The sequence below is a fragment of the Phyllostomus hastatus genome, unplaced genomic scaffold (assembly GCF_019186645.2).
Source record: "Phyllostomus hastatus isolate PE091 unplaced genomic scaffold, TTU_PhHast_1.1 phas_contig_524, whole genome shotgun sequence".
NCBI classification, from domain to species: domain Eukaryota; kingdom Metazoa; phylum Chordata; class Mammalia; order Chiroptera; family Phyllostomidae; genus Phyllostomus; species Phyllostomus hastatus.
The window spans coordinates 261,496-317,226 of record NW_025333900.1 but is presented as its reverse complement, the minus strand read 5'-3'; the positions used below and the strand labels follow the sequence as shown (position 1 = coordinate 317,226).

Below are 55,731 nucleotides of genomic sequence, written 5' to 3'. Positions count from 1 at the left end.
CAGTTGGGGCCATATGAAAGGCAACCACACATTGATGTTTCTCTCCCTCTCCTCCCTCCTTTCCCTTCTCTCTAAAAGTAAATAAATAAAATATTAAAAAAAATAAAATGTGGTCATATATCCAGAGGTTAAGAACACAAGCTTTGAATTTACTCAGACTTGGCTTTTGTCTGTTTTAAACTTGTATTGAAATATGTTGCATTTTACACATGTGTGCAAGAAAGTAAAAAAATAAAATTTAAATATACCAATGTATAAGTTTTAATAAAATGAAGACACTTATATTACCAGCCCCACTCTCAAGAAAAATTATTAGAACCACAGAAGTTTCCATTGTGATTACTACCCTGCACTAAGAGAAACCATTATTCTCTTGGAGGAAGGTAGTAGAACAATTTTATATGAGTGAAATGATACCATAAATTTATTTTGCTTTCTAATGAACTTCATATGAGCGAAATCATAATATATACAACTTTCTTTGCCAGGCTTCTTTTTTTCTGTATTACTTTGTGAGTTTTTCTATATCGTTAAACTTAGTTGTAATTAGTTCTTTTTCATGTTGTATTCTATTATTCCATTGTATAATTACAACAAATTTTACCCATTCTACTGTTGATGGCATATGAATAGCTTAAATTCAGGACTATTACAAATAGTGCAATTAACACTGTATAAACCTTGTATCTAACATATACGTGCCTTTCATTTGTGTCTGTATACCCTGGAATGGGTGCAATGTTTATGTTCATCTTTAGTATATAAATATATATCTGCTTTTGGGGGGGGGGGGCCTGTGTCTAAATGTATACCTTGGAATGGCATTACTTGTATACCTATTTTCAACCCTAGTAAATGCTATCAGTTAAATAATGAAAATTTAAAAAAAGAAAATTCTATATCCAGCTCATCTAAGAAGGACTGACAAGGGAAAAACATGTCCAAAGACTGAAAGTGCACGCCATGCAAACCTTCACCAAAAGAACTTCTAAAGGAGGTACTTGGTGAAAAGGAAACTGAAGCCAGAAGAACTGAATCTCAAGAAACAATAGATCCCTGGCTGGTGTGGCTAAGTGGATTGAGCGCTGGCCTGTAAACAGAAGGGTCACGGGTTCAATTCCCAGTCAAGGCATATACCTGGATTTCCAGTCAGGTCTCCAGTAGGCGGTGTGTGAGAGGCAACCACACATTGATGTTTCTCTCCCTCTCTTTCTTCCTCCCACTCTCTAAGCAATAAATAAATAAAGTCATTTTTAAAACGAAGAAACAATAGAGAGCCAAGAAATCAGTAAATATGTTGATATAAACTGGAGAAGCATAAACTCCAAATACTGTCTGTCATAATTATAATGAATAATTAATGACTTAGTTAAAATTAAGGTGAAAAAAAAATCCTCAACTCTAATTAGATGAAAAATGGATAGGATGGAACAGTTACTACCTCATAAGTTCCTGGCATCGAGGACAGCACACTATTGTCTGTCTTTGGTTTTGTTGAACCAGCATCTTTATTTAAAAAGAAAAAATGTCCATCCGTGACAGTCAGACCTTCTAGTTGCTGGCAACAGAAACTAACTGTGGTGATTTAAGCAGGAGTTTTATTAAAATATCAGTAGATTGGGGGGGGCCTCAGGAAAGGCTAGCCCTGAGCTTCAGGGCTGTGCAGGCAGGACCTCACAACAGTCAGGCTGCTCAGCTGGCTTAGTGGACACCACTGCCCTTGCAGCCTGCTCCACCTGCATGTGCTGTGGAATCCAACACACCACCCTAGAACCCGCGCTAGAACTGCCTGGGTCATCAGACCGCTGCAGCCGCCACTGCTGAGCCACAGCCAGCGCTTCCTGGGGCCCCTCCTAGAGCCAGAAGCCATCACCCAGGTAACTTGCTAGCACAGGACAGCTGCACAGCAAGCAGTGAGATTTTTCACTTTTAAAGAAAGAGGCAGGCTCAGCTTCCCAAAGATACAAGAGGAAGGGAACACCCAGAACAGATCATCCACTGGACCACTAAAAAAAAATGTACATGTGTGCACTATAACACTAAAATACTTGGAATAGGAAGTATAACTTCCTGTCGAGGGAAAGGGAAAATAAAGATAACCTAAGACAATAGAAGGCAGGAAAAGGGCAGCAGGGGTGGGGTGGGGTGGGGGGGGATGTTGCTAGTTTGCTAGGGTTGCAGTGAAATGTATCACAAACTGGGAGGCTTAAAAGGACAGATGTATTCTCTTACAGCTCTGGAGGCTACAAGTCCAAGATAAAGGTTTGGGAAGCTTGATTCCTTTTGGGAAGCTGAGGGAGAATTTGTTCCAGGCCCCTCCCCCTGCTACCACTGGCTGCCCACAGTCCGTGGCAGCATTCTTTGTCTTGTGGATGTATCCTTCTATTTTCTGCCTCCACCTTCACGTGGTGTTGCCTCTGTGTCTGGGTGTGTCTGAACTTTCCTCTTCTTACAAGGACACCAGTCACTGGATCAGGGCCCAGTGTAATCCAGCATGACCTCATTCTAATGTGATTATATCTGCAAAGACCCTGTTTCCAAATATCTCATTTACAGGTTCAGAGTAAACATGAATTTCAGGAGGACACTATTTGACCCAGCACAGGAGGTTTTAAAAAAAGGGTAGTAATCACCTGGAAGAAAACATATTAAAAATAGTGATATTTATTTTGACCCCCTGAAATTCTGATTCAGTCGACTGAAATAAGGAGAAAAATCTGCATTTAGCAAGCATCCAGGTGATTCTGCATGCTGAGAACGCCATTAACAAGACAGATAAATGGGAAGTGCTCTGTCAGTGGTGCTAGCACAAGGCTGCAGGAGGGGTACAGGGAAGGTGAGGGGAAATTAAAAGTGAGAAAGGTCAAGGTGATGGGCATTTGCAGCAGCAGAGCACAGCGCTCAACTCTAAAGGACCCAAGGTGTGAAATGGGGAGGAAGGTGACAAAGGCCAGGACCTTCAGTCTCTTTCTGTTTTTCTCTTCGGTCTGGGAAGAGCACTAAGAGCTTGTTTTTACATGTAATCATTAATGAGTACAAATTAACAACACTCAGTGAAAGATGCAGGTATTTTGTTTTGTGTCTAAATCAAGTTAACTGTGACACTGAATCTATTTACCGGGGTTGGGGAGACATTCAATATTATGGTCATTATTGGCAAAACCACCTCCCTTCCTAAGAGTCCAAAGGGTCATACACAATCCAGAGAACTTAGCAAAAGTCCACCAGGGCTGCCTTTGAGATGCCTGTCATTCCAGTCCCCTGAGGTCCACTCATAGCATCACTTGCTGGGCCTAATGTGGTCACAGAAAACCCAGCTGCAGTCTCCAAAGCTGGACCTTGGGGTTCATATCCAAGTATCAGCAAGGTACCCCATCAGAGACCTGCCATCTCCCAGGGCTATGTGTGAGCAGGGTCCAAGTTTCTGCTTTCAATCCTTAGGAATCCAACAGCATTCTCCACAAGCCACTGAGTCACTGTCCCCAAATGTCCCTTTCCTCCCAAGCCTTTGCAAGCCCTTTTCCCTGTTGGAAAATCAAACTTAGAACCCCAGTGAGCCCAAACCAGCTGAGCCTGTCCTGAAGGGAGGGAGAGCCAGTGCTACAGAACACACCAGCCAGCTGCTCTATTAGGGAAGTGAGGAAGAAACCAGAGAAAATAAACACTATGACTTTCACAATTAGTTTATCCTGACATGTACACTCATATAGGCTAGGGCTGCATCTGTGTTTGTATTTGAACATGTACTTATTTTCCCTTGTGCTGAATGACATAAGGGGACTTGGATTTTCCACCTCTAAGCAACATACAGAGTCCCAGGGTTTGGCCCTTAATCACATCCTCAGCCAAGTACTGTACCTCTTTGAACCTCAATGTCTCTACCTGTAAAGTAAGGATAACATTTTCCGTGCCTTCCTACACCTCACAAAGCTGTGGGGTTCAAGGAACACAATATATGAAAAAGGATTTTGCAAGTTGAAGGCATTATTCTTATTTCCATGATGTCCCACCAGAGGCAGAGATTCCTGACTCCCACAAGTGAATGTATGGATCTTTGCAGCAATCATCCTTTCATCACTCATTTTCTAAAATTATCTGTTTTCTGGAGTCACATACTCTGGGGGGGTGAAGTTCAAATGCTATTTGAACACTCCTTGTCCTGACTTTAAGGCCTCCCCAGCAGGAATCAGAGGGACTACATATATTCTCACGTGGCTCATCTCGGCTTCAGAAGGAGGGAAGCAACGTCCCTGTGTGGCCGGAACAGCCTGGTCTGTATCTGTCCTCCAGGCCCCGTGAGGAACGGTCCGGCCCCTCCCCTTCCCTGTCAAAGTGTTCCAGTGCGATCAACGATTCCTGTGCTCGCCCTAGCTGCTTTAAAGAGAGGATTAGGTAAAACACCTATCGTGCAAAATAGGGTGCTATTTAATTACCAAACCCTACAGCACTCTTTTAAAGGAACCCACTCCTGACCAGAATAGAAACATGACCTGCTAACTCTAGAAATCTGTCGCCATCTTGTGGTCAAGAGCTGTTGTTCTGCCGGGATCTGCGGGGATCTGCGGGGATCTGCGGGGATCTGCGGGATCTGCCGGAAGGTGTCTGACAGGATCTTTTGACCTTTCCAGACGGGAGGAAGGGTTAATGGACACAGAATACACAGGAGGACTTAGGGGCTTGCAGAGTAAGTACTTGATTAACATGCACTTTGCGTTTGTTGATGAAAGAAAAACGATGACCTTTTTCAAGAAATGCAGATAAGGCAAGAATTAGGCCTCTGATTCTAGACTCAGATTCTAACTAAAAGATTGAATAATGTAGTTTGTGGGTTAGAATATTATTTGATAGAAGTTCTACCTTACAGTGAAATATTAATTCAATATAATGGGTACGATGGTGTTTAATCAAATAAATCCATCCATAAATGTTTAATTCTTGTCTGGGATCTCAGCACTGAACGAAGACTGTCTTTTGCATGGAAAAGGGGGTGGGGGATGGTTTAGGAAAGTTCCCCTGAGAATGTAACTTGTGAGCTGAAATCTGATGAATGACTGGGAGATAAGGGCAGGAGAGGCAGCTTTCAGGGCGGGGGAAGAGGCGGAGATGGGGAGTGTGGGTGGGCACTGCACATCTGTGTGACTGGGGGTGGCTCACGGTGCTGGAAGTGTAGGCAGGTGTGCCACCAGTGATGCCAAGAGGCTGGGAAGTGCAATCTTGTGGCACATCCCTGAGTGTGTTAAGGATTTTATTTACCTTTTTCTAGTAGCAATGGAAAATCATTCATATGTTATAAGCAAAGAGATGATAGGGTCCTATTTGAGTTTCAAAAAGATCATTCTGGCCCTGGCTGGGTAACTGATTTGGTTAGAGCATCATCCAGATATGCCAAGGTTGTCGGTTTGAACCTTGGTCAGGGCACATACAAGAATCAACCAATGAATGCATAAATAAGTGGTACAACAAATCAGTGTCTGTCTATCTGTCTCACTCTTTCTCTCTCTCAAATAAAAAAAAATCTGGCAACAATGAGGAGAAAAGACTGAAGAGGGGCTGCAACAGATGTGAGATAGTCACTACTAGAATAGTCCAGGTGAATAGAATGGTAAGGAATGCTCAGTATCCTGGGCATTGTTCTGAATGTTGTGTGTGTGTTTATCCATTTAATTCTTACACAAATCCTGTGAGACAGGTTCTGTTCTTACACCCATTTTACAAATGAAAATTGAAGCACCCCAAAGTCTAATTCCAGAGGGCACCCTCTTGACCACTCTATGACGTTGCCTGCAGGTGGTAATAAAAAAATGGAGACAAGTAGATGGGTTCAAAAGCTTTTGGGAAGTAAAATTAATAAGACAAAGTGTTCCAGCAACCATACAAGGTCATTGGAAGAACATCAGGTTCAGAAGGGGTTATAAATTTGCCTTTGTAGATGTTGAGTTTGATGGGTATATAAGAAAATCAAGAGGAGGTACTGAGAAAATCACTATCTTAAGAGACAGAAATGGGGCCCCACTGGTGAAGAGAGGGTATTGAAATCACAAATAGGATTGCCTCCCCGGAAATTCTGATATTTAATTGAAGGATCAGCCTGCAAGTGAGATGAAGGTGTGGCCAGACGGACAGGATTAAAACCAGTAAAGCCAGAAGTCAGTATCATTACATCCAAAGGAAAAGAATGGGAGGGATTCCTTTTAGGGAAGGGATGAGCAACCACGAGGGAAGGTAAAGTTGAGAACTGGAAAATGTCCTTCAAATGTTATATCAGGGGTTATAGAGATAACTACTTAGAGAAGTCTGGTGTGAAGTGAAGAGAGGAGTTGCTGGCAGCTGAGAGGGTAGAAAAGGAAGTCCTTTCTTTCTCTCTTTCTTTCAAGACAGAATATATTTAATGAAAAATTTTTAATGTTTTTGAGAATGATCCAATTGATAGTGACCGAATATATAAAAGAAATAATTGACAGTGTTAATTCACTGAAAAGATAGGAAAATAGGACCCAATGCACAGGAAGAGCTCTGTCCTCTAATGTATTGGCTGGGCAAGTTCTGTACAAAAGTGAGTGGATTCCAGGCTGAGGATTCCACTTGCTCTGGGAAATAAGATGCACAGTAGCTGCCTGGCTGGGGAGCATAACCAAGGGTACAGGACTACTACCTCTATGCTCACATATTTTCTGTTCTCATCAGACTTGTTTAATCAAAATGGTCCCCAAATTGGCTTATCTCAGTTGTCTTGGATATTGTAAATACATAATTAAATATTACAATGAAGTATGAGTGTGAAAAAAGGACTGCTGTTTCTATGAAAACTTAGTTGAAGGTTTTGGGAAAATTTGATAAAGGCAAGATGCTAAAAATTCCTGCACATCTAGGAATGAGTGAGGCAATTGTAAAAGATGGAAAAATACAAAAAAAAAAAATCTTGGCTCTGCAAGATTCTATTCTTGTTCCAATTTTAAAATAGGAGATCACAGAATTATGTTTGACTTTTACAAAGAAAGTAAGATTGAACTCTAATGGGTCTATATTCAGTTTTTGGGTTTTTTTGTTTTTTTTTTTTAAAAAAAAGCTTTGGCCTTACCTCAGTGCAGAATGAACATATACCTTTCCATGGCTTCCCTGTTCAACTGACCTTTTCAATGGACTGAGCAACTTCTGGACTAAGCTGTCATTAAGAAGGGTTTTATGGTGACAAAGGTGAATAAAAAGTAAGGAAAGAAGAGAGGGAGATTAAGTTATGTACTGCCTACTATATAGTAAGGAATTTGCTACTTGACAGGAATATTAAAAAATTTACTCCTTATAGCAAACCTAGATATTATCATTTCCATTTAGCAGAGCAAGAAACAGTGAGGTTAAATAAATTGCCAACTACCAAGTGACAGAACTTGGATAGGAATTCAGTTTTCCTGGCCTTTCTCCTCAGATCTAGATTGGCCCTTTCCACAAGTTTTACATGCACCTGGACTTATTCTCAAACATGTCCCAACGTCATGTCCATCAGCCATCCATCAATGATTCATCCTTGTCCTTTACCTCCCATATCTAATCAATCACCAAACCCTGACAAATTGACTTCCATCAATATCTATTCAATTTGTCCTCATTGCCACCAGTCTTGCACAGATTCACATCTTTTGTATGGACAACTACAAATTTCCTGTTGCCACATTTCTTAAACTCAGATCTGAGCAATGTCATCCTTCAACATGAGGTCTGTCCAGAAGGTATCCAGCCACATAATATGAAAAATAGAGACATTACTGAAGAAGATATGAGATACAAGAAACATTGTACACAGGACAATGATGCCTTAGTCCCCTTCAAAGTAGGCACCTTGGGACCTCACACCGTTCTCCCAATTGCCATCAGCTGCCCTGTTATATATTCCTGAATCTCATGCATGGTCTGAAATCTCTTCACTGTTAATGGTGATTTTAGTTTTGTGAAAAGTCAGAAGTCACAGGGTGTGAAATCTGGGCTGTAGCGGGGCTGAGTCACCTGGGTGATTTGATGTTTCGCAAAAACACTCTGCTCGAGCATGAGCAGGCGTGTTGTCATGATGAAGCTGCCAATCACCAGTTGCCCATAGCTGTGGCCTTCTGAATCACCCAAATAATTTCTGTGGAGGAATGTTCAAGCTTAATGCAGATTTGTTGCTTTATTTGCTCAGTTATTTTCAATGTGATGACCACAAAGTACACGTGCTCACTCAACAGCATCTATTGCCCCCCCTGACTAGTACAGTGAAATCATCATTGTTCATGCACGTGAATTCCAGTTCACTCTCCTTGGCTACCAGGTTATATACATGTCGCACAAACTGTTCTCATTATATTAATAATGGCTGGACTTTTTCCAGAACACTTGGCTCTTTAAGTTCATTCTTCATTTCACTTCTAGCACCTTACCTCCATTTATGTCCCTGGTTCTCTTTCAAGTCCTCAATGTCTTTAATGGCCTGTTTTTCTTTTATCACCCTCCTAAATTTTGATGCCTCTCAAGGGCCACTCCTTGAGTCTTTAATTCTAGCCTCTCCCAGCAAATCCTTTTTTTTTTTTTTGGCCAATAGTTTCAACTATATTCACATACAGATGCTCACCAAATCTATTTTTACCTATGCCCCTCATGGCATACCCAAAACTGGACTCTCATCTTCAATCTCCCTGTAACCAACCTCAAACTTACTTCTTCTACATTCATTCCTCAGTGTTATCAATCTCAAATTTCAATGTTAAAATCATCCTTTACCTATACTTCTCCTTCACTTGCCTCCACAATCCAATCTCAAATCTTGTGGATTTTTCATGTCTTCAAATTTCCCATGGTTGTCACTCATTTCCAGCCCGCCACTAGCTATTTTCTTGTTTGGACTACAGTGAAAGACACTCTATTTCCACTGAGCCTGCAAGTCAATCCTCCTTGCTGCAGTTACCATGAGCTTGCTAAGCCATCTACAACTAGTCCAGATGCCTGCAAGGATAACCACTCAATATGTTAAACAAGTGAATCAATGTTCTCACTCAATTTTAAATATTTCAATGCTCTCCATCACAAATGGCATGCACTTCAAAGCCTTTGCTATTGCTTGTCTTTTGTGACCTAGATCTCTACTTTTCCAGCCTCAAACCATTGTTCCCCATAACCACTATTCCAGGAATAACCAAATATCTGATAACCAACCAACCACTTCTCCAGACGAGTCACTTTCCAATGACTCTGACTTTGTACATGCTCTTTCTTCTGTCTGGAATCCTCTTCTCATTCTCTACCAGGAAGACTCCTACTTATTCCTTTAAGATTTTTAGAGCTCTTGCTGTTCTTCCGTTTTCTCTGTCCACCCACCCCCAAAGTTCTCCATAAATATCATTTTTAAGATTGAGTATTTATGTTTACCTAACAATCACTGGCCTATAACTAACTAACACTGGCCTATAGAGCTGTGGAGGTGGGGGTTGGGTAGGCAGGTTTTAAAGAAAACATTCTCAGAGCTCCCCAACAACATTTCTTTCATTTTCAGGAAACTCCTCCCTCAAGGGTCACACTTGATATCCCAGGCCTTGAGATCAGTTCTCCAAGTCCCTGACCTGGTCCCAGGGTCATTGTCATTTTCTCCAACCCCAAGCAGCTTATATTAGTGGCCATGCCAACAGCCCACACAATACCCTAGAATGAGTCACAGTTCTGATTCCCCTGCTCTATGGCTGCAGTCACTGCTCAGAATTGTTTCACCTCTAGAACCCTAGACTCCACTCCAAACTTCCTTCTGTTCATTATACACAAACATCACACTCATTTTTATCTTAATCTCTACCCCTTCCCATTCACCCAATTTATCAGTGCCTTAATGATCAGACTTCTCTTACAATCCAGCCCAAATCCCAGTGCAATCTCTAATGACTTTGCCCTAATTTAGACACTCCTACCATTACAAAGCCTGATGCTGACACAATCCACTGATTCCCATCCTATGTTCTTGGCAGCTTGAGCACTGCTGGAGAAAAAGCAAAAGTTGGCCCCCAGCCACTGCAACTAATGGTTTCCTATCTCAAACTCGTTTTCAAAGACATTCCTTAACCATTTTTCTTGACTTTGGTTGCTGTTCTCATACAGTCCTCCTGGTGGTTAATACTAACAAAAATAGAAGACATGATCTGTTATACAGAGTATCAAAATACTGGATAAAGTATAAAAAGAAACAAAAAGGCCAAACATGGTAAATGTAATTTAGTTCTAATACTATATGTCTTTCAGGTTCTAAGTCAATTACTTTCATGGCACTCAGAATACTATTACTATCTTGTCTTTATTCCTAGAGATTTTTGGAGTCTGAAAAAAGGCAGAAAACTATACTTGAACAATAAAAAAAAGAAAAAAGTGAGGTGAAAGATGGATTGTTGGGAAAAAATGACTGCTTTTAGATCTCTCCCTTCATATTTATATTCTATCAATGAAATATACAGAACTTTGTATGTTTTCATGTTAATTTATTCTGTGCAGTTTAAAGTAAAAGTTAAAACATCATATAAACAAACCACAGAAAGTTTAGATATAGTATTGACCAGATTTAAAACAAAAACAATGAATGATCACTTACACACATTCCTCATCTCTAATTTTACATCTTATTATACAAAGATACTATTAACATACACAATTTTAATTCCTTATAAACCTATTTATCAAGCAGCAAGATGACAATGCATCATAGCACAGCACAGAATGTTTCCTTTAGAAACCACAGCAGCAGTATTTGGTGAGTGGTTATGCATAGAACTAACTTGGAGGGTCATGTTAAACATTGGTCATAAAACAGGCAGCACACATTAACAAATGGAAAATGTAACTTCTATTAAAATGTTACTCTTTATGCTTTAAGTTAAAAGCTATAAGATACTTCAGATGCAGATAATACAAGGTGCTTTAATTCTAGACACCATAACAAAATACTATTCCATTAGCTGCTTCAGTCTGTAACCTTTGAGTACTATTCATGGCTTTTTAAAGTCAACTTCAAATATAAAATTTTATTAGTTAAAATCTAAAGTTACATTGGTTACACATCACATTAAAACAAAACTTTTCAGAAAAACTGACTTCAAAAAATACTGTATTGTTGACTTAAAATAATTTTAAAAAATGTTGCTTAAAAGTAAAAAAACACTACTTTCAAATCACTTAACACATTTCCATTTAAAATGTCATATTTTTGAAACCATTATTTAATATTTTCCAACTTGCAACAAAATAACAGTTTGAAGCTATTATTTCACCTAATAATATCTAAAGAAATGGGTCAGCACACCTGTGAATTGGCTATTCACCAAATAGCATACTTGTTTCCACCATGAAAACAATGCTACAAAATCCACTGGATGAATTCTATTTTTAACTTGATGTAAATATTAAAAACCTCATATAACAGTGCTACACAAATATTTAGTGTTGTGTTTTTTTGGCATTTAAATCAGAGTAATGCTACCAACACATTTGATAATGGCAATTTTCACAAGAGTTTCAGAGGCAAAGAGAAAGACTTAGGAATGGTTAGTCACGAAGGAAATGAAACAACCTACCAGTCCTCAATTTTAGAATTATTCCTCAAAAATGGCACACTTGAACATCATTGTTAATGAGCATTTGGACACGACTCATACTTACATGTGTTTTTAATGCTCAGAGCCTTATAAAGTTTTAAATTAACCACAGGCTAGTCCATCTTCTACTGAGAAACTTAAAATGCCTTTAATGATGTTAAGTTCAGTTACAAAAGCTCTAAAACAAAACAAAAACAAAAGACATCGAAACACTATATCACACAAATAATTCTGTGTTAACAACTATTTCTCTTGCCTTTGAAATATGTACTATGGTGTGCATCTTGGGAGGAGTACAGAGTAAGAAAAAAGTTTTAAACAAAGGAATTAGTTTATAGAATTTTCATATTGGCATCAGTGATTTCTTTTAACTCTCCTGAGTTAAAAGATGGTAGGGTATGAGCTATTAATATGCTTTTGAGTATGTTACCCAAATAAGTAAAGCAGAACATCTTTAAAATTCCATTTGAAAAGACATCCTCGAAGCATAAATATTAATAAATAATATGAGCACATGCACCTTTACATGGATTAATGTAATTTGTGGATGGCGCTTATAGGTTTTTGGGGGGTTACATCGCCCATCATTCTTTAATACTGATACAATATGGAAGCTCTCCAGCTACCAAAATTTGTCAGCAACTATTGTTATCTAAACCTAAGATATCCATTATAAATAGAATCCACAGTTCAAAATACTAGACAATGAAAGATCTAATTTAATCCTCCCAGTACCAAGAAGCTTTTTAGGCTCTTTTCCCCCCCTAAATGATGATCATTTTAATGTGATATTTAGCTAGTAGGAAGCACTAAAATTAATGCTTGAAATTTGTGTCATTGTTTTTTTAATCCCTACAAGTCACACAAGAATAGAAAATTACATCCAATAAGGAAATGAAGACAGAAAGATTATGCCCCATTCTCAGCTGCTGGGGATCTTCTGTAGCAAATATTGAAAAGTAAAGTTATGCTCTATAAAGTCCCCTTTTGTACACACAAAAGGCTACAATAACAGTAGAAGCGTGCATCACAAGTACCACTTGGGGCAGAGCAAGTGAACTGCTAATGAGTAACAAACAAAACTATCACCATGAAGTTTGAGGTACCAAACACAATTACACACCATAGTAAAGGTGATACTCTGTGATGACTAGTTCTTTAGAAACAAAGTTTAAAAACATAAAAAGAACTTGAATGAATAAAATAAGCTGGCTTTGCAATTCGCTCTTGTACAAAGCAGGTAACACTAAACAGGAAGGGTCTTTAATCCATATCTCTTCTCCAGTAAATACTCAGTCCAAAGTTCAGTGAAGACAAACATGGGAACCTGGCAAGAGTCATTTTACAGTGAAGCAGGCATTTTCACCCACTCTATTTTTCTCAACACCCGGTTTCCCTGAGATCTTGTCACTGAATTGCTGTTTGTGAGGAAGTATTTTCTCCACACCTGCCTTGAGTATGAAGTCCTCCCATACAAAAGGAGTAACTAATCCTACTCTTCCTAATATAGAAGTTCTTAGATTCCTAAGTTATTAAAGTCTTAAGTAGGCTGCCAAAAAAAAAAAGTGTCTCATGAAGAGTAACTATTTTAACAACATTATAAGAATCAGAATTAAGTTAGCAATAATTGCTATTCTAGGAAAAAATAAATTTATAAACTACTTTTTAATCAATCTGAGATACATATGTATCACTAAGAAAAAACACAGGCAATTAAACTATGACATAATGCTTTCATATCATGTATAATAGAATGTTTGTATTTATTGAAAGAGCTTTTCAGAGTTAAACAGACTTTTTATCACGTCAGTCTTGTGCATACATAAAGTGTTGTGAAATCAACTGCTGAAGTTATAACTCTAACTTCCCATTACGAGACCCAGCTCTGCTGAATCCCTTCATGAATCAGTCATCAATACCTGCATTCCTCCCCACAACCCCACCCTGGATGCCAAGAGCACTGGTGATACACCATTTCTCGAAAGAGTGTTCTACCATTGCTTAATGTCAGAAGGAACCTTTGGATGAAACAGTGTTTGACACCTTGACGACAGTCCTCAACACACGAATTGATTGCACTCATTGCTTTGAATTGTGTTTCATCTATTCCAAGGGTCTTGGCAATTTCTCCCAACTTCAACTGCTTCACTCGGCGTGTGATAGGCAATTCTTTTGCTTATGTCTCAGTGACAAAATGTAGTACAGCTTTATCTACTTGTGGGTATCTTCCCTTCTTAGGGCCTAGAAAGAGCACTCTGTTGCTGCTTTACAATAAAATACGAAATTGGGGTCATTCCTTCAGCAACAGATATTTGCTTCACTGCTCTGTTTCCATGCTTTTCTGCATACACAATAACTTTTCATTTCGGTGTTGAATCAAAGTGTAGTCTTTTAGAAGACATTTTAAAATGCCAATTAAATCTGACACATTTGATATCAACAACACAGTGATGATGCTATGACAAGCTGTAAGTCCACACACACACACAAGCTAAGATAATTACATCGACTATCACCTGGGTGACAATAATGGTGAGTTACATCCCAATTTCAATGTGTGTGGGGGAGAAAGTACATTATAGAACTAAAAAATATACTTTTCAAGCCTGTAATGTTTAACAGATTCACACAAGTGCAAAAAGAAAAATAAACCCAAGAGCCATTGTATATAAGTAAAAGCTAGTAAAGCAAAAGATAATCTTTAAGATGAAATTTGTAACATCCGATTTGGTTTTAATTCCCTTTATTTTCATATGGCTTACATGTAAATCTTTTTTTTCTCAATTGGACTTGAAATCCAATAACAAATGTTCTTCAATATTTTAGCAATTGCAAAACCAAGTCATTAAAGACAGAGGCTCCAGACTGCCCTTCATCTTTCACTAACACAGGATGACAGTTGGGGTCAGTGGCCTTCATCAGCAGGTGCCCTCCTTTGGCGAGCAGATCTGATCCTGTGTGGAGACAATGAAGTATCCTCTTCTGCTTCAGACCCTGAAGGCTCATGATCTCCTTCCTGGGATCCTGTGTCTCCCACCAGTTCCCGCAGAAACTTGAATTTTGATAAAAAAAGGTGCCATACAAAATACCAACCTAAAGAAAGATAAAAACATTAAGAATAATTATTACAGTTATCAGTTGACAATATTCCAGTTAACTTCTGGGAGTATATTATAACACAGTATGTATAATATAAATAAATATATATGTGATTTGAAATATGTATATATTTATATAACAAACATTTACTAAGCATTTACTATGGACTATGAACAAGGCATAAGGATAAATCTAGATTTATAAAGGCATGGAAAAAAGAGTTCTGTCTTTACAGAATTTAGAATCCAAGCTTGGTGCATCTACATTAAAATTACAATGAGTTTATGATACCTAAGTAAAATTATTTATTATACATATTAAAATCAATTTTTCTAAGAGGGAAAGGGAGGGAGAAAGAAGGAAACACTGATGGGTTGCTTCTCGTATACATCTCTACCAGTGACTGAACCTAAAACCTAGGCATGTGCCTTGACCAGAAATTGAACCAGCTATCTTTCACTTTGCAGGACAATGACCAACCAACTAAGCCACACTGATCAGGGCTAAAATCAAAATTTTGAGAGCATTTTTCTTGAGAAGAAAGAATCCCTTTACTATTTACTTGGAAATTCATACTTTAATACTAATATTTACTAAAAGCAAGTTTTCTCTTCAGTAAGAACAAAGAACATTAAATAGCAAGAATCAACTGCTCTATGGTGAAAACTTCTCATTAGGATCAAGCTACTCATAAGTTCCTAGAAAAAACAAATTCTCACAGAAAATTAATATATTTTCTTTAATTACATGATGAAAGAATAAAGCCAGAGCACTGGTACCTTAAGTTCAAGATTTTAAAAATATAGTATTTTCATGTCAACATTATAAAAAAGTTTGAATAACTATCCTTAAAAAAATTACTAATCAAATTTTGCTTATTTTTGCAGAAGTTTACAAAATTTTAGAAGGCTTTAATAAGAGAAAACAATAAAGGAGCACACTGACCAAAACCTGAACTGGTTGCTCTAATGTTAAGAGCATAAATTAAATAAAATCAACCACTGTAACAAATTTTTGAACGTTAGCATGCTTTCTTTAAACTCTCTAATTTCATAGAAAAGCAAAAGACCACGGCATATTCTGATAACTGGCATTTTATTAAAATAAAATCCAAACAACTTTTCTAACTCCAGCATTATAATAGGCTAGGATGAATGACCAACTTTAAGGAAGTTTCTAACTTTACTTGTTTTTTCTTACAGTCTCTGAAAAAACTAAAGTATTAATAAACTCCTTGGTACTAAAAGGCTAACTTCAGACTAATTTAACTCATTTCTCAAGTTTTTGCATTCCTTTAAGCTTTCATACTAACTGAACCATACCACAAATATACATATCTTGGTCAACTAACTACGTGCTTGGGTAAGGCACCTAATTTTGTAAAATAGTAAGTATTTTAATGACATTCCAAACTAGCACACTCTCTCTTCACCCAAAATTCTTTGTAAAAATAGGCACAGCGTTAATGGAAAGAACACTGGAGAAGGAGTCAGGAGTCTCAGTTCTGACAGTAGATTTAAACAACTATTGTGAGGAAAAACTGAGATGGTATGGAAAAGGGCTAAGGGGTCTGGCATTTGTAAATGCTCAGCGGACATGAGCTTTGGTTGTCCCCTGGGCAGTGGGATCTACTTTGTTGTTAACTAACTTAAAAAAAATATTAATTGAGATACAACTCAAAACCATAAAATATGCCCTTTTAAAGTGTATAATACAGTGGGTTTTACTATATTCACAAGGTTGTACAACCATCACCGTTTTCTAACTCCATTAGCAGTTATTCCGTATTTCCTCCTTCCCCCAGCTCCTGGCAACCACTAGTCAACTTTTCTATCTCTATGGATTTGCCTACAGTGAGCGACCCACATGCAAGCATACTTTACTTTATTGGGCTTTGCAGATGTTACATTTTTTACAAATTTAAAGCTGTGTGGCAACCCTGCACCAAGCAAGTTTATTGGTACCATTTTCTAACACCATTTGCTTACTTCATGTCTCCATGTCATATTTTGATAATTCTCACAATATTTTAGGCTAACACTTATGGTGATCTGTGATGTTACTGTGGTAATTGTTTTGGGGAGTCACAAACTATGCCTATATAAGATGGCAAATCTAATCGATAAATTTGTGTGTGTTTCTCACTGCTCCACCAATCAGCTGTTTCCCCACCTCTCTTTTCTCAGGCTTCCCTATTTGCTGAGACACAACAATACTTAAATTAGGCCAATTAATAATCGTACAATAGCCTGTAAGTATTCAAGTGAAAGAAAGAGCAGCACATCTCTCTATTATTTTTATTTATTGATTTTAATAAGAGAGGAGAGAAAGAAAAACATCAATTTGTTGTTCCTCTTATTATGCAGTCATTGGTTGATTCTTGTATGTGCCCTGACTGGGGATCAAACCCACAACCTGGGTGTATCAAGACAACACTCTATAACCAACTCAGCTAACCCAGCCAGTGCCACACCCCTCACTTTATATCAGAAGCTAAAAGTGATTAAGCTTAATGAGGAAGACTTGTCAAAAGCCAACACAGGCCAAAAGCTATGCCTATAGTGCCAGCTAGCCAAGCTGTAAATGCAAAGAAAGAGTTCTTTTTTTTTAAATTTTATTTTAATCATTCTTCAAGTACAGTTTTCTCCCACTTATTCCCATTCCAGCCCACCCACCCAACCCTTCCCTCTCCCCAGCCCCATTACCCCCCACCCCTAGTTTTTGTCCATGTGTCCTCCAAATTTGTTCCTGTAAACCCTACCCATTCCCCCCTGAAATTCCCTCTTCTCTCCCCTCTGGTCACTGTCAGTCTGTCCCCTATTTCAGTGTCTTTGGTTATATTTTGCTTGTTTCTTTGTTTTGTTGTTTAGGTTCCTGCTAAAGGTGATATCATGTGGTATTTGTCTTTCACTGCCTGGCTTGTTTCGCTTAGCATAATGCTTTCCAGGCAAAGAAAGAGTTCTTGAAGGAAAGTAAAAGTGCAACTCCACTGAACACACAAATAAGAAACCATAACAGCCATATTGCTGATATAGAGAATGTTTTAGTGGTCTGGATGGAAGATCGAACCAGACACAACATTCTCTTAAGTTGAAGCCTAAATCCAGAGCAAAGCCCTCACCTCAGTTCTGTGAAGGCTGAGAGAAGTAAGCTGCAGAAAAAAAGCAGAAGCTAGCAGAGGCTGGTTCATGAGGTTTAAGAAAAGAAGCTATCTCCACAACATAAAACATGAAGCAGCAAGTGCTGATATAGAAGCTATAGCAAGTTATCCAGATCTACCTAAGCTAACTAATGACCGTGACTACACTAAACAACAGATTTCCAATGCAGACAAACAGCCTCACCTTGGAAGATGATGCCATCTGGGACTTTCAGAGCTAGAAAGAAGTCAATGCCTGGCTTCAAAGGACAGGCTGATTCTCTTGTTATGGGCTAATGCAACTGGTGACTTTAAGTTGAAGCCAATGTGCATTTAGCATTCTAAAAATTCTATAGCCTTGAACAATATGCTAAATCTTACTCTGCCTGTGTTCTATAAATGGACAACAAAGTCTGAATGATAGCACATCTGTTAACATGGTTTACTAAATATTTCAAGCCCACTGTTGAGATGGCTTGAAAAAAGATTCCTTTTAAAACATTACTGCTCACTGACAATGCACTGGTCATCCAAGAGCTCTGAAGGAGATATGCAAGATTAATGTTTTGCCTGCTAACATTAACATCCATTCTGCAGCCAGTGGATCCAGGAGTAATTGTGACTTTCAAATCTTGTTTTTAAGAAATAGATTTTGTAAGACTATAGCTGCCATGCATGAAGATTCTCTGATGGATCTGGGCCAAGTAAATGGAAAACCTTCTGGAAAGGATTCACTATTCTAGATGCCATAAAGAACATTTGTGATTCATGGGAAGAGGACAAAATATCAACATTAACAGGAGTTTGGAAGAAGCTGATTTCAACCCTCGTGGATAACTTTGAGGGTTAAAAACTTCAGTGGAGGAAGTAACTGTAGATGTGGTAGAAATAGTAAGAGAACTAGAATTAGAAGCAGAACTTGCAGATGTGACTGAATTGTTGCAATCTCAGGGTAAAACTTTAATGGATGAAGAATTGTTTTAGGAGTAAACAAAGAAAGTGGTTTCTTCAGATGAAATCTGTTCCTGGTGAAGATGCTGTGATGACTGTTGAAAAGACAACAAAGAATTTAGAATATCACATGAACTTAGTTGGTAAAGCAGCAGCAAGTTTGAGAGGATTGACTTCCATTTTGAAAGAAGTTCTGCTATGGGTATAAAGCCATCCAACAGCATCAGATGCTATAAAGAAATTGATAAGAGGAATCAGTTGATGTGGCAAATTTTATTGTAATCTTAAGAAATTGCCATAGTTGTGGCCCCATGACTCAGTTGGATGGAATGTCATTCCATGCACTGCAAGGTTGTGGGTAGATTCCTGGTCAGGGCACATACCTAGGGTGCAGGTTCAATCCCTTGTCAGGGAGCAGACTGATGTTTTCTCAGTGTGTGTGTGTGTTTCTCTCTCTCTCTCTCTCTCTCTCTCTCTCTAAAACATATCCTCAGGTGAGGATTTAAAGAAAAAACAATATTGCCATAGCCACCCCGACTTTCAGTAACCTCTACCCTGTCACTCAGCAGCCTCAGATGACGGTCAGCATTTCTTAGCAATGAAGTATTTTTCAGTTAAGGTATATACATTGTTTTATTAGACATAATGCTATAATACACATAATAGACTACAGTATACTGTAAATATAAGTTTATATGTACCGGAAAACCAAAAAATTTGTGTCACTTGCTTTAATTCGATATTTACTTTAATGCAGTGGTCTGAAATCAAACCTGCGATATCTCTGCTATATGCCTGTAAATGAAATCACAATATATAGTATTTTGTGTCTGGCTTCTTTCACTTAGTATATATCTTCAAGGTTCTTCATCCATGTTGTTGCATGTATTGTTTCGTTCCTTTTTATTACAGAATAATACTCCATCATATGAAAAAATCACGTTTTGTTTAAACATTCACCAATTAATGAACATCTGGCTAGTCTCTACTTGTTGGCTATTATAAAAAACAAAATTTCCATCTTTTTTGGCTGCAATGACCATTTGTGTACAAGTTCTTATATGGACATGTTTTAATTTCTTTTCAGTATATATCTATGAGGAGAACTACCGGGTCATATGGTAACTTTATGCTTAACCAGTTGTGAAACTGCTGTTTTTCAAGGCAGCTGTACCATTTTACATCCCTACCAGAAAAAAAAAAGTAAGAAAAAAGTTCTAATTTCTCTACGTCCTCCCCAAGACTTTTTATTGTCCACCTTTTTTGTTATAGTCACCCCAGTGGGTGTAAATTGTTTACCACTGTGGCTTTTATTTGCATTTCCCTAATGACTAAAGATTTGAACATCTTTTCAGGTTTTTATTGGCCATTTGTTTGTCTTCTTTGGAGAAATGTCTTTAATTACTTTGCCCGTTTTTAAAATCAATTCTATTCCATCTGTATGTCTACCCTTATTGTCAGTACCACATCATCTTAATTACAGTACTTTTGTATTAACTTTTAAAATTGAGGATAAGTCCATCAACTTTGTTGTTTCAATGCTGTTTTTGGCTACCCCAAGTCCCTTGCATTTCCATGTGACTTTTAGAATTATGTTGTCAGTTTCAACAACAAAAAAAAAATGCAGCAAAAATTTTGAAAGGCATTGCACTGAATCTGTAGATCACTGTGAAGACCTACACTATATTTTTAATACTTCTTTATATTTAAGAAAATTTTCCATAATGGACACATGTTTTTTAAAAGACTTTATTTATTTGTTTTTAGAGAGAGGGGAAGGAAGGAAGGAACAGGGGGAGAGAAACAGATTAGGCTGCCTCTCACATGCCCCCAGTTGGGGACCTGGTTAACAATTTGGGCATGTGCCCTGACCGGGAACCAAACTGGTGACCTTTCACTTTTTAGGACAACACCGAACCCACTGAACCACACTGGTTGGGGCTAGACACATGTGGTTTTCATAATCAGGTAAATCAGCAGAAAAACAAGTCAGAAACAACTAAGTAAATCATAAATACTCTGTCCATTTATATGCTTTAAACAGCCCAATGCCATTAAGTGGCTTAAATTAATAAAGCCAATTGATTTCAACATGTACTAAGGGAAACCTTTAACTCTTAGGTTAATTTTGAGAACCCAATCTAAATGTTAAAATAATTCGTTTGCCCAAGGTACTGTGCTAAATAGAAATTATGAAAGTGAATTTGCCATGAGGGAAATTATAGTCAAGCTCAAAGATGAGAACCTCATAAAGATCAAAGATTCCAAAAGTGGCTACAAGGCACAAAATGACCACAAAGAAAAGTAAGGGAGGTTAATGAAGGCCTTTTGACTGAAAAGAAACCATGGTGAAGGGCTGTCACCACTGGAGTTCCCACCATAAAATAATATAGTTTTGGGGATGATTAAGACAAAGCAAAGTCTCCTACAGTAGAAATCTATAAAACAAGGAACTGGGAACAATCGCAGCAGTAAGTTTTAGGAGAAATAAGAGCATTCAGCTAGATCACAAACTCTCTCCCAATTTTAATAAAACGAAAGAAAAAAATTTAATCACTGCAGCAAGCAGACAATATAAGGAATTAATAGAAAAGTCAAAATTCAGAACATGATGGCCAACTGGAAAAACTCGAGTGTGGAGCAGCAAGTTAACACCACTATCTCCACACTCACCAGTGCCCTCCACCACCAGCTAAACCACTTGACTCCACACCTTAAGAGGTGTATTTTTACCCCTAAATATGGAGATAAGAAACTTGAAAAGTATGCTTATTTTTCCTTATTTTCCCTGGGTGTAAGGTGTGTAAAGTTGAGGGTGGAGGTGGTTTGTGTGTTTAGTGACACTGTTTCTCACAAAAAATCATGAGATAAAGAATGCCCCTAATATAGACATGGAGCTCATCTATTGGGCAGCCAAAAAGAACAAATACCCACTGTGCTTGGTTTTTACAATGGCTACTGTAATGATGGGAGGAGGGGAATGCAATGTTAAGAGATAAATTGTAGTGTTGGTAAGAACTGCTATGTTGACTAATTGAGAAAAGTTCAACAAGCTATCCTCCAAGTAAAATGACTAAGTTCTTACATAGCTATAATTTGGGGAGAGAGAGATGGGAGGAGGATGTGGGGGAGCGGGATTTCCATATCACAGTATGTAGAATCAGTAAAATCTCTAATGCTTCTGTAACAGACTATCTACCAAAGAGTGCTAAGTCTGAACAAGGGATGATACTAAAAATTCCAGGAAGTCTGAATGGAAAAATTATACACTACATATATACAGGGTAGGGCAAAGGTAGGTTTATAGTTGCAAGTACATGAAACAAAGTTTATTCTTGTATTACTTGCTCAAGGCTGCCTCAAGCTTATTATCCATCTCTCTTTCTCTCTGTCTCTCTCTGTCTCTCTAATTAATAAACACGTGCCCTGGTGGATGTTGGCGCATTGTCCCGTACACCAAAGGTCGCAGGTTCAATTTCTGGTCAGAGCACATACCTAGGTTGCAGGTTCGGTTGGGGTGCATACAAGAGGCAACCAATGGATATTTCTCTCTCACACTGATGTTTCTCTCTCCCTTCCTCTTGCTCTAAAAGCAATAAAAAAGTGTCCTCAGATGAGGATAAAAATAAAATCAATGGACATGTCATATGCTTGGATGTGGAAAAACAAATAAAAAACCTTCCCCAGAAAAGAAGTCCTGGCCCAGATTAATTCTACCAAACATTTAAGAAAGTATACAAACTGTGGCAGACATCTCCGTAACCTCAATGAGTCAAGGCTTTGTATAAACCTTGTGTGACCTGTACCCTTGAGTATGAGCAGAACCTGTGACCTGCTTCCAACCAACAGAGGTAAAAAGATTATTCCCTTTATTAGGTTATGTTATATGGTAAAGGTAAAGGTATTTTGTAAAAAGTCTCAATCAGTTGATTCTGAGTTACTCAAAAGGGAAATTATCCTAGGTGAGCCTACTCAATTAATTAAGTGAAAGTCTTTAAAAGAGTGTAGGCCCTTTCCTGGTGTCAGAGAGATTCTCCTGCTGGCTTAAGGCACAAGTCACCAAGAGTTCTACAGTCACAGGAAACTGAACGCTGTCAGCAACCACATGAGCCAGGCCAACACCCTGACTGCAGATTTATGAGGTGGAGGTAGGGGAGGTAGGACCCAGGTGAGCCATACTCACATTCCTGACACACAGAAACTGTCAACTAGTAACTATATGTTGTTTCAGGCTGCTAAGTTTGTGACAATTTGTTATGTAGCAATAGAAAAGTAGTATAACAATTCTATGCAAACTCTTCCAAAAAATAAAATCTGATGAGGTCTATATGATCCGTAAAACAAAACCAGGCAAAGGCATTAAAAAAACAAAAACAAAAACTACAAGTATTCCTCATGAATGTAAATAGAAAAACCTTTAAAATTTAATAAATCAAATTCTGCAATATATAAAGATGATAATAAATCATGAACAAAGGGGCTTTATCTAAGAAATGTAGGGTTGCTTTAACATTTGAAATTAAGGTAATTCATCATATTTAACAAAGAAAAACCACAAGGCCCCATTCACCACTGTGAGGACCCAGGCAGAGGGCTCTCACCAGAATGCACCATGCTGGTGCCTTGATCTTAGACTTCCTGGCCTCCAGACTATAAAGAAATATATTTCTGTTGTTATAAACTTAAATAAATAAATAAAATTAATTGAAAGAAAAATAAAGAAGAATCACATGATCATCTCAATAGATACAGAAAAAAAGCATCTAAAAAAGTCCAACATCCATTTCTGATATTTAAAGAAGTCTCAGCAAAGCAGTAATGGAAGGAAACTTTTCTTCTTCAATTTGATAGAGAATATCTTAAAAAAGAAAAGGAAAAAAAAACCCTACAGCTAACACTTTACTTAATGGTGAAAGACTACATGTTTCTCACCAAAAGATCAGGGAGGAAAGTCTGCTTTTATCCCTATGGTCTGTGAGAAGTAAGATACCTACTAATACCTACCAAGAAGGGCTCCTGATGACTAATGGTCTCAAATTTTAAAAACTGCCTAGCAGCTATTTCTACACAGGGGCCTATTGTGCAAACCACACTTCAGGTGCACTGAACTACCTCCCCATGTTGTGCTCCTGTCATCTGAGCCAGCCCCTATAAAGGAGTTTCAGGAACTGTATTTCAACCAACAGAATTGCGGCTTTCCCTGTCCAATCAGAGTGGCACAGCTATACCCGTACCATTAGCATCTTCACTAAACAGAGAGTAACAGGGTGCAGCCAAAAGGGGGGTGGCAAATAGGTATTTGTAATGGGGTCCAGAACTCAGTGTCCAAGCAATATTAGAAAAAAATGTATATATAGGATATCCTCACCCCCCAAGTCTGAGCTGGGGATGGGACACATGGAGCCGGGCTACTGAGAAGAGCTTGGAGATGACTGGCTTCACACCACAGGGCCACACCTGCCCAGACTTACTATGGGAGCCCACTAAAGCTAGAGAAATACGGGAATGCTGGCAGCTGTGGCCAATTGTGGGAGGAGTCAGAAATGGTGTGGCAGAGGAAGATTGGCACTAGGATTTAAACCCATGTGTAGCAGACATGCAGCATCTTTTTGGGACCACACAGCTTGGGCAGAGAAGAACCACAAACTTTTATTTCTTTTTCTGAGATACAGTACCCCGGACTGGGCAGAGGGGGAAGGCAGGACTGTGGGTGTTGGGAACCGCCCTGCCTGGTATCAGAAGCTGTAACCCCCGCCTAGGCTAAGGCTGAGGGAACGCCCTTGGAACTGTAAGCCAGCAAGGAGACAAAAGCTTATCTCCCTGGCAGGAGCACTGCTTCTGCTGCTTCATTCATAACTGAACCCCAAAGCTTGGTCGGTTAGCCAAAGACGGGAAAGATTCCCCAAGGAGGGAACGACCCATCCCAAGGAGGGAACATTCCCTCCCAAGGAGGGAACGATCTAAGACAGGCATGATCACGTGAGAGGCCCCCAAAAGAAGGACTTTTACAGCAAAAGGGGGTGATGGACCCTCGCTCCTCAGCTTTGAGGTAGCCTGAGTCCTCATCGTCTTGGAGAAAATCTCCTCATCCCTTGGCTGCCTTACTTCCCTTGCTCCACCTAAGCCTGAAACAATGACAGGGTGGTGCAGCTCTGGGCTGAAAAGGGCGGGTTCCCCAGGTGATCAGGCCTAAGAAAGAATATGTAAATTCCTGTGAAACCTTCTTTGTTTAGAATGCTCTCAGTTGAATGAGAGGGGTCCAAGGAGGAAGTTAGTTTGTTCCTTAAAGTTTTACAGCTCTTTGACCCTGACTCAAAATAGGCCCTCAGACTTCCTTGTTATCTATTGTTTGATCCTTACTTCCTAGCAATGAGTAATGAGCTTTTACCTGAATTCTTATGCAAACAAAACCAATAAAAAGCCTCTCTGGAGGGGGAACGGGCGCTCTCCCCACCAGGGAGGGTGGCCATGGCGCCCTCCAGGAGAGAGGGTGCGCTCCCCACTGGAGGGGGTGGCCATTCCATCCCTACTTCTCCACAGAAACTAGTCTGTCTCTGTGAATGTTTTTTCTCCAGTTTCGACGAGCCATCCGCAGCGTTCCGTGATCACTGCTGGCCAGTGACCCACGCATCATGTGTGTTTGTGGGTATTCTAAAGGACTTTAGGATCTCAATGAAGACATTAAGTTATTACTCTTAAGTTTGTATAACTCTTTAAATAAATAATCCCTTTCCTTTTCACCAATCTCTAGCATTAAGAGATGTCTTTCCCTGGTGGCAGATAAGGCGAACCTAGTACAGGGTGGGGGAATCCCAGAGCACAAGGGTGGGTCCATTCAGTAATAGTATATTGTTACCCCCCACCACCCCGGGACCATTCTGTAACAATAGCAACTCCATTCTGCAAATTAGGACAGTGCCTTTTGGACCAATCAAACTATAAGGATTTGAAGTCCTTATCTGCATGGGGAAACACAAATTAGGTACCAGGGACAGGGACTTGTTGTCTACATAAATCAGCTCCCTTCTGGCTCCAAGAGCACACTCCCTTTCCCTTTCTACCAAAGACTGAAGATTGTGTTTCCTGATGTCTCACCCACCCAGGGCAAAGTGGAGCAGTTTGGACAAGAGCAGGTGGAGCAGACCAGAACAGAGCTGTCTACCCAGAGAGGGACCTCACCCCAGGGCCAACTCACAGCCATGTTTTTCCACAGCCATACTGCTTCATAATTGAACTGTAACATTCTTCACAGCCATGCTGAATCACAATGGAGCTGTTTACACTGAATAAAGTTTCTTTCTTCACAGTACCTTAAAGTGGGGACTCCTGGTATTGAATTTGTGCTAAGGACCATCAGTTAACAACCCTTTCTTTCAAAACTGTCCTGGAGGTATAATGAGGCAAAAACTAAAAGACATACAAATTGAAAAGAATAGGTAAAACAATCTTTATTTGCAGTTCACATGAGCCTCTGGGTAAAAAATCCTGTGGAATTTACAAAACAAAACAAAACAAAAAAATCCTCTCTACCTTTCTTCCCCAATCTTACTAAAAAGTGAAATTGGGCAAATTTGCAGGATATAAAGGCAATATGCAAATAAATGAATGCATGACTGATGATCTGAATTAGCAGTTTTGCCAAATATACTGTCAATATACAAAAATCATTTGTTTCCATATATTAGCAGCAAATAATAAAAGAATACCATTAACAACGCATCAAAAATATGAACCCTTTACAGTTAAATTAGACTAAACTAGTGCAAGAACTAAATTACATATCAAAATATGCAAAATGTTGCAAAGAGAAATTAAAGTCCTTAAAAATGAAGATATAATATGGTCATGGACCCCAACATTAATAAGTCAATTGTCTTCAACTTAACCTACAGGGTCAATGTCCATTTTAACAAGCTGATTCTGAAGCTTACAAGGAAATACAAAGAACCTAAAATATAGCCGAAACATTCCTATACATTTAGTCAACTGATTTTCAACAACTGCCTTTTCAATAAAAGATAAAACAGTTGAATATCATTATGTGTAAAAAAAAAATCTTTAACTCAAACCATACACAAAAATTACCTCAAAGCAGATCACAGACCTAAAGGCAAAACCTAAAATACAAAACTCCTAAAAAAATTTGTAGAAGAAAAATCTTGTGACCTTGGGTAAGTAATCATTTCTTAGATATGATTCAAAAAGCATTAAATCCAAAAGAAAAATTTGATAAATAGGATTTAATTAACATGAAAAACTGACTTTTCTAAAGACATTTAAAAATAAAAAGGCACAAGATGCATATCTGAAGAAAAAATTACAAATGTGTATCTAATAAGATTGTCTTCAACATACATAAAGAATTACAATTTGATAATACAAAGACAATGTAATTCTTTTCAATGGGTAAAAAATCTGAACAGTTTACCACATGGCTATTGGCAATGCAAAATGTTTGTCAGTTTCTTATAAAGTTACCCAATAGAAATTAAAACTATCCTAATATCCACTGATAAGTAAATGAATAAACAAATTCTAGTATGGAGGCAGGATAGTAAGAAGCTAGGAAAATTCCTTGGCAAGTGGAATAGGGAAACTGAGACGTAGTTAAACAAGAAGTTTGCAGCCATCTAGAAAATCCTATCTACTGTAACCAGGGGCACTTAAGAGTAAATGGTTTGTACCTCTCCTCACCAACCAGAACACCCTATTCAGGGAGACAATATAAATCCAATTAATGCCATCTGCCAACCACACCCAAGGACAGATGAAGTTAAGGAAATAAAATCTCATTTTGGGACATCAGCATAAAGCTGATAGTCTATTGAGGCCCTTCCTTAAGACCTCCCCTAGACTCCCAGGCTTTAAAACCCCCCAAAACTAGGGTCCCCAGACACATCCTCCCAGGAGTATGCCTGCATCTCTCCTTTCCCCGTCATCTTCCCCCAAAGACATGCATCTTCTAAACTCTAAGGCATCCCAGAGGCTTGCAACCAGGGCAGCACAATGGACCCCAGCAGTTCGTCCCAAGCGAACCCTCTGAACCTGTCTCCAAGGCTCCCTTTTTCTGACTCCCCAGTGAGCCAAACCAGCCCCACCAAAGCTCATCATTTCTTTCCTATAACATTACCAGAGAGCCAAGGCAGCCCCGATTAGGTTCTCCTCTTGCTTCCAATATCCTAAGCCCTTCCTTGTTTCACTGTCCCCAGCTTTAATAAATGTCCTCTAAAAATCACCAAGCTCATGTAGTAAAATCTTTCCTGTACCAGGTCAAGAACCCATATACCACTGGCTGGCCCTAGATAGACCTGCTCAGGGCCAGGTCCACTTTCTGGTAACATTTTATCCATACAATGGAATATTACCCAGCAAAAAGAAAATGAATCACTGATATACACCACATAGATGGATTTCAAAAGCACTATGCTAAGTGAAAGAAGTCAAATACAAAAGTATATCATATGATTCTATTTATAAAAAATTCTAGAAAAGGCAAAATTGTCATGGAAAGAACTTCAGTTTTTGCCAGGGGCTTGAGAATTGACTACGAAGGGCCATGAGAGAACTTTCTGTAGTGATGAAAATGTTCTGTATCCAGACTGTGGTGATGCTCACACTACTGTATACATTTACTAAAACTCATCAAACTGTTCACACTTTTCAGTGATCAATACATCTTATTTTATTCAACCATTATTTTGAAATGTATATTATTCTAAGTAAAACCATGTTAAACTAAGGATACTCAAATTTCTAAAACCAGATTTAATCTTTGAAAATTCATTTTTCAAACATTAATTAATTCACATTTACTCACCTGTACCTAAATATGAGATAGATAAGCAGATATACAGTCTATCATAAAATTTCCTAGATTTGATTACTTGCAAAATCACCTACTGGTATAAATTCTGCAGGTGATGCACATGGTACCACAATCTGGATGCCTCCTGCTCCCATCTATAAACCCCATCCTAGCCAATTCTTCTTCAAGAGCTGGAAATTCATTCATTCATTCAAATATTCATCAAGCATCCATCATTTCCAAACACCATTCTTACTGTAACATATTGGCCCAATGATAATGAAGAACTATAGAAAAAAATAAAGCAGAGTAAGCAGAAGGGGGCATTTGTGAGGGAAGCTGATATCTCAGAGAAGGTAGAGAGGCCTCACTGACAACCAGAATGACAAAGCTGCCGTTTACTGAGATGGTGAAGGCCAGTAGAAAAGCCAGATCAAGAATGTGGTTTTAGATTCGCTAAATTTGAAATGCTCATAATACTCAACATTTAAAAGTTCTTATAATCCAATCTCCAGGCCCCCACCCTCCTTAGAGGTCAGGTGGTGGAGCTAAAACTTCTGGTTCTCTAATCTTGTTTGTTTGTTTTTTTAAAGATTTTTAAAAATTTTTATTTATTTTTAAAGAGGTAAGGGAGGGAGAAAGAGAGAGAGAGAGAAACATCAATGTGTGGTTGCTGGGGGCTGTGGCCTGCAACCCAGGCATGTGCCCTGATAGGGAATCAAACCTGTGACACTTTGGTTAGCAACCTGCGCTCAATCCACTGTGCTAGCCAGCCAGGGCTTTGTTTGTTTTTTTTAATGATCAACCCCAATCCTGAAACAATCTAGAAGCCCCAGCCTGAGACACCTCTCATTAGCATAAACTCCGGCCTGGTCAGAAAGGACCTGCTATGAATAACAAAAGATGCTCCTATTACTCAGGAAATTTCAAGGGTTTGGGGGAGCTTAATGCCAGGAACCAGTAACACCAAATATATATATTTTTTATCCCATGGAGATGAACTCAGTGCTTGCTGATTGCTCTTGGAGACATGGACAAAGAAAAAGCCTATTTCTGTTTGAAAGGAAGGTGATAAAAGGGAATGAGCACACACACAAGTTGATGAATTCCATGTAAAAGTACAGTGTACCTACACTAGTGAACCTATTCTCACAATCTTGTAATTAATTGTTGAAAGTAGTGACTACGCTGTATCCTCTTCCAGAACTTGTCATTTTGTAGAATATCTTAGAACTATACTTACAAGACACGCTCAAAATATTTGGGAGATGAATGGGTGTATGACTTGGCCAAAAGATTAGTAATGAATGAGGAAGGTAAAATAATGCCTTAGGTTGTGTGCATAAACCAAAAACAAAGAGTTATTTTAGGAAAAGATTCTGAGCTTTAAAAAAACACTGGAAAAGGGAGAAGAATCATGTATGTGAAACTAACACTCAGGAGCCCAGACTTTACTACAGTTAATCAGGTAAGGGTGTCTTCCCTAATGGAGTATAAAGGTCTGCAAGGGAACAGATGCCTTATTAACTTTTGGACACCCTTGACCACAACCATAGCACCTAAATGTAAGAGTTAATTTAGTATTTTATTGAACTCTTACACAAGGCAACTCCATCACAAGACAAGGCAGGTTTGTACCACACTTAAAACTTACATGTAATGGGAATTTAGTTTAACAATTAATACAGGAATCTTTCTTCATTCGTTCTGAAAATACATGAAGGCCTATTATACACCAAGCATTACCCTAGGATCCTGGGATACAGCAGTGAACAAGCAAAACAAGGTCCCTGCCTTCATGGAGCTTATACTCTCACTAGGGAAACACACGTGAAATAGCTTATTTTAGAGAGTATTAAACTAAGGTTAAATGACATAGAGTGACTGGATGGACTACGAGGTGGTTAGTTGATGTGAAAACCTGGAGAGAGAAATAAGGAAGACTGAGGAAAGTACAAAGCTTGCCTGTTGGTGGAATGTTGAGAGTCGTGGGGGAGAGTAGTAGAGGAGCCACATCACCCAGATCCTTGGGCTGTATTCAGAGAGAAACGGGAAACCACTGGAGAATAGGTTTTACACAAGGAGTGGAGGCAGGATAGTAAGGAGCTAAGAAAATTCCTAGGCAAGTGGAATAGAGAAACTGAGACATAGTTAAAAGGCCCAGCAGTTTGCAGCGATCTAGTAAATCCTATCTTCTATAACCAAGGGCACTAAAGAGTAAGTGACTTACATTTCTCCACCCAACCAGAGGGCAAATAGTTTAAATCACCCTGCTCAGGGAGATTAGAAAGCAGAAACCCAATTAGTACCATTTGCCAACCACACCTAAGGACAGATGAAGCTAAGGCAATAAATTTTATTTTGGCACATCAGCATAAAGCTGATGAACATACTGTTGAGATCCTCTCTTAAACCCTCATTCCGTACGACCCTCAGGACTAAGGACCCAGTGCACATGCTGTCTTTCCCTTCTCCCTCTTCTTCCCCCACAGGCACGCATCTCCTAAATTCTAAGGGTCCCCAGGAGACTTTCAACCAGGGGAACAATGGGCAGCAGCAGCTTGTGCTTGGGCTAACTCCCTGAACCTGTCTCCAAGGCCCCCTTTCCAGTGAGCTGAGAGCAGTCCTGCCTAATCCCTCCCCTGCTGTTTCATCTGTCCTAAGCCCGCCCTTGTTTCACTGTCCACAGCTTTAATAAGTGTATTCTTAAGAACCCATATACTACAGGCTGGCCTGGGGTGGTAACTGATCTAGCAAAGCAAAAGAAACAAAAATCTGGATGGCAGGAGAGGGGGATGCTAATTGGAGGCAAAATTCAATCAAGAACCACACAAAACATCAAGACTTGTGATGGGAAGAGGTGAGGGGAGGGAAGAAAAAAAGGATGGGACTTAAGTCCATTTACAGAACTGTCATGCAAGTACCCAAGTTTACAATACCCAATGGGGTAGTGAGGGTATTCCTCTCTGGAGAGATGGAATACTCACAGAGAAATAGACCTCCAGACACTTACAACTGGGGATTCCTCTAAAGAGGAACCCCAATCACCTGCAATGAGCACAGAGCTGACACTGAAAATTTACCACCAAAGCAAACAAGCAAAAATAAACAACAACAACAAAAACAAAATACACGGAAGAAACAAAGGCAATGCAAGAAAAAGAAACACTATTAAAAACAACAGAACAATTACAACTACTATACTTATAGTGATAAGATGTTACATATGTGAAGCAAGAACAGCTCCTATACAAGGGGAGTAATCAGAAAACAAATCTGAAACTAAAAACTGAATAGCTAAAATAAAATCTTACAAGGTAGAAGATAAACCCCAAACATCTCCCCCACAAAAAAGGGAGAGGAAGAAGGTAAGACAAAAAAAATAAAAGCTAAAAAGATAAAATTTAAGAATCAGCCCAAGAGGTCCAACACCCAACTAACACAAGTTTCAGAAAGAATGAAGAAAATGGAGGCAAAAAATTGTCAGATATAACAGAAAATGTTCCCAGAAATGCAGACTAAAACCTGAACCAAAGGATTCAGAAAAATAAAAAACCATACCAAGGCATATCATTACAATGTTTCAGAATGCCAGTAATTACAAAAAGACATTTTTAGGCAGGCATTAGCTCAAGAAATTATTTTCCATGCATTCTTTCTTAGAAAGCTACTAAAGAAATATGCTCCAACAAAACAAGTGTGAAAACCAAGAAAGATGGTGACATGAGATCTGGAAAACAGTTTCCAGCAGAGAGGGTAAAGGGCAGGCTGAGAACAAAAGCTGTTGAGAAGGAAGGAGGCTTTGGGACTGAGTTGGGAAAGTGAGGAGGTGAGGAGGAAAGAACAATTTCTTTGAACACATGGCATATATTTCTGATAGGTGTGTGTGTGGGATTTGGAACATGGGAGAGGGAGACAAATAATGTGTACATACAAAACAGTCATACGCCAAGTCTCTACAGTCAACTAATATTTGACAAAGGGGGCAGCAACATAAAATGGAGTAAAAATAGCCTCTTCAACAAACAGTGTTGTGAGAACTGGACAGCTATGTGCAAAAAAATAAAATTTGAGCACCAACTTATACCATACACAAAAATAAATGCAAGGTGGATAAAAGATTTAAATATAAGCCGTGACACCATTAAAGTCCTAGAAGAGAACACAGACAGGAAAATCTCAGATATTTCACGCAGCAATATTTTTACTGATATGTCCCCCTAGAGCAAGGGACATAAAGGAAAGAATAAACAAATGGGATCTCATCAAAATAAAAAGCTTGTGCACAGCTAAAGAAAACAATATCAAAATAAAAAGAGAACCAACTGTATGGGAAAACATATTTGCCAATGATGCCTCAGACAAGGGTTTAATCTCCAAAATACATAAACTTACACAACTCCACTTTAAGAAGACAAGCAACCCAATTAAAAAATGGGCAAAGGACTTGAATAGACACTTCTCCAAGGAGGACATACAGACGATCCAGAGACACATGAAAAGATGCTCAGTATTGCTAGCTATCAGAGAGATGCAAACTAAAACCAGTGTAAGGTGGTAACCTTACACCGGTCAGAATGGCCATCATAAACAAAGCAACAAATAGCAAGTGTTGGAGAGGCTGTGGAGAAAAGAGAACCCTAGTGCACTGTTGGTGAGATTGCAGACTAGTACAAGCACTATGCAAAACAGTATGGAATTTTCTCAGAAAACTAAAAATGGATCTGCCTTTTGACCCAGCAATTCCACGCCAGGATTATATCTTAAGAACCCTGAAACACCAACCCAAAAGAACCTATGCACCCCAATGTTCATAGCAACACAATTTACAATAGCCAAGTGTTGGAAGCAACCTAGGTACCCATCAGTAAATGAATGGATCAAAACAACCCTGGCTGGCGTAGCTCAGTGGATTGAGTGCGGGCTACGAACCAAAGTGTCCCAGGTTCAATTCCCAGTCAGGGTACATGCCTGGGTTGCAGGCCATGACCCCCAGCAACCGCACATTGATGTTTCTCTCTCTCTTTCTCCCTCCCTTCCCTCTCTAAAAATAAATAAAATCTTTAAATATATATATATATATATATATTTAAAAAAACACAAAAAAACTATGGTATATTTACACAATGGAATTCTATGCAGCAGAAAGAAAGAAGTTCCTACTCTTTGAGAAAGCATGGATGGAACTGGAAAGCATTATGCCAAGTGAAATAAGCCAGGCAGTGAAAGACAAATATCATATGATCTTTACCAGGAACCTAAACAACAAAACAAAGAAACAAGCAAAATACAGTCAAAGACACTGAAATAGAGAACAGGCTGACAGTGACCAGAGGGGAGAGGGGAGGGAATTTTAGGGGAAAAGGGGAAGGGTTTACGGGAACAAGTATAAAGGACACATGGACAAAAACTAGGGGGGTGTAAATGGGAGGGAGGTGGGGAGAACTGGGGCCGGGTGCTGGGATGGGAGTAAAAGACAGAAAACTATATTTGAACAACAATAAAAATAAAACAAACAAACAAACAAAAAACCCAGTAATACAATGTCAATTAAAAAGGCAATTATTAACCTCAAAAAAATGGAAAACCATGTAAGAAAAGAAGTATAGTCCTATTACACTATTGACCAGCAGGGACTATTTACACAGCCAAAATATAAATCTTGATGATTAATAGCCCAAAATTATCATTATTAATGGCATGCAGGGGAGAAATGGGGCCTCTACCATAGTTAGTAAATAATGTGTAAAACTGTAAGAGTCAAGAAATAGCTATGAACAAATCATTTAGGAGCATGAAAGCAAACAACTGAGGGAAATAATAAAATCAAAAATTGAGGGAACTCCTTTTTAAAAAGTCTTTTAGTACCACTGGCTTTGAAATTTTCTTTTGTTAATAACATTTGAAAAAACATTTTTGCATAAAACATGTCTGACTAGTATGTGAAAAGTAGATTATAAAGAAAAGAGGGAATGGAAAAACACTACCTAGGAAACTAAGGCAAGCCCAAAATGGAGATGTTACACATGGAGAAAAAAATATATTTCACATTTTTTAAAGAGATAAAGTTGGGCTCTGGTTGGTATGGCTCAGTGGATTGAGTGTGGGCCTGCAAACCAAAGGGTCACCAGTTTGATTCCCAGCCAAGGCACATGTCTGGGTTCCAGGCCAGTTCCCCAGTAGGGAGCACACCAGAAGCAACCACACATTGATGTTTCTCTCCCTCTCTCCCCCTCTCTCTAAAAACAAACAAATAAACAAACCTTTTAAAAAGGGAGAGAGAGAGATAAAGTTGGATTTCCAGAGGGAGTGGCTATTTGTAAGGGGAGATGGATGGGGAGAAAAGCAAAGGGCAAAACCAAGGATGACACCCAAGGTCTTCCCTGCTGGTAACATCTGAGATGGAAAGGGAGAGTCAACTGCTGGAAATCAAGAGGGCTAGTTTAGATGTACAGATGCTCCTCAATTTACAATGGGGTCACCTCCCAAAAAACCCATTGTAAATTGACAATCTCCTAACTCACAAATGCATTTAATTAACTTCACCTACTGAACAGCATAGCTTAGCCTGGCCTATCTTAAATGTGCTCAAGAGTAATTGCCTTCTTCTTCTCACTAGCAGCAGAACCCACAGATGGATGTTTTGTAGACAGGATGAAATGCCAAGCCCCAATATCCAAAAACGCAACACAGTACTCTTGTGGAGGGAGTATCAGTGGTTTACCCTTGTGATCAGTTGTTTACCCTCATGATCTTGTGGCTACTGGGAGCTACAGCTCACTGTGTTGCCCAACTTCACAAGAGTATACAACTGCATATTGCTAGCACAGGAAAAGATCAAAATTCAAAATCCGAAGTATGGTCTCTATTGAGTATGTATTGCGTTCACACCACTGTACATGCAAAAAGTCAAAAAAATCCTAAATTGAACCACTGTAAGTCAGAGGCCATCTTATTAAGTATGAGATGTTTATTAGATCTCCAAGTAGAGATGTTAAGAAAAAAATTTCTACAGACTTCCTGCCAAGATGGAGGCATAGGTAGACACACTGTGCCTCCTCACACAACCAAGATAGGGACAACAACAATTTAGAAACAGAATAACAACCAGAACTGACAGAAAATTGAACTGTATGGAAGTTGGACAACCAAGGAGTTAAAATAGACCCATTCATCCAGACCTGTAGGAGGGGCAGAGCCGCGCAGCTGAGCGCAGGTCAGCACGGAGAGCAGAGTATTGGGACAGGCGCGTAAGGCATCCAGGGCGCGCAAGACCACAGCAGGCTGACCCCAGCCGAGGGGTGGCAACCGGCAGACCCAGCAAGGCGGCGTTTGTGAGGCAAGGCACTGTGCCCAACCAAGGATCACAGCGCTGGGAAATAGAACCTCAGGCACTGATGAAAACACCTCTGGGGGTTGAGGGGCAGGAAGAGACTCCCAGCCTCACAGGAGAGGTCGCTGGAAAATCCCACAGGGTGCACAAGCCTACCCACGCAGGAATTGGCACCAGAAGGGCCCAATTTGTTCAGGGGAAGCAGAGGAAGGGACTAAGGTCCACAGAGAGCAGAGCAAGCACCATTGTTCCCTCTCGGACCCCACCCCCACATACAGCATCATGACCCAGAGACTGGGGTGCCCATCCTGGTGAACACCTAAGGCTCCGCCCCTCATATATAACAGGCGAGAGCAGAGCAAAGGAAAAAAAAAGATGGCTCAAACAGAAGAACAATTGAAAGCCCCACAACCAGTACTTTAAAGCAACCGAGAGATGCTGAGAGATAGTCAACCTATCAGATGCACAGTTCAAAGGACTGGTCATCAGGATGCTCACAGAATTGGTTGATTTTGGTCGCAAACTAGATGAAAAAAATGAAGGCTAAAATAAGTGAAATGAAAAAATGCACAGGGAACCAATAGTGATGGAATGAAAGCTGGGTCTCACATCAACAGAGTGGACCAGAAGGAAGAAAAAAACATACAATCATAAAAGAATGAAAAAATAAGAATTCAAAATAATGAGGAGAGGCTTAGGAACCTCCAGGACATCTTTAAACGTTCCAATATCCGAATTATAGGGGTACCAGAAGGAGAAGAGGAAGAGCAACAAGTGGAAAACCCATTTGAACAAATAATAAAGGAGAACTTCCCCAATATGGCAAAGGAAATAGACGTCCAGGAAGCTCAGAGAGTCCTAAAGAAGTTGGACCCAAGAAGGAGCACACCAAGGCACATCATAATTACATTAGCCAAGGTAAAAATGAAGGAGAGAATCCTAGAAGCAGCAAGAGATAAGGAGACAGTAAACTACAAAGGAATTCCCATCAGACTGTCAGCTGATTTCTCAAAAGAGACTTTACAGGCAAGAAGGGGCTGGAAGGAAGTATTTGAAGTCATGAGAGGCAAGGACCTACATCCCAGATTGCTCTATCCAGCAAAGCTTTCATTTAGAGTGGAAGGGCAGATAAAGTGCTTCTCAGATAAGGTCAAGTTAAAGGAGTTCATCATCACCAAGCCCTTATTATATGAAATGTTTAAGGGGCTTATCTAAGAAAAATAAAATTAAAAAAATGTATAGTAAAATGACAGCAAACTCACAATTATTAACAACCACACCTAAAACAAAAACAAACCAAGGAAACAACTAGAATAGGAACAGAACCACAAAAATGGAGAACACATGGAGGGTTAGCAACAGGGGGGTGGGAGGAGAGAGGGGGAAAAGGTATGGAGAATAAGTAGCATAGATGGCAGGGAGAAAATAGACAGGGGGAGGGCAAGAATAGTATGGGAAATGTAGAAGCTAAAGAACTTATGACACATGGACATGAACTAAGGGGGGAATGTGGATGGGAGAGGGTGTGCAGGGTGGAGGGGAATGAAGGGGGAGTAATGGGATAACTGTAATAGCATAATCAATAAAATATATTAAAAAATAAAATAAAAGAAGGACAAAAAGAAAAAAAATTCTGATGCATGTGCCTAAGATGGAGGAGAGAACTGAAAGGTGAAGATACCAATTTTAGTCACTGGTTAATATTTAAATCTCTATGAATAATATATCATATAGGTAGAGAACAAAAGGAAATAAACTGAAAATAGAAATATATATTTGTATTAGAGCACAGTATATTATAAAAATATAATAGAAAATAGCATGCATTTCATGGGCTAAGGGCAAGTACTACTAGTCCATAGCATTTTTATTTCATAGAGACCTGACAGGTTGATAGATGTATATATAAACTGGTTAATATATGTAATTCATATACTTATGAATGTAGTGGGAATAATGTAAAATGTATTTCCTATCATAAATTGAGATTAAAAAAAAGCTAAGAAATTCTAGGGAAATGAGAAGCCAGGAAGAGATAAACAATTAGACACGATGGTAGGATAGGAAGAACATCATGAAAGTATGTACATGTACAAAAAGCCAAGAGAAATGCTTCATGGAAAGAATTCTCACTTGTATAAGAGATTAAGTACAATTAGGACTAATAAGTGACCACAGAATTAGCAATATGGAAGCCATTTGTTACTGACCTTTATAAGGTCAACTTCAGTGTATAGTGGGAGTAGAAAACATTTTAGAATGAAGGAGAGACTGACAAAGTAGACACAACCAATGTATACAGCAAAAGGAAAACCTCCCTGGTAATCCGAAATTTGAAAATCAATTTACTGTGTAAAAGAGCCCAGAAGAGTTCTAAAATAAACTGGCTGTGATTTCCATGGAGCATACCTGTGTCACAGATTGCTAACCTCCATTGTCAACTGCATTTGGAGATTGGGCCTTGAATTTTTTTTTTAATCCTCACCTGAGGAAGTTTTCATTGTTGTTATTGATTTTAGAGAGAGGGACAGAGAAACATCAGTTGCCTCCCCTACCCAACCTGACCCAGGATCCAACAGCCATCCTAGGTATGTGCCCTGGCGGGAATCGGACTCACAACCTTTTGGTGTATGGGACGTGATACTCCAGCCACCTGACACACCAAGCAGCCCAGGACTAGAGAGGTCTTTAGAGAGTTAATTAAGTTTAAATGAATTCATAAGGGTGGGGCCCTAATCCAATAAAACTGGTGTACTTATTAGGAAAGATTAGGACATAGGAAAGACCACGTGAAGACACAGGGAGAAGGCAGTTTCTATAAACCAAGGAGAGAGGCCTCAGAAGAAATCAACCCTGGTGACACTTTGATATCAGATTTCTGGCCTCCAGAACTGTGAGAAAAAAAATTTCTGTTGTTTAATGTTTATAGTATTTTGTTATGGTAGCCCTAGCAAACTAACACAGCACACTAGGGTCTCTCTCACATCTGTTAGGATCCTTTCCTCCTCTCCGTAAACCCCAGGGCCAACCTAGTCAAAGCACGAAGCTTCCCTATCATTAGCTCCCCGCCCCGCCCCCCCCAAAAAAAATGCTTGGATTACTTCTCCATAATGTTATTAGTTCTTGACCATTCCAATCAAAATAATGTGTTCTTTTATTTACTACATCTCTTGTCTAATTCCATGTTTTCTGAAACCAAAGACAGGGCACTTTAGGAAAAAAAATGAGTAAAGTCAAATAGTAACTGAGTGCTGAGAGCAAGTCTGATATTTGTAGCAATTAGGAACTTTGATGTCCCAAAGGCAAGTTTGGCAAATATTATATCAAAGGTGTTGTCACATGTCACACAGTCTGAATATCACATTGCCATCTCCAGGTAGTTTACATCAAATTAGAAAAGAAAGCATGTGCTTTCCTCCTTCCTCATATCAAAACAAATCACAAAGATCTGGTTTTCCTTACTTCAAGAATCCTAAATACCAAATATGCTAACATCAAAAGCAGAAAATTTAAAAAATCTTTTCAATTTTTTTATCATCAGAAAAGAAAGGCAATAAGTTAGAAGCTTTACTCTGGGGCTTTAGTAAAGCAAGAAAATTAAAAGAATATACACAAGTATATAGACATAAATACATATACGTGCATATGCACAAACACACATATCTTCTCCAAACACAACTCTGATAGTAAGCAGTTAGTGCATTAATCATATAATGAATACACCCTAGTATTTATTTTGAATTCTGACCAATTACTGCATTAACCTGAAACCATATTTCAATAATGCAGTTATGAAAAAATCAATTCTTTCACACTGGGTTCGAGACACTTCCCAAATTTTCACAGTTGCTCAGCCACTCTGCTAAAAGACCACTTGTTGTTATTAACTCCTGTGTATATAGCAAACAAAAAGATCTAAAATTGTGCTAATATTACCTTGAGAAGAAAGTTTTATGTCTTCTCATTCCAAGAAGGAAAAACCCCACAGCAGACAAAATAGCACCATTATTACAGAACTAAGAGTTGGGTTACCTGACCCTGGAAGTTTAATATAGCCAGTGTTTTTAAGGTCTACCTAGTCTCAACATTTCTGTTGGGAATTTAGTTTAAGCCTGAACTCCAAGTAAGCAAATGATTTCACATCTGCTTCAAACCCAACCCTGACCCTATTCCTGATTAAAAGAGAGGTAAAACCTCTCTTTACTTTAGTGTAAGAATCTGTAAAAAAAAAAGAAAAAGGAGTAACCAATCAGTTCACCTTCGAATACAGGCCAAGGTTAAAATCTGGGCAGACTGTGGTAAGAATGGCAATCAAGAGCAGACGCTGCCAGTGAAGCAATATCTGGTTTAAACCCGAGTGAAGATGCCCAGACCTGGATTCTGTTCTTTCCCTCTCCAGGATGCCAGAGGGCCTGTCATGTGTCAGGGGTACATCTCCTCTGAGCTCACTCCTGAGAGGTAAGTAGACAACAGATGATTTTAAGACACTTGTCCATCCACGCCTTATTCTTTTTTTAACCAGACAGAACAAGCAAGTCAGCAACACCAGTAAAGCTGGCATGTGTACCGCGGCGTGCAATTGCTCTACAGCAGATGCCCCACTCACCGCACACCATCAGCAGCAGGACGATCAGCAGCGTGGCCACGAACACCAGCAGGGTCAGCCCGACGTTGTGCCACATCTTGGGGGGCGAGGGGCGGCCGGCTCAGAGCAGCAAGGCGAGGGGCGCGGGCGGTCCGGCGGATGGGTCTCAGGCTTCAGTGGCGGGCACCCAGCGCCGAGCGGCAGCCGGGCGGCATGGGAGGCCGGAGCCCCTCGGTAGCGCCCCCAGGGGGCGGGGCGGCGCAGCGAGGGGCAGTCAGCGCCCCCAGGGGGCGGGGCGGCGTGGGGCAGACACCGCAGCCAACTGGCCGATAGACCCTTCTAGCCTGGGTCAGCTGAGCGCGGGCGAAGGCGTGCCGCGGAAAACCCCTACCCACTCATCGCTCCCGGGAGCCAGGGAACCGGCGCCCGAAGACCCCGACGGCGGCCGGATGCGCTTCCATGGCGGACACCATGAGCCTGTGGATAGGAGAGAGGCCAAGCACAGGGACGCGCGACGATCACACGGCCGTCGTGACCGCGTGCCCCGAGGGTTCCTGCGGCCCTCACGAACGGTAGACCTCTCCTGGAAGCCGCTACAGCTGCTTCTCAGCCCCAGACCCCCTCCCGCTGCGGCAGCTCCTCACCAAGAGTCTCCACCCCTTGCCGCCTCTGCGGCGCGGGGACGGCTGGGAAATGCAGTCCAGAGCCCGGTGGAGGCTTGAGAAGGCCGCCCCAAACGAACTACCACTCCCAGGATGCGCCACTTCTCAGTGGCTATGCTTCTCCCTCCCTCGTCCCCAGGATTTGGCTTTGGTGTTTCTCACGCCACAACCTCTGTCTACCGACTGTGGGTTTTGTGTTCTCAGAACCCTCGCAGTTGGCTGTGCCGAAGTGCTAGACTGATTTCAACCATTAGCCACATACAAAGACGTTTGTTTAAGACCGTGAATGACAAAGCACGAAGAGGAAGGAAAGGGGTGGCAGCTGTCTGAAAAACTGGTTGCATATGAACCTAGCCCTATACCTGGGGGTGAAGGTCGTATACTTGCGAGTTTTGAGGAAGTACCCGCATCCCTGCCAAAGAAACTAGCCAGGGGCACGGAATCTCCTCTTTCTTCCTGCAACGATGTTGTTCTATGTATTTTCATAGTTATGTATTTCAGAAATGGTCCGCGGTGTACTTAAGGACATCTGCTTTGCCCTTAATTTATCTCAGTTGTCAATTTAATCCGTGCTGCGTCCTTGAGACCAAGAGACTGATGACCCACAACTGAAGATTGTGTTGCACTGGCTTGAACAAACCACTGTGAAACAGGACACTAATAATCTCCAGTATTCTGTCTCTACCTGAAATTAAGAGTCCTCAGTTCTGCCAGATTATATTCATTCATTAAAGAGGAGAAAATAAATGTGTAGGCCTCTTTTAGAAGGAACCAGATATAGCCTTCATGTTTTTCTATGGCTCTTGCTCCCTCCAAAACCTTTCTCTGCTACAAATTCCTTTACCCTCTCCTCCAAAAACAAGCAAACGAAATCTGTGTAGCAATCCTTTGATTTAATATATCCTGACCATACCCAGCTGCCTTACTCTGTAAACTGTATTCCCTATGAAACAGTATTATAACTGAATATGTACTATATATGAGATATTAAGGGATAATGACTTTGCAGAAGATTAATACAGGGTTCCTATGAAGAGAGAATGATCTCAGTGCAGTTAAGATGTATTTATAAAAAATAAATTAGTGCTTCTTTCATAGATGGTTCAATTGTATTATATAAATAAAATGTTTTATTAAAATCTAGTTGAAGAGTTAAAAAGAACATAGAAGAACTGGAAGAATTTATTTTAAAGTCTTTTATCTCTCTTCATATATGTTGAATACCTAATAGAGCCAAGCACTGTTGTAAGTGCTGGAGATACAGCAGCCTAATAAGACAAGCAAAGGCATTTATGCTTGAGATGCTTATTGTAGTTGGAAGATAGAACCAATATGCATAAATAGGAAAATCTCAGGAAATGCCAATTCTTATGTTGAAAACAAGCCAAACAGTGTGATAAAGATAGGGGTGTTATTTTCTTTTTTAATTTTTAATAGTTCATTTTTATTGTATTTTTTCATGGCAGGGGTGTTATTTTAGATTAGAGATCAGGGAAGACCTACTAGAGAAAGTGACATTTAATGAGACCTAAATGACAAAAAAGGGTTCAGCCATGGAAAGACCTAAGAGGGAGAGAGTGCCAGGTGATGGGGGCAGCTAATGCAAAAGCCACAAAGAGCAAACAAACTCACCCATATCTCTAAACCTTGGCAGTGTTTCTCAACCCTGGACGGCCATTTCGAATCACCAGTAGAGATTTAAAACTTACAAATGACTAGCCCTCATCCCCATACCAAATGAATTAGAATTGGTGGAGATCAGGCACAAGCTCAGTAGTTACTAAAAGATCAGGTGATACTTTTGTGAATCCCACGGTTGAGAACCATTATTCTAAAGCAGTGATTCTCAGTGAATGGCCTCTGGACCAACAATCAGCATCACCTGAGAACCTGTTAGAAACACATGTTCTCAGACCCTGCCCCACACCTATTGAGTCCCAAACTCTAGAGTAATCTAAGGAAAGGGTGTTGTTTTAGATTAGGGTAGTGATGAATAAAACGCAAAGTAGACAAATTAGGGATATGTTTTAGAAGGAAAATCATCAAGATTAGCTGCTGGATTAGATGTGGGGACTGGTAAGAAAAAGAAATAAAAAATGATGTCAGGTTTTTAGCCATAGTTTCTAGGTGAAGGGCAGAGCCACTTCCTGAAATGGGGAAGATTGTACAACCATCCCCTCAGAATGCTTTACCAACTCATATCTTTACAAATGATTCTTAAATGTCTGGGTGGAAGATGTTGTGGCTGTGACAAATTCACACAGCCAGGAAACAAAGTCTCCTAACTCAAAAGTCCAAGATCCTTCCCACGAAACCATGCTGCCATATGTCTTATCATTTGCTATATTAGCATAGGTCATTTTTCTAAAGATAAATTCTGTAAGGGTTTTCAAGAGTAAGGTTTGAGGTAACTTGAGCCACAATCATTTCTATAGTCCTCCTACTTACAGTTCTCAGCCCTGAATAAAATGCTCTGCTCTGCTCTGCTCTGCTCTGCTCCTTCCTTTCTGACTACCTCAATCATAATTATCCTGCAATGTCTGTCCAATTTCTTCCTCAAGAAAACCTCCCAGTTCCTGTTCATGTGTCTGCCCAGCTCATCTAAGGCAATTATCTCAGCCCTACCAGTACGCTGGGATTACCCAGGTAGCTTTAAAAACAGATCACTGGTTTCATTCCAGGCTTAGTGAAGGTGGGGAGTATGGTGTAAATGGTCTGTTATTGTTTAATGTCCTCCAGGTTTTGATGAACAGTCAGACTTGAGAAACACTAGTGCTAACTATATTTAAAAATCAATTAGTACTCATTTTGTGATATTCCTTGGGTTGTTTTACATTATTATTTTATATATACATACATTGTGTGTGTGTGTGTGTGTGTACCAAAATCTGATTTTTCAAAGGGAATATTTACCCCCTCTCTGCCGTTTCCTTCCACAAGGGAGGAAGCTCAATTGGCAATAATTTGTCTGGTCTCTCTATGCTCTTTTATTCCTTCTGTGGCTGGTGAGGGGAGGAGTGATTTATCTAACTGGTACATTTAGAAAAAATAAACTGGGTTTGCTGAGCTTGTTTCTTCCCACATTCTTCTTAAGCTGTCTTATGCCTCACCAGCACAGGCTTTCAACATAGGGAGGGCCACCTAAGTTCAGCAATGCCTCAAATTAGGGTTTAATTAACAGGCCAGACTGGCTTTCACATTATTATATGTTTTCTGATTTAATCTTTCTTATTAATAAAGGTGATAGTATGGCCTTCATATGTCTTATTTGTTTTTTAAATTTCTCAGCTGGGCAACATGTATTCCTTGTTCCCCCTCAGTGATCCCACACTGCTTTTAAAATAATTAAGGGAAAGAGCCAGGAATTCAGTGTTTCTGTATGGCCACATATTAGGGGTTTGTCAGATACTGATTGATCCAAATGCTTGATCTCTAAAGCTTGGCAATAGGCCTAACTTTTAGCCATTTGTTCTCTAAATATTGTGGGAAGAGTTATGCTAAATGTTGGATACATACAAAGTAACTAGGATGAGACTCTTGTCCTCAAGGAAACCCAATCCTATGGCAAGTATTTACCAAATAACTACTTTGTGCCAGAAACTGTATTTGCCAATAATAATACAAAACATAAACAAAATATGAACCCTGACATAAAAGAACCCAAGGATTTTTTCAATGTTGAACCATCTGTGCTTCATGAAATCAGTTTAGTGAGGAATTGACCAACCACTAAAGGAATAGAATAGAATAGAAGAATAGAATAGATCAATATGCACTACAAGTAGTAAATGCAAGCACTGCTCATGAAATTTGTTTCAGTTATCTGTGAATGTATGTGTGATTTGAGTTGCAATACAAAAATATATTCTTACTGCGGGCTATAGTTTTTAAAAGCCAAAGATCCGTAAGCTAGCAGGTGGGTCTAGGCATGTACATAAGTGACAATTTTAAATATTATTTTACATGAATATCATTGAGATTTTATAGATGAAATTGAGGCTTATGAAATCTAAAAAATTTGGTAGTAGGTAATGGATAGATTTGACATTCAAACCCCAGTGTGCCGGACTTGAAATTTTGTTTCCATTGTACCACAAGACTGGGGGTGACGGTAGGAAAGTTCTTGAGAAATGGGAAAGATTAAGGAAAAAGTCTTGAAATCATGAAAATGTATTTTGTGTGTGTCTGTGGGGGAAGGGTGAGGGTCCTTAAGATTCCATGAAAAGACACAATTTCTTTCAGTTCTAATGAATTTGGAGTAGAGGTGTTATGTGGTGGTAGAGAACTCTTGTTTTATAACTAGACTCTGGCTATGACTTCTAACTTGGTTGAATTACTTCATCCCTAAGAGATTAAGCCTCTGTTATATTTGTAAACATTTATAAACTAGGTCTAATAACAGTACCTTCTTCATAGGGTTGTTTTGAGAGTTTAATGAGATGGTATAAAAAACTGAGCACAGCACCCAACACTTAGGAGCTCTTCAATAAATGTTAGCTATTAATCTTAGTAATCTAATATATTCTTATAATGAAAGGAACTGGATAGCAGATTGGTTTCATTCAATTCATTTTTGCTTACTTTGGAAAATAGGATCTGATCAGAGAAGCAGAACCACCATGTGCACATGCAATAAGGTAATAGGGGAATTATTTTAAGAATCAATGATGTATGAATTAAAAGCAATTAATTAATCAGAATTAAAGGCAATTATTATAAGAATTATTGTGAGAATAAAGGCAGGCAGGGCAGTCCATGCAGGCAATTGCCTCTTTGTCTAGTGCTGAGCCTATAGTTGCTATAATGGCAGTTGGGAAGGAAAGTTGGATGTGGACAAGAGCAAGGGCAAACTGCAACCAGTGAAAACAACTGTTATCTGCAAGACTAACTGGAACCCGTGTCTGCCTCTCCTTACTTCCAACCTCTATGCTTTAAGTGACGCGTAGGAGAACCTGAAACCCTTCACCCTGGAGCTGCATGCACGTTCAGTCCAGGAGTTGGAGAAACTGGAGGACGGGATGTGCTGGAAGCTGGAGTGTATTAGTTTCCTTGGGCTGGCATGTCTAAGCACCACAAACTGGGCAGCTTAAAATAACAGAAATTTATTCTCTCATAGTTCTGGAGTGAAGTCTCAAGTGAAAGTGCTGGCAGGGCATGCTCCTCCCTCTGAAGGTTCCAGGTGAGAATCCTTTCTAGCTTCCGGTGGTGGCTGGCAATCCTTGGCCTTCCTTGGCCTGCAGTGGCATCTCTCCAATCTCTGCTTCCATTTTCACATGACATTCTCTCTTAGTGTTTATATCTCTGTGTCTTCATGTGGTCTTCTTATAAAGATACTAGCCATTGGATTTGGGGCCTACCCTGATCTAGTAAACCCCATCTTAACAAAAATAACTAATTATATTTGCAAAGACCCTGTTTCCAAATTAGGCCACACTGTGGGACTCCAGGTGGACATAAATTTGAGAGAAGGGAGGGGACAATACCATTCAATCTCATACATAGAGAAACCTCAGTTGGGTGCTTCCCCTTGGCAATTGGTGAGCTAGCTGCAGCTTGCAGACAATGTACCTGGCATCTTCCACCAGCCATTAAAATAATAAAAAAAAATCGGTACTTGCTTCATTTCTACCTTCCAAGTAGCATCCAAAATATCTCTATTGGCCAATACTGGTCCAGAAACAAATAGGAAAGGAAATTCTGAGAAATTCCATACCTAGGTTGCTATACTACAAAACCACTATACAATGAGAGTCACTGAGGACTTTTTTTTAAAGATTATATTTATTCCATTCTTAGAGAGCGGGGGAAGGAGGGAGAGAAACATCCATGTGTGGGTTGCCTCTTGCATGCCCCCAACTGGGGACTTGGCCTACAATACAGGCATGTGCCCTGACTAGGAATTAAACCGGGAACCACCTTATTTTCAGGCCGGCACTCAATCACACCAGCCAGGGCTGACTTTTTATTTTCTTTTTCTTTTTTTTTTTTTTTTGAGCAACAAAATGACTCGATAGAAATGTTTTTAAAACATTTATCTGCAGCAGAGTAAAGGTGAGACTAGGGATGAGGAAAGATTAAAGACATTAAGAGATCATTGGCATAGTCCAGGATAGTGGCCTCTAAACTTTTTTGATTGCGCTTTTGGTAATGATAGACTTAATATGTGGGGCCAATCTGCTGGCTGACTGCAACATAAAAATCTGAAAAGAAAATATGTGTCAAGAAAACTAATAAAATAATGAGCAATAACTAGACCAAGAGTAGGGAACAGACAGAAATGGAAATCCATTAATGTGAACGGAGCATTTGGGTGCTCTTTTACCCAGAGGAGCACCAGAAGGTCCTGAAGAGATGCTGAGCAACTCTGGGGACTCTGCTGAAGCTGGTCCAGGCTCAGGGTGCCTGAAGACTACCAGGCACATAGAACTGAGATACCAAAGGGCTGCACCACAGCAGGAAGGGGGAACCAAAAATAAACCTGCAACCTGAGTCAGCTTTGCCTGATCTAGTTGACCCCAAAAAGTTTAAATCCTGAAATTGGATTAAGGGAATACTAGATTACAATGGCTCCAAGGCCTGACAGAAACAAATGAAGAAGCTTAACCTCCTAGGCCTCAAATTATTTCTACAACTAACCTTTGAAAAATAACTTTCAGCACAAATGCAGACTTTTTTTATTGCTTGTCATTCTTGTTAAAAGCACTTTTTGAGCACATACTTTAATACATGTTTTTGTGGGGGCTTTTTGCTTATAAAGATGAGCTAGAAATGAAATAAAGTATTTAAGTTTTTATTTTTAGTGATAGGCAACAATTTTAATATCAATGTTTAGTTTGCCAAGGTAACAAAATACCACAAACTGAGTAACTTAACATGGCAGAAAAAAAGCCCTGACAGGTGTGGCTCATTGGGTTGGGAATCTTCCTGCGAACCAAAAGGTCATGGATTCAATTCCTGGTCAGGGCACATTCCTGGGTTGTGGGCCAGGTTCCTGGTCCACAGGGAATGTGCAAGAAATAATGATCAATGCTCACACATTGAGTTTCTCTCCCTCTGATTCTCCCTCCCTTCCCTTCTCTCTAAAAATAAAGAAATAAAACCTTAAAAATATGGCAGAAATGTATTCTCCTACAGGTCTGGAGGCTGGACATACAAAATCAAAGTGATGGCAGGGCCATGACCTCTCTAAAGTCTGGAGGGGAGGATCTTCCCTTAGCTCTTTCAGTTTCTGGTAGTCCCAGGCATGCATGGCCTTTAGCAGCATAAATCCAATCTTTGCCTCCTCTTCACATAGCTGTCTTCCTTCACTGCCACTGCCTTCTCTTTTTGTAAGATTATCTGTCATTAATTTAACTAATTTCAGACTCCCCCCCACCATCTGAAATTAGAATGTTCCTATGAAATCTTTCATAAGTGAAAACTAAAGAAGCAATTACCATTAATTTACATGGAAAAAATGTTGAGTGTTCCCAGACCCAAAAAATACCCTACCAAATCATACTTAATACTCTTAGTAACATCCATTTTACACTAAGGAAAATATATTCCTGGGCTCTTTTAGGCTTTTTAAAAAATTTAATATATTTTATAGATTATGCTATTACAGTTGTCCCAATTTTCCCCCTTGCCCCACTCCGCCCAGCACCCCCACTCCTTCAGGCAATCCCCACACCATAACTCATGTCCACAGTTCATGCGTAGGTTCCTTGGCTACTCCATTTCCTAGACTGTACTTTACATCCCCATGGCTATTCTGTAACTAATATTTGTACTTCTCAATCCCCTCTCCTCTTCACCCATTCCCTACAACACCTCCCATCTGGCACCATCAAAACTGCTTGTATCCATGATTCTGTCTCTGTTCTGGTTTGCTCAGTTTTGTTTTTCATATTCAATTGTTGATAGGTATGTATTTATTGCCATTTTATTATTCATAGTTTTGATCTTCTTCTTTTTCTTAAATAAGTCCCTTTAACATTTCATATAATAATGGTTTGGTGATGATGAACTTTGTTAGTTGTTTCCTGTCTGGGAAGCTTTTTGTCTGCCTTCCAATTCTAAATGATAGCTTTGCTGGGTAGAGCAATCTTGGCTGTAGGTCCCTGCTTTTCATGACTTTGAGCACTTCATGCCAGACCCTTCTAGCCTGCAAAGTTTCTTTTGAGAAATCTTCTGACAGTCTTATGGGAACTCCTTTGTAGGTAACTCGCTGCTTTTCTCTTGCTGTTTTTAAGATTCTCCCTTTATCTTTAACCTTTGACATTTATTTATGATGTGTCTTGGTGTGGTTCTCTTTGCATCCATCTTGTTCTGTGCTTCCTGGATTTGCATGTCTTCTTCCTTCACCAAATTAAGGAACTTTTCTTTCATTATTTCTTAAACAGATTTCCCATTTCTTGCTGTTTCTCTTCTCCTTCTGGCATCTCTATGATTGGAATGTTGGAATGCTTGAAGTTGTCCCAGAGGCTGCTTATACTATCCTCATTTCTTTGGATTCTTTTTTCTTCTTGTTCTTCTGATTGGTTGTATTTCGCTCCTTGGCTTCATCTGCTCTACTGCTGTCTCCCTGTAAATTGTTCTTAATTTCACTTGGCGTATCCTTCGTTTCTGACTGGATCTTTTTTATGTTTTTTGAGATCCTCACCAAGTTCCTTTTCCAACCACTGTTTGCAACTCTGCAACTGATAGATTGCTTATCTCTATTTTGTTTAGTTCTTTTCCTGGAGTTTTGTTCTGTTCTTTCATTTGGACCGTGCTTCTTTGTCTCCTTATTTTGGCAGCCTCCCTGTGTTTATTTCTATGTGTTTGGTAGAGCTGCTTTCACTCCCTGTCTTAGTAGAGTGGCCTATTGTAGAAAAGTGGGCCTGTAAGTTGGATGATGCAGAGCTCTAGGTAATTGCCAAAAAAGAGCACCCCATGTGAACCAGGTTTATGATACCTCAAATATGGTATCACCACTCTGTGGCTCTGTGTAGGGGAAGGCTCAGAAAAGGGACAATGGCTGCTGCCTGGTCTCTGGAATTTTGTCCAGGAGGAAGCTGTCCCAGCACTCACCTTGATGCCAGACACTTCAAATGCTCCGCATATGCTGCTGGTGCTCTTCCAGCTGCTGCCCCAGTGCTGGAGCCAATAGGGAGTGAGTCTGTGTTAGTCCTAAGACAGTTGCATGCCATTTAAGAGTAGACACCTGAGAATCTCACAGTTTCTTCTGCCATTCCAATCCCCACTCATTTTTACAGGGGCTTATGTTCCTGGCACTGGGACCCTGGGCCAGCCTTCTGAGGTAACCCTCCTGATTTTTATCTACCACATGTGGGTGTGGGATCACCCATTCCGTGTCTCTGCATCTCTACATCTCCACCCCTCCTACCTGTCTGGATGAATGTGACTTCTTTAATTCCTTGGTTGTCAGACTTCCATACAGCTTGATTTTCTGAGAATTCTGGGAGATAAGTGTTTTGTAATTTAGTTGTTATTTTCACTGTGGTTGTGTGAGGAGGTGAGCCATGTTTACCTATGCCTCCATTTTGCCTATAGGCTTCTCTGATACCTTAGGACACACTTTTCTAACAGATGCACAGAACAAATTGAGATAGACCACAGATGGTCAGAGTCTAAGTTCAAAGCTCTGGCAGCTCGATGCTGAGATGCTGAGTTTGGTTCCTGGGGAAGGAGCTTGAAGATGCCACTCTCACTGCTGTGGTGTACCCTGCTTTTGTGAGGGCTTTCTGCAAAAACATGCACTGAATTCTATTTTCACTTTCCCCTTCAATTTGTTAAAAGCAAAGATCTCTTCAAAATTATTTGGAATAGTGAAAACAGGCACTAATGCAGGTCTTCTGTGGTGTAAGGAAAACTTTAAAAAAGGGTGGTTACCTCTCTTTCTGCAACAACCCTATTTCCAGATAAATCATTTTGAGGTATTGTGCATGAGGAGCTCCACTGATCTGTTCATGGGACACAGTTCAATTCATAGCAATCACCAAATAGTCTTCATTACTTAAAAAAATCTTTTGAACATGATTAACACTTTGAAATTCAACAGCTCAATGATCTAAGTTTGGTTTATCTTAATACTTAATTTTAATGTTTGTCATAATTGCAAAAAATGACTCAAAATATCCAGATATCTAAATTAAGGCAGGGAATTTATGACCAACTTTCTCAATTGTGATACAAGTTTTTTTTTAAACCCATCCATTTACTACACAAAGATTTTTGTTGATATTCAGCTAGCAAATTTCCACATCTCTTGTGTTAATTGTTTTCAAACACTAGTTGGACAATGTTGCATTTTTTTTATTATTTTCCTAAATAGGTTAAAAATCCATGGGAACTCTTTCTTTGGAAACTATTTAAACAAGTGAAAAAATTCTGGTTCCAAGTTTGTGTGCAGCTAGGAAACACAAGTATGTAGTTTTTGACAATTAAGTCATATGACAGTAGAAGTGTTCTCAAAGTATTCCCTCAGTAGGGTGATTTCTTTCAAAAGCAACTGCTTTCTCACTTATTGTTAAGAGATCTTCTTTATCTTGTGGAAACAGATTATATGTGTTTTTCTTTCCCCCAGAACTGCCTGCTATGCAGTATGCTCTAGAGAGCCACTCTGTCATTCTCTTGCAGAAAAGGTCAGCAAACTTTGTATAGTTCCCTTCCAGGATGGACACTGTGATTAACTACCCTTATGTATTCCACATTGATGTCAGAGTATGGCTCCAGATGTAGGAAATGCTGGTGGTACTTGGGAATTGCCTCATCCATACTCCTTCCTTTGGTAGTCTACATCCAGGGACTGATCCTTGCATGAAAACGAAGATGTAGGCATCTCCACCTAATAAAGGACAACTTGGAAGGGCCATTCTAGCTCCAGAGCTCCTGTGGGGACAGTCAAGGAGTCTTTGGCCTGCAGTGCAGTTTGTCTTCTCCCTCTTCTTGATCCTGCTCTCTTCTTCCCCTTCCTTTCACTCATGTTGAAACAAGGGCGTGCCTTCATGATCATCCAGCAGGCTGTGTCTCAAAATTTCCTTCTCAGAAATCCAGTACCATCATTTAAAAAAAAAATGTATAACTTGTCTTTATATGCTTTGCCAAGAGAAAACCAGAAAACTCCTGTGTAGTACAAAAGGTTTGCCTGTCCAGTCTAGTAATGACTTACTCTTTCAAGGTCTTGCTTTTACAAAATTAAGCCCATTGAAAACAACTCATAGCAAGGAAATAGCAGTGCATAGTGATACACTGAAAGTGGAATTCCTACTTTGCTCTTGGGATTCCTATTGTTCTGTTTCACAAATGCCCATATAACATACTGGTCAAGTGAGGGCCACAGTGTCAATCCTTGTAATACATATTAGGCAAGCTTACTCTCTTATCTTTTAAAATAAAAATATTTTTTCTCATATTTCCTTTTGATGTTCATATGAAAATTAATAAACAGAAACCTCATGAAATGGGGTTAGGAGGTTAGAAGACAGAATTCTCATGCAAGTGTCACTAAATACACACTACTGACCCCAATGGGAAAAGATGTACCTTGTACTTACGACAAGAAGTGAGACTTAAGTTTAAGACCTCAGCAGGAGGAAGGAAAGATTTTTCCTTACCTAGTAACAGCTTAACAAATGGGAGACTACCATAACTTAAACAATTACAAGTCACTATACTTCATACTTTGTTTCTTCCAAAGAACTCTGTTTACAACAGCCCCCTCCAAGTTCATAAAAGAACAATTCTCTCCTTTGTTTTTCTGGACCTTTGAGAGGTTCGCCATTAGACCGTCTATCATGAATTGCAATTCGTTGTTATTCCCAAATAAACGCATCTTGCTGGATAAATGTCTGATGATTTGTTACAAGTCAACATTCTAAATGCATAATATTGCACATTCTATTCATCTGGGCAAAAAGACATAAAACCTAAACATAGGGTGCAGCAAAGAAGGGCAGAGGGAGCAACACCATGAAGACAGGACCCATGAGTTGTCTGTGCTACTAAGGATACAGAAAGAGCCAATGATACCTTCCAGATTGTTGGCCACATTGACTGATCACAAGTCGTTGTACTAAACAGAAGTCTTTGACTTAGGGAATAAGGGCTGTTAGCCATGCTAGATTTGGATCATGATGATGGAACATCTGGATAAAGATGTTCAGGAGAAATATATCAGTACTCAAGGAGCCATCTGCACATTTGGGAGAGTTAAAGCTAAAGGAATGATGAAGTATAAGAAGAGAACAAGATCAATTAGTGTTTTTAAAAGATTAGGCCTAAACAAAATCTTCAAATCAAACAAAAAAGATTAGGCCTAGCAGTGGAGATGAGAATATGTTGGAAAGAACTTAGGTCATATAGGGGTACTGAGCATGTCACTTCAAAAATATGCCACTTAGTCATGTTGATATTTTGAGTAAAAGATACTTGAAAAATAGCCTATGTGAGAGACTTCCAGTCAAGACGGCAGCATAGGTAAACACCACTCACCTTCTCACACAACCACATCAAAATTACAACCAAAATATAGAACAACAATCTCCGAGAACCATCAGAAATTGGGCTGAATGGAAGTCTGACAACTACAGAATTAAAGAAACCACATATACCCAGAATTGTAGGAGGGGTGGAGATGCAGAATGGACTGGTCCCACATCCATGTGTGGTAGATAAAAATTTGGGAAGAATATCTTAGGAGTGAGGAGTCCCAGCCTTACACCAGGACCCTGGCACAAGATTCCCGTTCCAGGAAGATAAATACTCATAACTTCAGGCTGCAAAAACATCAGGGATTGAGTCAGTGGAAGAAACTTTTGGAGTGCTAAGCAGTTTCTCTTAAAGAAACCACACATGGACTTACTTAGACTCACTCCCTCTGAGCTCTAGCACCTGGGTGGAAACTTGAAAGGCACCAGTGGCATACAGGAAGAAACTGACATCAAGGCACAAGCTGGGGGACAGCTTTCTCCCAGGCAGAAAGGTGGGCAGAGGTCATTGTCCTCTTTCTGAATCCTCCTCCCACAGAGCACAGAGCCAGCAGGTGGTGCCATATCTGAGACTCCATCAACCTGGCTAACACTGTTTGCCCCACTCTGGAAGTCCCCTGAAACTTTGCCCCACCCAACTTACATGCCCAATCAAGCTGCTTTTCCATGTGAATGGTCGGTCTTGGTTCGTGCTTCACAACTTCTAAATCCTCTCAAACAATCAAGAGCTGTGATCAGTAACCCCCATCCCCTGTACAGCAGTAATACACTTGCTAAGTGTCCCCAAGCCCAGCATTGACAGCAGCCAGCCTAGATTCACAGCTCGGCTTCACCTGGGAATCTCCAAGACCAGCACAAGTAACAGCCACCTCAGATTCTTTATACCTCAGGCAGGGTTGCCCTAGGAAAAACACAAGTGGAGGCTGACTTTGCCTGCACCACTTGGGAAACTCCAGAGCCCAAGCTCACAGGCGACAGCTATAGACCATGCCCCCACATAGCTGATCCTCCACAGAGAGTGGATGCTGGTGGTTAGTGGTCACAGTCAGTGCTTGCAGCTGATGGGCCTGGGAAAATCCCTCCCATTAACCTGCCAAAAGCAATCAAGGCTCAACTACAAGAGGAGGGTGTACTCAACCCACATGGAGGGTGCACCATGACTTCCCAGTTTGGGTGACAGAGGAGGCTGTGCCAATGGAACTTATAGGACACCTATTACATTAGGCCACTCTACTAAGACAGGGAGTGAAAGCAGCTCTACCAAACACATAGAAATAAACACAGGGAGGCTGCCAAAATAAGGAGACAAAGAAGCACGGTCCAAATGAAAGAACAGAACAAAACTCCAGGAAAAGAACTAAACAAAATAGAGATAAGCAATCTATCAGTTGCAGAGTTGCAAACAGTGGTTGGAAAAGGAACTTGGTGAGGATCTCAAAAACATAAAAAAGATCCAGTCAGAAACGAAGGATACGCCAAGTGAAATTAAGAACAATTTACAGGGAGACAGCAGTAGAGCAGATGAAGCCAAGGAGCGAAATACAACCAATCAGAAGAACAAGAAGAAAAAAGAATCCAAAGAAATGAGGATAGTATAAGCAGCCTCTGGGACAACTTCAAGCATTCCAACATTCCAATCATAGAGATGCCAGAAGGAGAAGAGAAACAGCAAGAAATGGGAAATCTGTTTAAGAAATAATGAAAGAAAAGTTCCTTAATTTGGTGAAGGAAGAAGACATGCAAATCCAGGAAGCACAGAACAAGATGGATGCAAAGAGAACCACACCAAGACACATCATAAATAAATGTCAAAGGTTAAAGATAAAGGGAGAATCTTAAAAAACAGCAAGAGAAAAGCAGCGAGTTACCTACAAAGGAGTTCCCATAAGACTGTCAGAAGATTTCTCAAAAGAAACTTTGCAGGCTAGAAGGGTCTGGCATGAAGTGCTCAAAGTCATGAAAAGCAGGGACCTACAGCCAAGATTGCTCTACCCAGCAAAGCTATCATTTAGAATTGGAAGGCAGACAAAAAGCTTCCCAGACAGGAAACAACTAACAAAGTTCATCATCACCAAACCATTATTATATGA

General features: G+C 39.7%; 1 protein-coding gene across 1 annotated transcript; it reads right to left on the bottom strand.

The window, feature by feature from the left end:
* Window positions 1–10,467: 10,467 nt before the first annotated feature.
* Window positions 10,468–40,659, bottom strand: SMIM13 (small integral membrane protein 13). The gene is made up of 2 exons (XM_045847125.1): window positions 40,528–40,659; window positions 10,468–14,687 (listed from the first exon to the last, which is right to left on the bottom strand). Exons 1-2 carry the CDS (start codon window positions 40,601–40,603, stop codon window positions 14,500–14,502), a joined length of 264 nt encoding a protein of 87 aa, XP_045703081.1. The 5' UTR covers window positions 40,604–40,659; the 3' UTR covers window positions 10,468–14,499.
* Window positions 40,660–55,731: the final 15,072 nt, after the last annotated feature.

What these genes read in the sequence shown, in the direction of transcription:
- SMIM13 (XM_045847125.1), bottom strand. Translation starts at nt 40,603, where the DNA reads ATGTGGCACAACGTCGGGCTGACCCTGCTGGTGTTCGTGGCCACGCTG. An exon ending in CCTGCTGCTGATGGTGTGCG is followed by an intron (nt 14,688 to 40,527) that starts GTGAGTGGGGCA and finishes ATCTTTCTTTAG; the next exon opens with GTTGGTATTTTGTATGGCAC.